This window comes from Pleurodeles waltl, chromosome 4_1 (assembly GCF_031143425.1).
Source record: "Pleurodeles waltl isolate 20211129_DDA chromosome 4_1, aPleWal1.hap1.20221129, whole genome shotgun sequence".
Lineage (NCBI taxonomy): Eukaryota > Metazoa > Chordata > Amphibia > Caudata > Salamandridae > Pleurodeles > Pleurodeles waltl.
Genome location: NC_090442.1, coordinates 820,832,973 through 820,905,061, shown reverse-complemented (window position 1 = coordinate 820,905,061; position 72,089 = coordinate 820,832,973).

Genomic DNA, 72,089 nt, shown 5'->3' with positions numbered 1-72,089 from the left:
GTGTAGCACACCTCCATAGCTAGGAAGATGGAGCTATGGCGCAGAATCGTGGACAGGGTCAACGCAGTGGGACAGCACCCAAGAACACCGGATGACATCAGGAAGAGGTGGAACGACCTACGGGGGAAGGTGCGTTCCGTGATCTCAAGACACCACATTGCGGTTCAGAGGACTGACGGAGGACCCCCACCTCTTCTCCCACAACTAACAACATGGGAGGAGCAGGTCTTGGCTATACTGCATCCTAAGGGCCTCCCAGGAGTAGCTGGAATGGACTCTGGTAAGTCAAATCTTTAACTACCATATACCCCACCCTACCTGCATGCTATCACATAACCCCACTCTCACCCTCACCCCCATCACTCCAACTCCTCACATATGTCCCACTATCATAAACCACACATCCCAACACTAAACCCTTCATGCAACAACAGAGCATGGACACCCATCACCAATGCATGTCCACTACACATACCCACACAGATCCCCAAACCAAATATCACACAAGGTCCTACACAAGAATGTAAGCACTGGGGTACAGGGTCACCCACCCATTGCACACCATGGCACACACAGATGCAATAATCATGCCTTTACGCCCCTGCAGGATCCCTACCCAACGTTACCGGACAGGAGGTTCCAGACATGTCCACTCCCCCCACAGAAGAGGCCCACAGTGATGACAGCAGCTCTGTCCAACTGGATCTAGATGACCAGCCCGGCCCATCTGGGACCTCAGGACAGTCGGTTCCCCTGACTTAGTCAAAGGCCACCACAGAACCTCCCCCCTCAGGAAACACCAGCACATCACCCACCCAGCGGACCCATACCTCTGTCCCCAGGACACATCAAGCAGCAGTGTGTCCACCACTACAGGGAACCCAGGCAAACCCACCACCCCAAGAAAAGCAGGGACCTGGGGGCAGTGGCAGTGGGCACACGGTTCAGCGGACAGAGGCCCAGTAAAACTGGGGAACTGGGAGGTCTGCGGTGCGCCAGGGGGAGGACAGGCCCAGGGAACCCACTCTCCACGAGGCCCTCTCCAACATCATGGGAGCGTACCATCATTCCCAGGAGACGATGGCAACGGTACTGGCCAAATTTCAGGAGACCCAGCGGCTGCAGGAGGAACAGTATTTGGGGTTCAGGGAGGAACTAAAAATCCATCAATACCACCCTGGGCAGCATTGTAGGGGTGCTGAAGGACCTTGTGAACACCAGGAGGGACACTTTGGCACAACAAGGGGCCCCTGACACTAGCCTGGACGATGAACTGCCCACCACCTCCGCCGGCACTAGTGGACAGGAGGCACCGCCACAGGACCACGACACCAGCACCCTGCCCCCTGCAGATGGAGAACCACCCTGCAAGTGGTCCCTGAGATCCAGGACAAAGACAGAGAACAATGCCAAGACCCCCGCCAAGAAATTAGACCACCCTGATTGTCATCCTTCTGTCCCACTTTGTCACCCTGTCCATCCTTAAACTGCCCTAGCTCCACTTCCTATGCCCTTTTGGACAATGCACCTGTGAGACAAATAGACTGGACTCTGCCATGGACATTCCTCCACCATCACCCCTGACCACCTTAATATCAACTCCACCATTTTGCACTTCAGTAAACACCCTTGAATCACCAAACAATCTGGAGTCAGTCTGTGCTTTCACAAATGTGTATTTGCAATAACTGAGGAAAATACCAATGTCCATTCAATTTGTCAACATACCTATGTCACACAGCTCTAGTCCATGAGGTAACATACCAGAGGTCACACAGTGGGACCCACATCTGTGAAATGGAAAGGCAAAGTGACAAGTAAGGGATAATACACTGGGTGAAAGTGAAGACAGATGAAAGGTCTTACAATTTTATCTGATGTAGGAGGCGGTGATGTCTTCTTACATGTGTCTCACTGGAAGTATTGCTGGATCAGGGTGTTTCTGTTGTCTATGTCCTCCTCTTCTGCCTCCTCTTCATCACTGTCCACAGGCTCCACAGCTGCCACAAGACCTCCTTCTGGACCATCCTCCTGCAGAAAAGGCACCTGTCGTTTCAAAGCCAAGTTGTGCAGCATACAGCAGGCCACAATGATGTGGCACATCTTCTTTGGTGAGTAGTAGAGGGAACCACCTGTCATATGGATGCACCGGAACCTGGCCTTCAGGAGGCCGAAGGTCCTCTGTATGACTCTCCTAGTTCACCCATGTGCCTCATTGTAGCATTCCTCTGCCCTTGTCCTGGGATTTCTCACTGGGGTCAGTAGCCATAACAGGTTGGGGTACCCAGAGTCACCTACAAATGTCAAGGGACAACTGTTAGACACACGCTAACCCTTAGGGGCAACCCCAGACAACTATTCACACAGTATAGGGTCCTTGTCCTCACCTATTAGCCACACATGGTGCCTCTTGAGTTGCCCCATCACATAAGGGATGCTGCTATTCCTCAGAATGTAAGCGTCATGCACTGAGCCAGGAAACTTGGCGTTCACATGGGAGATGTACTGGTCTACCAAACACACCATCTGCACATTCATAGAATAGTAGCTCTTACGGTTTCTGTACACCTGTTCACTCCTGCGTGGGGGGACCAATGCCACATGTGTCCCATCAATGGCACCTATGATGTTGGGGATATGTCCCAGGGCATATAAGTCATCTTTCACTGTAGGCAAATCCTCCACCTGAGGGAACACAATGTAGCTGTGCATGTGTTTCAGCAGGGCAGACAATACTCTGGACAACACGTTGGAGGACATTGGCTGTGACATCCCTGATGCTATGGCCACAGTTGTTTGAAAAGACCCACTTGAAAGGAAATGGAGTACTGACAGGACCTGCACTAGAGGGGGGATCCCTGTGGGATGGCGGATAGCTGAAATCAGGTCTGGCTCCATCTGGGCACACCGTTCCTGGATTGTGGCACAATCAAGTCTGTAGGTGACTATTACATATCTCTCTTCCATTGTCGACAGGTCCACCAGTAGTCTGTACACCGGAGGATGCCGCCATCTCCTCACCTACCCCAGCGGACGTGCCCTGTGGATAAGAACAGCGAGCACAGAGAACACTGAGGTAGGAAAAATAAAATTTTATTGCACACATTTGTCAATCCGCTATGTGTCTGTCTCTGTGTGTATGCAAGGCCTAGATATGTGTGATGAATTTAAAATTAATGCCATGTGGCCCCCTGAAATGGCGGCTGCCTGACCTGTAATGTGGGACAAGGGGATTGTACACCGTCGCGGTAGGCGGTCGAAGACCGCGGCACAATCATGCATTGGTTATCATTGGACCCTATGGGTCCCAGGAGTCAATGACGATGTACGCCGGCGGTGATGGTATGCACAGCCGCGGACGTGACCGCCATTTTCTGTCTGTTCAATCACTTGATACCTGATCTTCAACAGGAGAGGACCTACACTGCAAGTGCTGCTGTGACCTCAGTCTGGAAGCGACAATGGCTCATGTGTCTGGGGAAAGGGCCCCTGCCTTCACATCGGAGGAGTTGGACAAACTAGTGGATGGGGTCCTCCCCCTGTACACGCTATTCTACGGTCCTCCAGACAAACAGGTGAGTACACTGTGAGCATGCTGTATGGGCAATGATTGTTTGGAGTGGTGTGAATGAAAGATACGGGGGTGGGGGAGGAATGAGGCCCGCATGATCGGACGGTGAGTGTATGTGCGTCTGGGCAAGGGTGGGAACGTGGGCCAATAACTGCAACGGTCCGGACGGTTACAGTTTTTCCTTTTCCCCTGTAATATTCCTCTAGGTCAGCACCCACCAGAAGAAGGATATTTGGCGTGCCATCGCCAAGGACGTCCAGACCCTGGGGGTCCACCACAAAATGAGCACCCACTGCCGGAAAAGATAGGAGGACATTCGCCGCTGGAGCAAGAAGATGGCAGAGGCCCAGCTGGGGAGGGCCTCCCACTGTGGGAAGGGTGCCCGTCGCACCATGACCCCCCTGATGTTCCGGATCCTGGCGGTGGCATATCTGGAGTTGGATTGGCGCTTGAGGGCATCACAGCAGTCACAAGGAGGTGAGTATCGTCACATCCATTTGACTCTGCGCGCATTGGAGGTGTCTGGGAGGGGAAGCTGGGCAGTGGGTTCCACTAGACTAGGGCGAACTTTGCAGGCAAGGACCCTTTGTGAGGCAGTGTAAGTGGCACCCTAACCCCACCAGTGGTAAGAGCCATCAACACCTAGTCAGGCTCCTGTGACTTCAAGGTGTGCAGCAATTGGGCACTGGCCATGTACCCCATGTCCCTGTGATTAATTAGGGGACTCTAAGTGCATGGCGTAGTGCAGAGGGCTGCTGTGTCTGTAGTGTCCGCCAACGGGAACAGTATTGCATGCACTGAACATGTCTTTCTTCTTTCTTCGCCCCCCTTTTTGTGGTCCCCTGTTCTTGTGTGTATTAGCATCATCAGGCGGAGGAGCTGTGCCACCAGGGCAGGAGGGAGCTACATCCCACATGGCCCTGGAGGCTGAGACAAAGGACTCAGAAGTCACCAGTGGGACGAAGGGCGAGGGGAGCTCCACGGCGGGGACAGGAGCAGAGACCTGCGACACTGACTCCTCCACTGATGGGAGCTCCCTTGTGGTGGCAGGCCCCTCTGTGCCCCCGCATCAACAGGTACAGCCACCACCCCCTACCAGCACCACCCTCCCCGCAACCCCTGAGCGTGTGTCCCGTGGCTGCTCACCCAGGAGAGTGGGCATCTCCTTCGCCCCAGGCACCTCAGGCCCTGCCCAGGTTAGCCCTGCTGCCCTCAGTGAGGAGGCTATTGACATCCTGAGATCCCTCACTGTTGGGCAGTCTACCATTCTGAATGCCATCCAGGGTGTAGAGAGGCAGTTGCAACAGACCAATGCATACCTGGAGGGCATTCATTCTGGCCAGGCAGCCCAACAGAGAGCATTTCAGGCTCTGGCCTCTGCACTGATGGCAGCCATAGTCCCTGTGTCCAGCCTCCCCCCTACAACTTCCTCCACCCAGACCCAATCCCCAGTACCTCAGCCTATCCCAAGCACACCATCAGACCAGCATGCACACACCTCAACACACAAGGGTGGCTCTGGCAAACATAAGCACCACACAGACATGGCTGACATCCCCAGTGGTCATTCGTACGAGGCTGATGGTCAGTTGCAGGGGCCTGGGCAGCTTCCATGTTGCCCCACCGTCGATGGACTGTCACATCCACTACCTCAGTCCTTGGCAGGATGAAGCACTCTGGGCACCATGTCCCCTCCAGAACCAGTATAGAAAGGCATCCACTACCTCTGTCCTTGGCATAATGAAGCACTCTGGGCACAAAGCCCCCACCAGAACCCTCAGTCCTTGGCACGATGAAGCACGCTGGGCACCATGCCCCTCCAGAACCAGTGGAGAAAGGCATCCACTACATCAGTCCTTGGCCGGATGAAGCACTCTGGGCACAAAGCCACCTCCAGAACCAGTGGAGAAAGGCATCCACTACCTTAGTCCTTGGCAGGATGAAGCACTCTGGGCACAAAGCCCCCTCCAGAACTAGTGGAGAAAGGCATCCACTACCTCAGTCCTTGGCAGGATGAAACACTCTGGGCACAAAGCCCCCTCCAGAACCAGTGGAGAAAGGCATCCACTACCTCAGTCCTTGGCAGGATGAAGCACTCTGGGCACAAAGCCCCCTCCAGAACCAGTGGAGACTGTTATCCACTTGAGAGACTGTGGCTTTGCACTCCCCAGGATAAAGCAGGGGGCAAACCACCCACTGAAATGATTTGAGAGACTGTGGCTTTGCACTCCCCAGGATAAAGCAGTGGGCAACCCACCTACTGGAGGGACTTGAGAGACTGTGGCTTTGCACTCCCCAAGATAAAGCAGTGGGCAAACCACCCACTGAAAAGACTTGATAGACTGTGGCTTTGCACTCCCCAGGATGCAGCAGTGGGCAAACCACCCACTGGAGGGACTTGAGAGACTGTGGCTTTGCACTCCCCAGGATAAAGCAGTGGGCAACCCACCCACTGGAGAGACTTGAGAGACAGTGGCTTTGCACTCCCCAGGATAGAGCAGTGGGCAAACCACCCACTGGAGAGACTTGAGAGACTGTGGCTTTGCACTCCCAAGCATACATCAATGGGCATGGAGCCCCCTCGTGGAGCTGGTGTTGTGCACTCATCCGGCTGAGGAGCCCCCCCATTTCCTTCCCCCTGAGGTGCCTGTTTTTTTGTTCATCTGATGCCCCTGCAGTGTTCTTTCCGTTTTGATTGGGTATCTTGTGTGGGCCTCGCCCATGCATTTTGGTCCCTGTGGTCCACGGACTATATTGGTGCAGTACCTGGACTTGAATTCTTGGTGTACATATTTGTTTATGGTGTATATACAATTTTGACTAATGAATTTAACATGATTACAATGGTTCAACTCATTTCCTTTTGTCATTGTGTTCTTCCAGAGGGGTTTGTGGGGTGTAAATGTAATGTTTCAGCATGTATTGGTGTGTGTGTTGTTGTGGGTGAGGGTGGGGGTGTTGCATGTTGCGTGTGTGTGACACTCTCTTTTCCCTCCCCCCTCCCCTGTGTTGTAGGTGCAGTACTCACCGTGGTCGTCGCCGCCGTCGGTTGTGCTCCTGGTAGAGGAGCAGGAAGACAATCAAGAGAGTATTTGGAGTTCAGGCTCCATGGCTTTCTGGTTCTTCGTGGGTTGTGTAGAGGTGTGTGTTTCCCCTTCCAAGTCCTGTTCCCGCCGTGCTTTTGTTCGCATTGAATCCATCCCGGAAAGGGTGGTGGATTAGCCTGTCATAATAGTATGGGTGGTACATTGTTTTCCGTCTGACTGTTGGTGGTGACCGCTTTGCTGTTTGTCTGTACCGCCGTGGCGGTCGGAGTGTTAAAGTGGATGTCTATGTTGGCGGTTTCCACCGTGGTCATAATTCCATTTTTTTTCCGCCGGCCTGTTGGCGTTCTTACCGCCGCTTTACCACTGACCAACAGGGTTGTAATGAGGGCGATAGTAATGTGTTTTATATGTCCTGACAGTGAAATATTTCTAATTTCATTTTTCACTGTTGCAAGGCCTGTCCCTCTCATAGGTTAACATGGGGGGTGCCTTTAAATATGATTAAAGTGTAGATTCCCTTTGTGAGTGGATGGACATGTGGAGTTTGGGTTCTCTGAGCTCACAATTTAAAAATACATCTTTTAGGAAAGTTGATTTCAAGATTGTATATTTGAAAATGCCACTTTTAGAAAGTGAGCATTTTCTTGCTTATACCATTTCTGTGACTCTGCCTGTTTGTGGAGTCCCTGTCTGGGTCAGTTTGACAGTTGGGCTGGTTGCACCTCACACTAGACAGTGACACAAAGGGAGATGGGGTGTAGCCTCCATATCCTGATGAGCCATCTGTGCTAGGAGGGAGGAGTGGTCACTCACAACTGAAAGGGCTGTACCTGCCCTCACACAATGCAGTCTCCAACCCCCTGGTGAGTATCTGGGGCCAGGCCTGGGAAAGGCAGAATTTGACATTCAAAAGAGACTTTACTTTGAAGTAGGCCTACTTCAAAGGAGAAATTGGGTATAACAAGGGCACCCAAAACCACAGACTTAAGAAACACTTCTGGAAACAAAAGGAACCTCTGCTTGGAGTAGAGCTGAAGAGCTGAGGAAGAAGAGCTGCCCTGCCTGTGACTGTGCTTTGTGGAGGTATCCTGCAGTTGCTGCTTCTGCCAGAGTAAGAGGGCAAAGACCGGACTTTGTGTGCCTTCCATTTTGAGAAGAACTCTCCAAGGGCTTAATTTAGAGCTTGCCTCCTGTTGTTTAAAGTATCAGGTACAGCAAAGACTTCTCTCTGCCAGCACCTGGAGTCTCTGGAGAGACTCCTACTCTGCTCTGTGGTGCCCATCCAATTCCTGGGACCCTGAAAGGAGGAGTTGGCAGCCTAAAGAAAAGGAAATTCATGCACAGAACGCCGTGCGGGGAAAAGATCAATGCGACTCTGATCTACGGCTGAAGAAACGACGCGCTGCCAGCTCCACGGCTAAGAATTGACGCTCGCCAGAAGTGTGACCGAAGAATCGAAGCACAGAGCAGGAGAAATGACGTGCAGCATCACTGACGGAAGCTGGGAGATCGCAACCCGCGATGCATGGTTTTTGGATCATTGCGCATCTGGATTTCCTACTCAAGCACCGCTGGGCATATAAAAACAGCGCAAGGCCTGCCCTGACCCCAGAGTGCTGATGGGATCAACGCATAACTGTCCTTCAGAGAGAAGAAACGATGCTCCCCGACCCGACGAAAGGAGAAACAACCCAAGGTCCCGCTTGTGAGTGGAATCACTGCATCGCAAGCCCTTTCTGACGCACACTCACCCGTGAGGGGTTATTTTTTACGCACCCAAGGTACATTTTCACACCAGCAGTGTTAGTGTGTATTTATAACTTCTTAAAGACTCTTTTTGCCTTTTTATAGATAACTTGACTTGTCTATTGTGGATTTTTGTCATTTTGGTCTTGTTTTGTTTAGATAAATATTCCCTATTTTTCTAAACTGGTGTTGTGTCATTTTGTAGTGTTTTCATTAAGTTACTGTGTGTGTTGGTACAAATACTTTACACCTAGCGATCTGAAGTTAAGCCTACTGCTCTGACAAGCTACCAAGGGGATAAGCAGGGGTTAGCTGAGGGTGTTTCTCTTTTACCATGACTAGAATTAGGGTCCTTGCTTGAATAGGGGGTAACCTGACTGTCAACCATAGACCCTATTTCTAACAGGTGTCTATAATCTAAGACTATTATATATGAGTGGTCTGGTTTTGCAACGGGGAATAACAGGTTATTGGTTGCAGAGAAATAGGGCTTATTACTCCTTTGTACTCCCTCACTAGGGCTTTAGCCTCATGTTTAACAGGATATTGAGGTTGAGGCTGGGGTGTAAGCCCAATAAGTGGTAGGGGATGTTTTTATCCCACACTACATGTCTGCGGTATAGCGCTGGTGCCTGCGCCAAATCCCAGTCAACAACATAGGCTCTTTTACTGGATCTGGAACAAGAACTAAGAAAGAAGTCAAAATGACAACTTCCCCCATGTGGACATACTCGGGTGGCCAGTCTCTTTCTGCACGTCATGTTCCTCAGCAATATTCTCAAGTTTGCTGGCATATTTTATTGAAATTGATGCCACCTTTTTTTTTCTAAATTGTGGCTTTTTTTGTTGGGGGGATTTTTCTTCTTTCTTGTCTGAAGACTGCTGTGAGGCTTTTTCTGTTTCAGAAAAAAAGAAGCGTTACTCTGACCGGCCCCCTATCTCACTCAATCTAGCCGCCGTGTCCTGAAATGAACAAGAGGGACATGTATCAGGTTATCTGTCAGGAGCCTTTAAAGTTTCTCTGTTTCTGAGACTATGGGGGTCATTACGACCCCGGCGGATGGTGTTAACTTGGCGGTATGCCAAACCGCAAATGTACCACACCGTCCGCCACGGTGGTAACGACCGCAGGCTGGAAACATTAGTCTCCAGCCTGGCTGCTGTCACTAGGCCGCCTGCGGGATAATGACCCCACATACCACCATGGTTTTTTGTGGCTTTTGTACCGTCACGAAAACCATGCCAGTAGGCACTATCAGTGCCAGGGAATTCCTTCTCTGGCACTGATAGGGTTCTCCCCTGCCCCCTCCCCAGAGTCCTCCCCCAACAGCCACAGCCCCCCCACTGCCCCCTAAAGCTTATAGGGCTCCCTCTCCCACCCCTGAACACCATGGGCCACCCATACAAACTCCCCACTCACACATGCACACACACCACACACATACATACACGCACACAAACATGCACACATGCACACACACATACACAATATATCCCCTGACACACACCACACCCCCGCATTCATACACGCACTCACTCACCCACTCTATGCACACACACTCACACCCCCATTCACACACACAACACACCCCCACCCGCCTCCCCTGTCGGACAATCACCTTACCTGTCTCGTGGTCATCCAGGAGGGAACGGTTTCCATGGGGCCTGCTCCGACAGCAGCACCCCATCACCACAACACAGTGAAGGCAACTACTGTGTTGTAATTCGGGGGGCGGTGTTGTGATGACATGGTGGTGACGGAGGAGCAACCTCCACTGCACCGCTGACTGCCAATATGGCTGCCGGTGGCCCTCCACGCAAATTATGGCAGAGAGCCGCCAGCAGTCATAATATGGCGGTCTTCGGTCTGGCGGGACTTCGGCGGTCTTCTAAGAAGACCGCCAAAGTCATAATGAGGGCCTATATCTCCTTTCAGAGTTTCTGGTCTCTGACTTCTTCAGTCATTATTTTGTTTTTGTTTAGCCCAGCTTTTTTTATAACCCTCTTGTGCTTGTTTAGTACCATCCTTAAGAGTGGTACTCTGAATTTCAGGTTTCTTTGCCTTGACTCCCAAACTATCACGTTCTATACTATCATAGGTTTTGCAAATAATTTTCAGAAGTTGACACTCCTGTTCCAACTGTGGAATCTCCCAGAGTCGCTGGCATATAGCCAACTTGACCACTTCTCCTTTAATGTTATTTATTACGATTTAGTATTATTGAGAAGACTGTGTCGAAGTTGTGCATAAGTTTCATCCCCAAATCAATGGCTGGAGCAGCTCTTTTTGAATTTGTTTTAACACTTCTGGTGAGTTGGCACGTGTCAGGGTTCCAATGCGTGGTAGTATCAATCAATCAATCAATCAAAAAAATGTATAGAGCGTGCTACTCACCCGTGAGGGTCTCAAGGTGCTGGGGGGGATCAAAAATGAAGGGGGATAGGGGCAGGGAGGGTCACTGTTCGAACAGCCATGTCTTGAGTCTCCTTCTGAAGAGCAGGAGGTCTTTGGTTTTGCGAAGGTTGGTGGGGAGGGAGTTCCAGGTTTTGGGGGTGAGGTAGGAGAAGGACCTGCCTCCTGTGGTGGTGCGTTGGATGCGGAGGACTGTGGCTAGGGCGAGGTTGGCTGATCGGAGGTTGCGTGTGGGAGTGTGGAAGTTCACTCTTTCGTTGAGGTAGATTGGGCCGGTGTTGTGGAGGGATTTGTGAGCGTGGATGAGGATCTTGAATGTGATTCTCTTGTCTATGGGGAGCCGGTGAAGAGATTTGAGGTGTGGTGAGATATGTTTGTGACAGGGGAGGCCAAGGACGAGGCGTGCGGCTGTGTTCTGGATTCTCTGGAGTTTGCGTTTAAGTTTGAGTGTGGTGCCGGCGTAGAGGGCGTTACCGTAGTCTAGTCTGCTGCTGATGAATGCATGGGTGACTGTCTTTCTGGTCTCTCGCGGAATCCATTTGAATGAATTTTTTAGAGTGCGGTGTGTGTGGAAGCAGGATTAGGTTAGGGCATTGATTTGCTGTGTCATGGAGAAGGAGGGGTCTAGGATGATGCCGAGGTTGCATGCGTGGTTTGTGGATGTGGGTGCGGGGCCTAGGGCGGTGGGCCACCAGGAGTCATCCCATGTAGTTTTGTTGGGGCCGAAGATGATGATCTCGGTTTTGTTGGAGTTAAGCTTGAGGTGGTTAGTAGTCATCCAGTTGGCGGTGTCGAGGAGAGCAGTGTGTAGGTTGGTTCTGGCGGTGGTGGGGTTGCGGGTGAGGGAGAGGATGAGTTGGGTGTCATCTGCGTAGGAGAGGTTAGTGATTCCGTGTGCTCGGAGGATGTTGGCTAGGGGGATGATGTAGATTTTGAAGAGTGTGGGGCTGAGGGAGGACCCTTGGGGGACTCCGCAGATGATCTTGGAAGTGGTGGAGGGGAAAGGTGGGAGGCGGACTCTCTGGGTTCGATCGGTGAGGGAGGAGGTGAGCCAGTCTAAGGCTTTGTGGCGAATTCCTATGTTGTGGAGGCGTGTGCGGGTGTGTGGTTTCAGATGATGTCAAAGGCTGCGGAGAGGTCCAAGAGGATGAATGCGACGGTCTCGCCTTTGTCGACTTTGGTCCTGATGTCGTCAGTGCATGTGATGAGGGTGATTTCCATGCTGTGGTTCCTGCGGAACCCGGATTGTGAGGGGTCAAGAGTGTTGTTTGCTTCGAGGAAGTGGGATAGGCAGGCGTTGACTAGTTTCTCAGCATCCTTGGCGGGGAAAGGGAGGAGGGAGATGGGGTGATAATTGGAGAGGATCTCCGGGTCAGCTTTGGGTTTTTCTAGGAGAGCGTGATTTCCGCTTGCTTCCAGTGGTCTGGGTAGGTGGCGGAGTCGAAAGAAGAATTTATTATGTTGCGGAGTATGCGGGCGATGGTTGGGCTGGCTCTGTTGTATATGCGATGTGGACAGGGGTCGGAGGGGGATCCGGAGTGGATGGAGTTCATGGTTTTTTCGGTTTCTCTGTGTGTGGTGGGGGTCCAGGTGGGGAGTGTGGTGGGGGGGTCATGAGTGGGGGTTGGGTTGGGTGAGTGAGGGGTGTGTGCGGTGTGTGTGTGTGGTATGAAGCTGTTGTGGATGTCCAGGATTTTGTGGTGGAAGTGGTTGGAGAGGGCGTCACATAGGGGCTGTGAGTGTGAGGAGACTATGTTGCTGGCTTTGGGTTTGGCAAGTTCATTAATGATGGTGAAGAGTTCTTTGCTGTTTTCAGAGTTGTTGTCAAGGCGTTTCTTGTAGTGATCTCTTTTGGCGGTGCGTATGAGTTTGTGATGGGTGCGAATGGTGGTTTTGAGGGTGGAGAAGTTGGTTGTGGAGAGTTCTAGTCGCCATATTTTCTCTGCTTGGCGGCATTTGCGCTTTGAGTCTTGGAGTTCGGGGGTGAACCATGGGGCATTCTTGATGTTGCGGGTGGCGATGTGTTTTCTGAGGGGGGCTAGTGTGTCTGTGCAGGTGGTGATCCATTTGGAGAGGTTGTGTGCTCCTGTGTTGGGGTTGTTGGCGTGGGGGGGGGTTGTGAGCCAGTTGGGAGTTTAGTCGTTCTGTGGGGATCTTGTCCCACATGCGGTAGGGTGTGGTGTGTTGATGGTGGTGTATGGGGGGGTTTGGTGAAGGAGAAGTGGACGCAGTGGTGGTCAGTCCAGAGGAGTTCGGTGGTGTGGGTGCAGTCTATGTGTTGGCTTGATGTGAAAATTGCATCAAGCGTGTGTCCTGCTGAGTGGGTGGGTGCTGGGACCAGTTGTTTGAGTCCGAGGTTGGTGAGGTTGTCTATGAGGGAGGTAGAGTTGTGGTCTTGGAGGTTTTCCAAGTGAAAGTTGAAATCACCGAGGAGGATGTAGTCTGTGGAGGTGAGGGCGTGCGAGCTGATGGTGTCGGCGATGGTGTCGCAGAAGGCGGGGCGTGGTCCCGGTGGTCTGTAGATTAAAGTACCTCTGAGGGTGGAGTTTCCGTGAGGAAGGCGATGTCAGGTGAGTGAGATGTGATGAGGTCCCAGAGTTCTATGGCATCTTTGTGAAGGGAGGGGGTGTTGAGGAGCAGGCAGTTGAGGTCGTTGTGGTGGGAGGTATTGGTGTGGTGCATGAGGGTGTTGTTGCGGGGTGTGTTCTGGTTGTGGGCTGGTGTGCGGCAATTTGGGTTGGTTGGTGGGGGAGGGGGCAGAGCAGGTGAGTATTGCATTTGGGGTGTTGTGTTTGTTGAAAGGGGGTTCGTTATGGTTGGTGTGTGGTGTGAGGGATGTGGAGCAGGAGAAATGACAGGTGTGGCCGGTGAAGGGGCCGTGAGTGTGTGTGGGGCTGGAAGGGGTGCACATGGGGCGGGGGCCTGGGTTGAGTGAGTGGAGGGTGAGGGTGGAGTAGGTTTGTCTGAGAGGGCCAGGGGGACTGGCGCTGGGCGCAGTCTTGGCGCGGGTGGGCGCAGATGGGCTTGCCAGCGGCGCGGCCGCACCTGCCTGAAAAAGGAGGGGAGGGTGGGAGTGGCAGATGGGAGGAGGGAGGCTGGTCGAATGGGAACGCAGGGGGGTGAGGGGAGGGGCCGCAGGGGAGGCAGCTGCGGGGATTTGAAAAAACAGAGAAAGAGACGGTGAGGAGGAGGGGGCGGCAGGAGGGGCCACGGGGGAGGCAGCGCGGGGATTTGAAAAAACAGAGAAAGAGACGGTGAGCAGGAGGGGGAGGCAGGAGGGGCCGCAGGGGAGGCAGCGGCGGGGATTTGTAAAAAACAAAGAAAGAGACGGTGGGGAGGAGGAGGGAGGCGGGAGGGGCAGCAGGGGAGGCAGCGGCGGGGATTTGAAAAAACAGAGAAAGAGACTGTGGGCAAGGGGCCGCATGGGAGGCAGAGGCGGGGATTTGAAAAAACATCAAAATAGACGGTGAGGAGGAGGGGGAGGCGGGAGGGGCCGCAGGTGAGGCAGCGGCGGGGATTTGAAAAAACAAAGAAAGAGACAGTGGGGAGGAGGGGGGAGGGGGGAGGTGGGAGGGGCCGCAGGGGAGTCAGCGGCCCAATGGGTATAAATTGCAGCAAAGACTGTACCCCATGCAGTGCAGTCATCTACTGAGGGGACCATTCCAAATGACAAGCTCATTGTGAGAATTCTATGTTTATTTTGGGCTCCCATACAGGGAAACACTGCTTCCAGCTGGTTAGTTTTTTGTGCTATGCAGAACAGAATTTCTTCATGTTCCATGGTAGAATGTACTGTTTGTGGGGTTTTCCCAGTAACGGGCAATAGGTGACCAGCTGGTGTAGCCTGTGCTAGGGTGGAATTCAAAGTTCCCATAGAAAATTGTACCGGTCGTCTGCAAAGTGCTGCTGGCTCATATAAAGTGAGCTATTTGCATTGCCTGTACTCTAGGATGTGGTGTGTATGAGGCAAGCATGGGAACATGCTGGTCCCTCATTCCCCATAAGACCTAATTTTTTCATTTGTATCACATGTGGTAAGGCACCACTGAACCAATTTTAATGTTGTTGATAGGAAAGAAGTATCTCTAGATACTTGTAAGCTTGGAACCATTGCAGCACGTTCGCTATTCTGGCTGTGTTTAATGTATGTGTTTTGTCATCTTCTTCAGGGAAGGTGGCCCAGGAATAGAATGTTGCTGTTTGGTAAGCTTTGTGAGCTTCCACATTAAATGTGTGTAAGAAAGTCCTCCTTTTTCGCACTGTTCACCCCAAACATTTTGGACAGACACTGATGGTTTCTGACTCTTGGCTGTGCCCTGGGTACTGCTTTTCAGTCCCAGGGCCAGTGCTCTGTGCAAAATGGATATGCAAATTAGGCAAATTATAACTGACAGTATCAACCTAGTCCCTAGTATATTGCAGGGAATGTAGGTTTAGGGACCCCAGCACAGGTATTGCACTCATTGTTGCACTGTGAAGGTGCCCAGAGTCATTTTAAAGGCAAGTCTGCGTTGCTCGTTGCTTTTAAACTAAAGTTATATGCAAATTCGACATTGGAAATAAAAGAACTTCCAAAGTCTTGAACTACTTTATTTTTGCATATACTTAACCCCTAAGGTGTGCCCTATATGCCCCTAGGGTTGGGTGCTGTGTACTTATAGGTAGGGACCTTATCCAAATTGTTTTATAAGCCCTGGTGAGGTCAAATAGCCAAATTCATTTTTCCCTCATAGTAGTGCATGGGCTCCAGAGGCTAAAATGAGGAGACTTTATTTTAATTAAGAGAGTCCAAAAAGGAGCCAGATATTTTGAGTTTGGTATCAAACAGATTGTTATAATAAATCCCACAACTTGCCATTGTTGGACTTAATATAACTAGTTCAGGGAAAGAGTTTTAAAACTCTACATGAAAGTTGCCAAATTCAGCTCTGTACTGCCCTTCTCTGATGTGCCAGCCTCTGGCAGCCTGGTGAAGGCTGCCTTGATGCGGTATGAAGTTGCCTGGACTGAACACAAACGAAGTGCTTGGGGGAGGAGATCTGCCTCAACAGATGGTGAAACAGGGTGGGGGAGAGCCGCCAAAGTGGTCTTCAATGGAGGGAAGAACATTTGGAGCAGCCCGGGACCTTCCCCATTTCTTGCAACCCCAGACAGAGGACAGAAGAGGGGTGTGTTTAGGATTTTTAGGTGGATTAACTCAGCCAGACCTAAACTCCAAAATTCAGTTTCAGCCATGTTGAATTTTTAAAGAATGTTCCTCCCTGGGACTGATTTTTGCCACATTTCCCAGGAAGTGGTCATCCAAGGGGGTAGTGGCCTGCCTGTGATTAGACAGGTGCATTCTCGGAGGAGGAACTCAGAGCTTCTGGAACCTTGGGGTGAGCTGTGGAAACCTAAAGGACCTTCAAAGACCTTCTGGAAGAAGAGTGGAGAACTCTTGGTAAAGAACTCCATAAAGGGACCGACCCGCCGTCAAGAGTCAAGATGGCTTGCATCGACAGCGACCTGAGAGGACTTGCAGCTTCATCCTGCTGAACATCTCTGGAGCCCCAGACTTCCAGGATTTCACCGGGACTCTTGGGAAGGCAATCCAATGACTTTGAATCAAATTCGACGTGTTTTGGAGAGTCGAAAGTGACAAAGTTTGAATGCAAAAAGTTGACTAGGACGTCCCGCACATCATCTCGAACAAATTCTCCAGGGATGCCAGATCAAGATTCAGCTTTGGCCTTGATGAAGAGTTTCATCCTGAAAAATCATCTAAGTCTGAAGGTAGAATTCTTCTCTGAGGTCTCCTGAGACATGTATCTGAAGAGGGCTCCAGAGAGGTGGTATTGGAATGGTGACTTCATCCCCCCCCTAAAGAAAATCCTCATGAAAAGGACTAAGGCCCTCATTACAACCGCGGTGATGACCAAGGTGAGTACTGCACCTACAACACAGGGGAGGGGGGTGGGAAAAGAGAGTGACACACACACGCAAAATGCAACACCCCCACCCTTACCCAGAACAACACACAAACCAATACATGCTGAAACATTACATTTACACCCCCCAAACCTCCCCTGGAAGAACACAATGACAAAAGGAAATGAGTTGAACGATTGTAATCATGTAAAATCCATTAGTCAAAATTTAATATACACTATAAACAAATATGTACACCAAGAATTCAAGTCCAGGTACTGGACCAATATAATCCGTGGACCACAGGGCCCAAAATGCATGGGCGAGGCCCACACAAGATACCCGACCGAAACGGAGAGAACACTGCAGGGGCATCAGATGGAGAAACAAACAGGCACCTCAGGGGGAAGGGAAGGGGGGGCACCTCAGCCGGATGAGTGCACGACGCCAGCTCCACGAGGGGGATCCATGCTCATTGATGTATCCTGGGGAGTGCAAAGCCACAGTCTCTCAAGTCTTTTCAGTGGGTGGGTTGCCCACTGCTTTATCCTGGGGAGTTCAAAGCCACAGTCTCTCAAGTCTCTCCAGTGGGTGGTTTGCCCACTGCTTTATCCTGGGGAGTGCAAAGCCACAGTCTCTCAAGTTTCTCTAGTGGGTGGTTTGCCCACTGTTTTATCCTGGGGAGTGCAAAGCCACAGTCTCTCAAGTGGATAACAGTTTCCACTGGTTCTGGAGGGGGCTTTGTGCTCAGAGTGCTTCATCCTGCCAAGGACAGAGGTAGTGGATGCCTTTCTCCACTGGTTCTGGAGGGGGCTTTGTGCCCAGAGTGCTTCATCCTGCCAAGGACAGAGGTAGTGGATGCCTATTTCCACTGGTTCTGGAGGGGGCTTTGTGCCCAGAGTGCTTCATCCTGCCAAGGACTGAGGTAGTGGATGCTTTTCTCCACTGGATCTGGTGGGGGCTTTGGGCCCAGAGTTCTTCATCCTGCCAAGGACAGAGGTAGTGGATGCCTTTCTTCACTGATTCTGGAGGGGGCTTTGTGCCGAGAGTGCTTCATCCTGCAAAGGACTGAGGTAGTGGATGCTTTTCTCCACTGGTTCTGGAGGGTGCTTTGTGTCCAGAGTGCTTCATCCTGCCAAGGACTGAGGTAGTGGATGCCTTTCTCCACTGGTTCTGGAGGGGGCTTTGTACCCAGAGTGTTTCATCCTGCCAAGGACAGAGTTAGTGGATGCCTTTCTCTACTTGTTCTTTAGGGGGCTTTGTGCCCAGAGAGCTTCATCCTGCCAAGGACAGAGGTAGTGGATGCCTTTCTCCACTGGTTCTGGAGGTGGCATGGTGCCCAGAGTGCTTCATCTTGCCAAGGACTGAGGTAGTGGATGTGACAGTCCATTGACGGTGGGGCATCATGGAAGCTGCCCAGGCCCCTGGAACTGACCACCAGTCTCCTAAGAATGACCCCTGGGGATGGCAGCCATGTCTGCAGTGGTGCCACTGGCTCAGGATGTGGCGTGGCCGCTCGCGGTGCTGGCGGTGGGCTCAGTAGCGGCGGTGCTTATGGCGGTCATTGGACAGCGGTGCTGGTGGCGGGCTCACTGACCTCGATGCTGGCGGCGGTGCCATGAGCGGCGGTGCTGGTGTGGGGGTCACTGACCTCGGTGCTGGTGGCGGTGTCATGAGCGGCGGTGCTGGTGTCGGGCTCACTGACCTCAGTGCTGGTGGTGGTGTCATGAGCGGCGCTACTGGTGGTGGGCTCATTGACCTCGGTGCTGGTGGAGGTGTCATGAGCGGCGGTGCTGGTGGTGGGCTCACTGACCGCAGTGCTGCTGAAGGGCACAGTGTCTACAGTGCTGGTGAAGGGCTCAGTATCTTGGGTGCTGGTGGCGGTGCCCGTGACAGTGGTGCATGTGGTGGAGTACCGTGGACAATGGGGATGTACACCGCCGTGGATGTGACCACCATTTTCTATCTGATACCTCACTTGTTTCCTGACCTTCAACAGGAGAACACCTACACTGCGTGTGCTGCTGTGACCTGTGTCTGGAACTTACCATGACCCGTGTGACCGGGGAATGGGCTCCAGCCTTCACTTCGGAGGAGTTGGAGCGACTGGTGGATAGGGTCCTACTCCAGTACAGACAGCTATATGGGCCTCCAGACCAACAGGTGAGTACACTTTGGGCACAATGCATGTGGGAAAGATGCATGGAGATGTGTGAGCAAGCATCATGTGATCGGCGGTGGGGGTGGGGAAACGTCTGAAGGCAGTGTGCATTGGGCTATGTTTGTGCCAATGGTGATGGAAACTGGTATGGTGGCCATTTGTGTGACAGGCTGGACTGTTTGTTTAATGGTGTTCTCCTGTCTGTATTGCCTCTTCAGGTCTACGCCCATCAAAAAAAGGGACTATGGCATGCCATCGATAGGGAAGTGCAGGCCCTGGGGGTCTAAGGCAGGCAGAGCACCCACTGTCGGAAACGGTGGCACGATCTTAGGCGCTGGGCACGGAAGACAGCGGAGGCCCAGCTGAGAATGCCCGGCAGACCCTGACCACCCTAATGGCCTACATACTGGGAGTTGCCTACCCTGAGCTGGATGGGTGCTTGAGGGAATCACAGCAGCCACAAGGGGGTGAGTTCAGTGGGTATCAATACGTATTTTGGCTGGTGGGGTGGTATCCGGGTGGTGGATGTGTGTTAGTGGGTGCCCCTAAGGCCATGCCAGACATTGCATCATGGGTCATCTCAAGGGTAATGGGTGTATGGCAAATATAGGTAACCTAGCTTGTCAGCAGTCCTTTGTGGCATCTTGGGTCCCAGGAGTACTGCATTTGGCAGTGTGTGCTCCTCATCTTGCCTTAGTGACTAGCCATATCACTGGTAGTGCAATGCATGGTGCTTAAGCCTGTTCCCTGTGTGTGATGGTGATGTGTATGCCAACTGTGGTGTTGGTGCAGTCATTGACCCAGTGTATCTTTTGTCTCTCTCTGTCCCAATTTCTTGTTTTGTCATCCTGTTCTTGTGTGTATTAGCATAATATGGCCGAGGAACAGGGGCACCGACAACAGAGGGAGCTGCATTCCACAGGAGCCTGGAGGCAGAGTCCACCAATGCCGAGGAAACCAGTGGGATGGAGGGCGAGGGGAGCACCATGGCAGGGACTGGAGGTGACAACACAGACTCAGATACCACCTCCAATGGGAGCTTCCTGGTGGTGGCAGACACCTCTGTGACCACCCCAGCTGCAGGTACAACTGCCACCCCCCAGTACTAGCACCTTCCTCCAGCAGCCCCTCAGAGATTTCGCCGTGCCCGCTCACTCAGGAGGGTGGGCATCTCCTTCGCCCCAGGCACCTCAGGCCCTGCACCAGTGACACCTGCTGCCCTGAGTGAGGAGGCTATTGACCTCCTGAGATCCATCTCTGTAGGGCAGTCAACCATTGTGAATCCCATCCAGGGGCTGACATCCCAGATGCAGCAATGCAATGCATTCCTGGAGGGCATTCATGGTGGATTGGCGGGCCAACAAAGATTGATTCAGGCTCTGTCCTCCTTTCTGATGGCAGCCATTGTCCCTCTTTCTACCGTCCCTCCTCCAACTTCCACTTCCAAGTCTCATTCTGCTCAACCCCAACCCATCCCAGGCACACATACAGACCAGCATGCACACAAGACAACACCCAAGAGTGGCACAGGCAAACACAAGTACTACACTTCATCCCACAAGCACTCACACAAACACCATACAGTTACAGACACAACATCCACTGCCTCCACTGTCTCCCCTCCTCCTTCTCCTCCACCTCCCTCCTAGTCATGTCCACACTCTAACCTGCATGCACTACATCAACATCCAATTCCAGCATCACAACAACAAGCAGAACACACACCTCATTAGCAGACACCTCCACAGCAGCCACGCATGTGCCCCTCTGTCCTCTCTCACCCTGTCTGTCCCCCCTCTGAAAGGACACAAACACAAGCACTCACACATCCAACAGCCATCTACCTCACATCAGCATACAGCCCATGCACCTGCACCCAAATCCAGCAGACATACACCTCCTACAACCACTCCCTCAACTTCCACTCCCATTACTCCTCCCTCCTCCCGCCCCAACATCCCTAAAAAGCTTTTTCTTTCCCAACTTGACCTCTTCCCTTCCCCTCCCCCGTCCTGCCTGTATGAGCAGGGTACCAAAGACCCAGACCAGCACCTCAGCCAAACAGTCCACAGGGACAGTGGTAGAACCACCTACTCGTGGTGGGAAGGATACCACACCTCCATCGAAGAAGGAGAAGGAGGCTGCACCCACTGACAAGAAGGGGAAGGAGCCTGCACCACCAGGCAATAAGGGGAAGGAGTATGCACCACCAGGCACAAAGGGGAAGGAGCCTGCACCACTAGGTAAGAAGAGGAAGGAGCCTGCACTTCCATCCAGGAAGGGGAAGAGCCCAACCACCCCTGCCAGGAAGAGTAAGTGGTCCACGCCCCATGTAATGGAGGAGAAGAAGCCCTCTACTCCAGTGGAGGCTGTCAGGGTGACAACTCCACCACCACCAGCTGTAACAGGGCCCCCACCACCAGCTGATGAATTGCAGCCATCAGCAAGTACAGAGGCTGCCCAGGAGGCTCCTCTATCTGCCCCCACACTGTAGCCATCAGCAACTGCAGAGGCTGCCCAGGAGGCGCCTCTATCCGCCAACACACTGAAGCCACCACTGCCTGAGGACGCCATGTAGGCCACCCTCCAGGGGCTGCTGTATGAGTTGCCCCCTCCAGAACCAGTGGGCGAGTCACCTACTCAGGAGACTGTGGCCTTGCACTCCCCAGGACAGAGCAATGGGCATGTTGCCCCGTCCAGAACCAGTGGGCAACTCACCCACTCCAGAGACTCTGGCCTTGCACTCCCCAGGACAGAGCAGTGGGCATGTTGCCCCCTCCATAACCAGTGGGCAAGTCACCCACTCCAAAGACTGTGGCCTTGCACTCCCCAGGACAGAGCAATTGGCCTGAAGCCCCATCAAGAATCAGTGGGCTTGTTACCGCATCCGGATGAGGTGCCCCCTGAGGTGCCTGCCCATTTGCAAACTAATGCACCTGCAGAGTACTATCCGGATGTGGTCAGGATTCGAGTTGGACCTTAGACTGTGCCCTGTGGCCACGTGGGCCCTTTGAACATTGGACTGTGCAGTGTCCCTTTGTGTACATGTGTACATATCTGTTTCAATGACAAATCAAATTCGCTTTCGTCCTTAGATTATTCTGCCATTTTTCGGGGACAAATTGTTTTTCGTGTGCAGCTGGTTGTATGTATGGTGTGTGTGTCAGGTGTGTGTTGTGCGTGTGTGTGTCACTCTTGTTTCCCTCCCACCCTCCCTTGTGTGCTAGGTGGCTGTACTCACCATCATCGTCTTCATCGGCGTTGGTGTTCCAGGTGAAGCATTACATAGAAGATCATCAGGAAAACTTGCAGATCGGGTTCCATGGCGGCGTTGTTCTTTCTTGTGTCTCCGATGGTGAGTCCGTTGTCTTCTGTGATGCATTTCAGCCAGGCTTTTGATGGCGTTGGTACCGCCTCGGAAAAGGTGGCGGATTACAGGCTCAAAATATGGGGGGCAGTGGTTTGTCTTTCGCCTGGCTGTTGGCGGCTGCCGCCATGGTGAGTGTTGTGTCTACCCTTGCGGTGGGTGTGGTACATTGGCTGTTTATAGGACTTATCCCCGCCATGGTCATAATTTGGCGGTACTTACCACCAGCCTGTTAGCGGCATTACCGCCACTTTATCACTTACCGCCAGGGTCATAATGAGGGCCTTTGTCTCCTAAGTTAAGCCTTGTTGCTTGTTGCCAAGCTACCAAGGGTTGAGCTGGAGTTAATTTATTGAGACCTAACTGAACCTAGTGGGGGTTATTGGCCTATTGCTAAGAGTAGGTACTTACCTGGCCTTACCAGTAATCCACTTTCCAACAATGTTATATGCATGCCCTCATCTGTTAAGCCATGAGCTACTAGGTGTCGAGTTAATGCGAGTCCGACATTTTTATGGAATGTTTATGGCATGAGCCATGTTGAATAATGGGTACAAATAAGGGACACCAACTGGGGAGAAATCCCTTAAAGGGTTCAAGCTAAAACAATCTACAGCCTTGTTAGGTGCTTCCTAGTTAGTTAAATGCTTCCTATTCAGCCGAGGAGGCTTATCCCTCAGACCATGGATATCTCTGTATAATGGTACTTAGGGTCCCTACTTTACCTACTGTGTGTGAGATAGGGATACATGGGATATCTATAAATTAGTGCCAAACACCATCGTTGGTGATGTCATGCTCATAAGCAAGACTGTTGGTTTAGGGGTGATAGCCCTTTTGTTTGTAGGTGACTAAGTCACTTCTACAACAAGTCACAAGTGTAGGCCCAACCTTCCCAGCTCACAAGCAGTAATTTACCAAAACTGAGAAAGCAAAGGTGATTTCTGGCAGCCTTGTACATGGACTCTAGTTTCAGGGAAGTTGCGTGGATCAAATGTTACCCATTTCTCTTGTTATGAACAAATCCCTTACACACATAGGCAATCAAGGAGACGCAGGATAGTTTTCAATATAATCATTGAAAAGACTACAATCTACAATAAAATGCATGTGCTTCAATGATTAGGATAATGAACAGTAGAAGAATCAGAATTGTGAAGATGAGTGTTGTGAATATAAAAAGCCCCGCCATTTTACAATAAACATCAAATATAAAATTAATAACCAAGAAAGCCTAATTCTCTACTATAGTGAGAGCTAGGTATGCTAAACCTAATCTGCGAGTACCATGTCCATGAGAAGCGCCCCAACCCTTGTTTCCTTTGAATGAGTTCTCTAGGTCAGACTCCGTGGTGACACAAAGGCTCAGATCTGCAGCAAGGTGACATGCAGCATAGATGGCATCAGGAAGGAACCCCTCTAATGACCTTGTCTGTGTGAGGTGTATTTATACAGATCATATAGCTTCCCTGATGCAAGTATGTTCCTAAACAACCGATAATCTGGCAGACTTGTTGTTGGCAGTTTTATAAACAAAAGTGTACATGATGTTCCCATGACATGTAAGTCAAAAAGGGATATGATGACAATACCTACATATATCACTGATAGTGATGCCGATAATAACACCTTCTCAGAATGGCACTGATAATGAAAGTCAAAACATTTCTTATAAAATGTAAGTACATGGTGAAAGCTAAAAGAAATAGTAAAATAAACTAAATAAAACAGAGCATGCGAAACAGGTAAAAGGTCACTAGGTCACGAGGCACAGGCAAAGGCTAAACTGACTCCTGTGTCCCAAGGGGAAACCAAAATGGATTCACCACAAGAGAAAACAAACTGTGCTTGTATTTGTTGTTGCCGAACTCACTACAAAAGCTAAATTCACAAAGTAGTTCCAAGTGAGCAAGAAAACAGAGATAAGCAGCAGGAATTTGGTGCATATTTATTTGTAGAGAAATGCTCTGATTGTGCAACAACGGAAATTATATGGAAATATTGTTATGAAAAATTAGAGGATAATAAAATTAATGCCAGCTAGAACAATACATAACAGATTAAAATTGGTATTGATGTCAGAAGGACTTCAATAAATAAGTGTTGACAAATCAATCCAAACAATGCACCCTTTTCAAGCAATAGTTCAAATGGAACTGAAGACTAGGAATCTACCACCAACAGAGCTAAAAAATACTTTAAAAAAGAGTTGATTTTTTACATTTATATTTTAGACAAAACGTTGAGACTGTGGGTGTAGAGATGCTAGTAAAGTAAAAAAAGCCACATTATATTTGAAAGAAAATAATGTTTTGATATTGTTAGAGATGTGGGTTGTATCAATGATAAAACTTTACAATTGAGTGGACAGATTAAAAAAGTGGATAAAGAGAAATCAGAAGAAATATATGACCATTTCAGTACTCATCCACTTCATTCCAAAAAAGCTATTGGTGATGCTATTGGTCTCTTTCAAATTAAACCATGTCATGCACAGGACATAGTGTGCCCCTGAACATCAAATTGTTTTGGGGGGCAGTGCCAGTGGACTGCTGGCAGTCTACACCACTAAAGTATTGGGGGTCGGACCACCACCGCTACCATTGCAGTCCGCGGACCTCCAAACTTGTAATGATGGCATTAGTTACTCATGGCACCATGAGTGTGAAAATTGTTCTTTTTCATCGAAAACATAACTAGATTCAGAAAGATTTATCTACTAAACTCTACAAGACTGTAAAACTGTTAATTTTGACAGGTTTTTTTACAGAAGCATCACAGAATAATATGTGTGCAAATTGTAAATATGATTTTTTATTAACTTTTAGTATAGGAAGAAGTGGCAAATATATAATCCTAATGCTACAGTGATGGAAGTAAATTCGAATTTTAAAGTTGGACAAATCTCTATTTCTGGAAAAAATATACCTATATACCTATTATTTTTCATGAAGGACTAACTATTACACCTAGACACTACACCATCTACTTCAAAAGGCAACTAGATGGAATGGGTGTAATGACAGCACTCTTACATTCAAGCAATGAATACCCTATAAACTAACACATTTTTACCTTCTGCTTCTTGAACCAAAATTCTGAGGAGGACTACTACTAAAAACATGTAAATAAAATTGTGGCAATTCTAATACAATTATTTAAGACATCATACGGCCTACCACGGGTGATGTCTATATAAGGGATTCCAAATACTGATATAAACTTAATAAGAGAGGAAAACAGCACAGATGCCACTAAATTGGAAACAAACATCACAAACTAAAAACAAGGACAAACAGCTGTTTTACGGAGTAACAAATATTGCTAAAGTTGATATCTTCTATGAAAAAGTTATATTATTTCAGTATATTTAATTTGCTTTTGAAAAGTTAAATCTGAAGGACAGAATATCATAAGAAGAATGTGGCAATCAAACTGATATTGCAATAAGAGCTACAAAGTTATTGCAATTATGAGAATTGAAACACTGAAATAATCTACTTCTATGGGATTAATAGTTTGTATGACATCATACTGCCTACCAGGTGTGATGTATTTATAAGGATTTCCATATACCATTACCCTTCATAAATATTACTTGTATTATAAAGATTTTAATACAAAAAGTAGTTACCTTTATCATATGTTTAATTATGATAGATCAATAAGTATAGACACAAAAATTAGTTAATTATTTGTAGTGAGTGTGATGCATAGTATTGCTAATTTACAGTGACATTCCATACAGTTATGGGTTTTTTCTGCAACCTATTTGAATGTTTTCTTCTCCACTGTACAGTGATGAGTCTCTGTAAGCACATTGTTTATGGTGTAAAAGTATGGAATCATAGAACAGTATAAAAAGGAAAATAAAATGCTTAAATTATATGTATGATTGCTTCACAGTGGTACAAATGTGTCCTACTTTATTACTAACATCACCTTTTTCATTGCAGAATATAAAACTTTATGGAGCAAATTTATAATATGAAATGTTAACTCCTATTTATGGTTTCTCTATTTTCACACATTTTAATGGACCCATTTATTACAGTAATATAGGTATCTAATTATGTCCTTCATTCATAATACATCTATAAATACACCCAAGCAGACATTGGTGCTTACAGTGACACAGCAATACACACTAATGACAAAACTGATATATCCACATGCACACTTATGCATGCACTAACACACCCAGGCAGATACTAATACATACATTGACACTCCCAAAAAGACACTCATGTATGTGCTGATACACCCGGGCACACGCTGATGTATACACTAACACACCCAGGTAAACACTGATATATACGCTAAGACACCCAGACACATACTGATGCATATGGTAAGGTACCCAGAAACATAATCATGCATACATAGATACACCCAGACACCAAGAAATATATATACTAACACACTTAGATGCACACTGATGCATATATTGACACACCCAACTACACACTGATAAATACGCTGATACACCAGTTATACACTCATACACTCAGGCACACACTGATGCATATGCTGACACATCCAGGCACACATGGATGCATACATTGACATACCCAAACAGACACTCATTGATATACTCACACAACTGGACACACACTAGTACACCCACTATCCCCAATAGGCAGACACTGATACTGACACTAAGAGAGCCAAACACACAAGCATGTCTACACTGATACATCCAAGCATGCACTCATGCATACACTAACACATCCAACCACACACTTACACATACACTGATATACTCAAACACACTGATGCATACCCTGACACACCTAGCAACACAGTAATGCATACAGTAACACACACTGACACATACACTGACACAATCAGGTACACACACATGCATACACTAACACACCCAGGCACACACTCATACATACACTAATACACCAAGGCATATACTAATCTGTACACCAACACAACTAAGCATGCAGTGATCCATACACTCATACATTCAGGCACACATGGATGCACACACTGATACACCTGGGCACAAGCTCATGCATACACTCACATACATATGCACACACTAATACATACACTATCACACCGAGCAACATGCCCATGCAGAAAATGATAGAACCAGGCAGACACTGACACATACACTGATATACCCAGGCATACACTGACACATACACTGACACACTCAGACTGTTGGAAAGTGGATTATTGGTAAGGGCAGGTAAGTACGTACACTTAACAATAGGCCATTAAACCCCACAAGGTCCAGTCATGTCTCAATAAATTAATCCCAGCTCAACCCTTGGTAGCTTGGCAACAAGCGACAAAGCTTAACTTAGGAGACAGGTGTTTAAAGCTTTCAATATCACCAAAACTGTAAATAAGTAAAACATAAAACAAAATAAAATTTCAACACCAATTTATAAAAAGAAATTATGGCCCTTATTATAACCCTGGTGGTAAATCCCGCTTACCGCCGTGCTGAAGGCCACCAATATACCGTGGTGGAAATCCACTACATGTATTACGACAAATATCTCGGAATCCGCCACAATACAGACGCCCAAACAAGTCTGCCACACAAAAGGTCAGTGATAAACTGGCGATACCAAAACCTACACCGTCACACCAACAAGAATATGCCCACACTATCACGACCCACGAATCAATGCGGCGGTCTTTCAACCGCGGTAATCCATTGGCGGTACACACAGCCGCACTCAAAATACACACACATTTACAAAACACAACCATATTGGACAATTTGAAATGCACACACCTGATACACATACACACACCACACACTCACACCACAATAAAACACACACCCACATTACCCACAAACCCTTACAACAATTTTTTTTTTTAAGCTGAAAGAGAAAGAATAGCAAACAGCACCAGCATCCACAGGCACACAACACCATCACTAATACAACATCCACGCACCTCAAACAACACACCCAAACAAAACACATCACAAAGCACAACAAACATCACCTCACACATCATTCACACCACATTATGGCACCTCAAAGACACCCTAGGTTTTCTGAGGAGGAGCTCAGGGTCATGGTGGAGGAAATCATCCGGATAGATCCACAGCTATTCTGATCACAGGTGCAGCACACCTCCATTGCTAGGAAGATGGAGCTACAGCGGAGAATCATCAACAGGGTCAACGCAGTGGGACAGCATCCAAGAACATGGGATAACATCAGGAAGAGGTGGAACGACCTACGGGGGAAGGTGCGTTCAGTGGTATCCAGACACCAGATTGCTGTACAGAGTACTGGCGGTGGACCCTCTCATCCTCCCCCACAACTAACAACATGGGAGGAGCAAGTCTTGGCAATACTGCATCCTGAGGGCCTCGCAGGAGTAGCAGGAGGACTGGACTCTGGTAAGTCATATCTTATTTCCATATCCCCCCACCCCACCTGCATGCCATCACATAGCCCCACCCTTACCCTCACCCCATCACTCCAACACCTCACATATGCCCCACTATCACAACCCAGCCATCCCAGTACCAAGGCCCTGCATGCAACACTTATGCATGGACCCCCATCACCAAAGAATGTCCAGTACAGATACCCACCCAGACCCCAAAACAAAGATCACACAAGGGCAAACACAATAATGCAAGCACAGGAATGGAGGGTAACTCACCCAATGTACAAGATGGCACACACCAATACTAAAACTATGCATTTACACACCAACAGGACCCATACCCAACATCACCGGACAGGAGGTGCCAGACATATCCAGTCCCCCCACAGAAGAGGCCCACAGTGATAACAGCAGCTCTACACGCCTGGATCAAGATGACCAGCCCGGCCCATCAGGGACCCCTGGACAGTCTGTTCCCCGGCCACTGTCACAAGCCACCACAGACCCTCGCCCCTCAGGAAACACCACCACAGCACCCACCCAGCGGGCCCATGCCACTGTGCCCAGGACACGTCAATCAGCAGTGTGTCCACGACTACAGGGACCACAGGCGAACCCACCAACCCAAGACAATCAGGGACCTGGGGTCAGTGGCAGTGGGCACACGGTTCAGGGGACAGAGGCACAGGATAACAGGAAGCTGGGAAGCTTAGAGGACTGCTGTGCGACAGGGGAAGGATAGGCCCAGGGAACCGACACTCCACGAGGCACTCTCCAACATCATGGGAGCTTACCACCATTCCCAGGAGACCATGGGCACGGTACTGGACAAGTTTCAGGAGACCCAGCGGCTGCAGGAGGAACACTACCTGGGGATCAGGGGGGACTTGAAGTCCATTAACACCACCCTGGTCACCATTGCAGGTGTGCCGGCAGACCTTGTCAACACCAGGAGGGACACAGTGGCACACCAACGGGCCCCTGACACTATCCTGGACGATGAACAGCCTGCAGAAGGAGAACCACCCCAAAAACGGTCCCTGAGATCCAGGAACAAGACCGAGAACATTGCCAAGACCCCCGCCAGGAAATAAGACCCTCCTGAATGTCACCCTTCTGTCCCACTTGGTCACCCTGTCCACCTTAAACTGCCATAGCTCCACTTCCTATGCCCTTTGGACAATGCACCTGTGAGACCAAGAGACTGGAATCTGCCATGGACATTACTCCACCATCACCCCAGCCCATTTCACCCCCCTCCACTTATTTGCATAGAAATAAACACCCTTAAATCACCAACAAATCTTGAGTCAGTCTGTGCTTTCACAAATGTGTAATTACAAAATCTCTAGAATATAGCAATGTCAATGTACTTGTTCACATACCAATGATACACAGCTGTAGGTCACAAGTAAACATTGCAGAGTGCACAATTTGGGACCCAGATCTGTGAACTGGAAAGCCAAAGTGACAAGTCAGGGTCCATTCACAGAGGTAAAAAGGCAGACTTATGCTAGGTCCTACAATAGTATGAGATGTGGGAAGCAGTTCCATCTTCTTGCCTGTGTCTCATTGGAAGTATTGCATGATGATGTTGTTTCGGTTGTCTACATCTTCTTCTTCTGCCTTCTCTTCTTCGCTGTCCGCAGGCTCCTCAGCTGCCACAAGACCAGCATCAGGCTCATCCTCCTGAAGAAAAAGCACATGCCGTCGCAAAGTCAGGTTGTGCAACATACAGCAGGCCACGATTATCTGGCACACCTTCTTCGGTGAGTAGTATAGGGAGCCACCTGTCAGATGGAGGCACCGGAATCTGGCCTTCAGGAGGCCAAAGGTGCGCTCTATTATCCTCCTAGTTTGCCCATGTGCCTCATTGTAGCGTTCCTCTGCCCTTGTCCTGGGATTCCTCACTGGGGTCAGTAGCCATGACGGGTTGGGGTAACCAGAGTCACCGGCAAATATCGAGGGACAACTCCAAACCGTAGGGAATCTCCCATACCCAGACAGCAAATGAAACTGTGTGGGGACTTTAGGCTTACCTATTAGCCACACACGGTGTCTCTGGAGTTGTCCCATCACATAAGGGATGCTGCTATTCCTCAAAATGTAAGCGTCATGCACTGAGCCAGGATACTTGGCATACACATGGGAGATGTACTGGTCTGCCAAACACAGCATCTGCACATTCATTGAATGGCAGCTTTTCCCGGTTTCTTTACACCTGTTCATTCCTGCGGGGGGCAACAAATGCCACATGTGTACCATCAATGGCACCAATGATATTGGGGATATGTCCCAGGGCATAAATGTCACCTTTCACTGTGGGCAGATCCTCCACCTGAGGGAAAATGATGTAGCTGCACATGTGTTTCAGCAGGGCAGATAACACTCTGGACAACACGTTGGAGAACATTGGCTGTGACATCCCTGATGCCATTGCCACTGTTGTTTGAAAGGACCCACTTGCCTGGAAATGGAGCACTGACAGGACCTGCACTAGAGGGGGGATTCCTGTGGGATGGCGGCTAGCTGACATCATGTCTGGCTCCAACTGGGCACACAGTTTCTGGATTGTTGCTTGATCAAGTCTGTAAGTGATAATGATGTGTCTTTCTTCCATTGTTGACAGGCCCACCAGGGGTCTGTACACCGGAGGATGCCGCCATCTCATCACCTGCCCCAGCGGACGTGCCCTATGGAGGCGAAGGTTGAGCAGAGGGTCATACACCACATAGGTTTCACAAGGCACAATCGTGAAATTATCTCTATGTGCCTTTGTCCGTATTCCTGGCCTAAATAGGTGTGACGCAGTTAGTTGGCCTGCCATGTGGCCCACTGAAATAGTGGCTGCCTGACCTGTAGGGACGCGCAAAACCAGGGGGAACCCTATAACCCTAACTTGCCTAGGGTAAATACACAATCAAAAAAGGGGAAAAATTACAGGTAGGGACAAATTTAATCCTAAATTGTGAGAACAGTCCTTAATTCTGTTACTTCTGAGTTTATTTCTTTCTCATATTTATTTCAAAGATTTTTTAATATAGCAAAAAGGATCTATGGTAATAAAATACAAGACTTAATACACATCGCATAAATAAGTATACACAAAATGTTACTCACGATACACACAAAATAAACCACATATAAGATTTAACAGTAAAAACCATCCTAAAATGGTGCCCTACGCATTTAGATAGTGGTCACTATTGTGTAACTCCACATGTGATCCACCGCTATTTGCTAAGGCACTGGGCTTTTCGTACACTCTACTATCAACGTGTTGTGTATTTCTTTCACACAAGCGTGATATCGTGCATCTCAGGTCTTTACAATATAGTCCATTTTTTGACAAGCCCAATACACTTGCAATACAGAGAAGTCAACGCGTTTCGGCCCACTGAATTAGGGCCTCATCAGGACTTGAGAAGGGCAATAGTAATTCTTAATTGTAGGAAGAAACCGGGGGAAACAAATCCTGTATATCATCCTCAAGTAATTTAAGTGGTGAACCAAGTTGCTTGTGTTTGTTAATCCAAAGTCAAACAATGCGGCTCGTATCGGCACCCGTCTTATTGAATCCGGCACGTCCTAATGTTACTGACTCTGCAGCGAGATTACTTCAGAGCGCGTCTTCCGTATGCGAGTTGTTGCTAAGAGACGTCGCCAAATTTCTTCCATTGTTGACAGGCCCACCAGGGGTCTGTACACCGGAGGATGCAGCCATCTCATCACCTGCCCCAGCGGACGTGCCCTATGGAGGCGAAGGTTGAGCAGAGGGTCATACACCACATAGGTTTCACAAGGCACAATCGTGAAATTATCTCTATGTGCCTTTGTCCGTATTCCTGGCCTAAATAGGTGTGACGCAGTTAGTTGGCCTGCCATGTGGCCGACTGAAATAGTGGCTGCCTGACCTGTAGGGACGGACAAGGGGAAATGAGGTAACTGTGCTGGCGTTGTGCAGTGTCGCGGTAGGCGGTCGAAGACCGCTGCGCAATTCAGCATTGGTTATCATTGGGCCCTATGGGTTCCAGGAGCCAATGACGATGTACGCCGGTGGTGACGGTGCGCACCGCCGCGGACGTGACCGCCATTTTCTATCTGTTCCCTCACTTGATACCTGACCTTCAACAGGAGAGGACCTACACTGCAAGTGCTGCTGTGACCTGCGTCTGGAAGCGACAATGGCTACAGTGTCTGGGGAAAAGGCCCCTGCCTTCACTGCAGAGGAGTTGGAGAAACTGGTAGATGGGGTCCTCCCCCAGTACACGCTACTCTACGGTCCTCCAGACAAACATGTGAGTGAACCGTGTGCATGGTGGATGGGACATGATTGTATGGAGTGTCATGGATGGAAGAGACAGGGGGTAACAGGCCAGCATGTGAGGATGGTGAATGTATGTTTTTCTGGGACAGGGTGGGAGGCTTGTGGCCAATGTGTGAGAAGAACTGTACAGGAGAGTAACATCCTTTTTTACTCCACTATTCCTCTAGGTCAGCGCCCACCAGAAGAAGGGTATTTGGCTTGCCATCACCAATGGAGTGCAGACCCTGGGGTCTACCATAGACGGAGCACCCACTGCCGGAAAAGATGGGAGGACCTGTGCCACTGGAGCAGGAAGACGGCGGATGCCTCCCAACATGGAAGGGGTGCCCGTCGCACCATCACCCCCCTGATGTACCGGATCCTGGCGGTGGCATATCCTGAGTTAGATGGGCGCTTGAGGGCATCACAGCAGCCACAAGGGGGTGAGTACACTCTCATTCAGCTGACTCTGCCCGCTTGACATGGTGTCTGGGAGGGGGAGGTGGGCTGTGGCTTCCCCTAGGCCAGGGCAGACGTGCAAAGGTAGATCCATTGATTTGCAGGCTCAGTCCCACTCCAAACCCAAAGGTGGTATTTGCCCTCTACACCTTGTCAGGCTCTAATGGGTTCCAGCTGTGCATGAAATGTGCCTAGACATAGCCACCCTTGGGCATGTGCTTTCCCCCTGCACTATTAGTGCATGGCTTAGTGCATAGGGCTGCTCCCCGTGTGTTGTTTCCGCCAACAGTAGTGGTGTTGTAGGCATTGACCATGTGTCTCCTCTGTCTTTCCCCCCTTTTTGTTTTGTCACCATGTCCTTATGTGCATTAGCATCATCTGGCGGAGGAGCATTGGCACCGGAGCAGGAGGGAGCTGTAACCCACATGGCCCTGGAGGGTGAAGTAACGGAGTCAGAAGGCACCAGTGGGACGAGGGCGCGTGGAGCTCCACGGCGGGGACAGGAGCAGACACCAGCGACAGCAACTCCTCCTCTAATGGCAGCTCCCTTGCGGTGGCGGGTACCTCTGTGCCCACCACAACAACAGGTACAGCCCCCACCCCCCCACCAGCCCTGCCCTCCCAGCAGCCCTTCATTGAGTTTCCCATGCCTGCTCACCCAGGAAGGTGGGCATCACCTTTGCCCCAGGCACCTCAGGCCCTGCCCTAGTCAGCCCTGCTGCCCTCAGTGAGGAGGCTATTGACCTCCTGAGATCCCTCACTGTTGGGCAATCAACCATTTTGAATCCATCCAGGGTGTTGAGAGGCATTTGCAGCAAACAAATGCACACCTCGAGGGCATTCATTCTGGTGTGGCAGCCCAACAGAGAGCATTTCAGGCTCTGGCCTCAGCACTGATGGCAGCCATTGTCCCTTTGTCCAGCCTCCCCCCTCCAACTTCCTCTACCCAGACCCAATCCCCTCTACCTCAGCCTAACCCAAGCACACCATCAGACCAGCATGCACACTCATCTACACACAAAAGTGGACATGGCAAACAGAAGCACCACATCCCACAGGCACTCACACAACCACCATCCCCATGCAGACGCACCAACATCAACTGCCTCCACGTCCTCCTCGTCCCTCCCTGTCTCGTCTCCACTCAAACCTGCATGCACTACATCTTCATCCACTACCTCCATCACCAGCACGCCCATCTCCACACACCGCTCAGTGCAATCACCACCCCCATTATCATTCACACATCCCCTGTGTCCTATCCCAGTGTGTCTGTGAGCCCTCTTTCCAAAGTACAGAATTGTAGGTGCACACCCACCCAACAGACATCCACCTCACAACAGTCTCCGGCCCATGCGCCTTCATCCAAATTCAGCAGACATACACCTCCTACAACCACCACCTCTTCCTCCACTCACAAACCCCCTCCTTCTTCCCGTCCCAGTGTGTCTAAGAAACTCTTCCTGGCTAACATTGACCTCTTCCCTACACCTCCCCCGTCCTTCCCCTAGGGCCAGGCTGTCCAGGTCCCAGCCAGCACCTCAGCCACCAAATCCTCCAGCACTGTGGTCTCAGCAAGTCCGGTCACATCGCAGGCGGCACCCATCAGGGCTGCCTGTGTGCCACCTAGCAAGGCCAAGGATCTGCCCATTCAGCCACCTGCCAAGATGAAGAAGGTGCCCACATCCCAGAGGGAGAAGCCACACCAACCACCCAGCAAGGGCTCCTCCAAGCCAAAAGGGGACAGTGCCAACGGGCCAGCAGCGACATCAAAGGTGAGGAAGGGACACAAGGCGAAGGGCAAGTCAGGACAGGGCACGGAGCCTTCTGCTGAGGGACCAGAGTTTCCACTTATGGCAACTAGAATGGCAACCTGCACGGCGGTGGATACCCCCACCTGCACCACCACCTGCACTGCCACCTGCACCGCCACCTGCACCTCCACCTGCACGTCTGCTGCCTCAGCAACAGTCCCCAGCATCATCCCCAGTGGGCAGCCGTCCGAGGCTGCAGGAAACGTCCTGCTGTGTCCCTCCACCGGTGCTGACACATTCACCACTGCCAGCATCTCCGCCAAAGACGCTGCCGCAACCACTGTGACGTGCTCAGACAGTGCCACCATAGCTGACATGGCTATCATCACCAGTGGTCAGCTGTCCGAGGCTGCAGGAGATGTCATAGGCCCTGCACAGCGTACATGAGGCACGACAACCAGCACTGTTTGTACCTTTATGTGGCAGGTGAAGTCGCAGCAGGGTGGGGTGTGTCTCTGCCTCCATGCAGTATCATGCTACCTGTTCCCAGGCAAACTTGTGGCACACACACCCAGGTGAGGGAATGGATCCTGCCACACTGCATGTGAAGCACTCTGGGCACAAAGCCCGCTCCAGAACCAGTGGAAAATCACATCCACTACCCCAGTCCTTGGCAGTATGAAGCACTCTGGGCACAATGCCCCATCCAGAACCAGTGGAGAAAAGCATCCACTCTCCCAGTCCTTGGCAGGATGAAGCACTCTGGGCACAAAGCCTCCTCCAGAACCAGTGTAGAATCGCATCCACTACCCCAGCCCTTGGTAGGATGAAGCACTCTGGGCACAATGCCCCCTCCAGAACCAATGGAGAAAAGCATACACTCCCCCAGTCCTTGGCAGGATGAAGCACTCTGGGCACAAAGCCCCCTCCAGAACCAGTGGAGAATCACATCCACTACCTCAGTCCTTGGCAGGGTGAAGCACTCTGGGCACAGAGCCCCCTACAGAACCAGTGGAGACTGTTATCCACTTGAGAGACTGTGGATTTGCACTCCCCAGGATAAAGCATTGGGTAAACCACCCACTGTAGAGACTTGAGAGTGTGGCTTTGCACTGCCCAGGATAAAGCAGTGGGAAAACCACCCACTGGAGAGACTTGAGTGACTGTGGCTTTGCACTCCCCCGGATAAAGCAGTGGGCATGGAGCCCCCTCATGGAGTAGAGGCGTCGTCCGTTCATCTGGCTGAGGTACCCCCCCCTTCCCCTGAGGTAACTGTTTCTTTTCGATCTGATGCCCCAGCAGTGTTCTCTCCGTTTCGAGTCAGGTATCATGTGTTGGCTTCGCCCATGCATTTTGGGACCACTGGTCCACTGACAAAGATTTCATTACTATCCGGACTTGTGTAGTTGGTGTACATATTTGTATATACTGATATTTTCATTTTGGCCTATCTGATTTTTCAATGATTACACTTGTTACAATCATTTCATTTCGTCCTTGTGTTCTTCCTGGGGGTGACGGGGTGTAAATGTAATGTTGCTGCATGTATTTGTGTGTATGGTGTTGAGGGTGGGGGTGGGGGTGTTGTATGTTGCGTGTGTGTGTCACTCTCTTTTCCCTCCTCCCCTCCCCTGTGTGCTAGGTGCAGTACTCACCGTGGTTGTCGCCGGTGTCTTTGCTGCTCCTGATACAAGAGGAGGTAACCCAACATGGGCAGGACCTGTAACTCGGGCTCCATGTCGTCCTGGTTCCTCGTTGGGTGTTGAAAGGTGAGTGGTTTCCGTTCCACGGACTGTTTCCGCCGTGCTTTTGATGGCGTTGGTACCGCCCCGTAAAGGGTGGCGGATAGGCCTCTTGTGATACAGTGGGCGAAACCTTGTCTTCCGCCTGGCTGTTGGCGGTTACTGCTGAGGTGTTTGTTTCTACCGCCGTGGCGGTCGGAGTATTAATGTGGCTGTCTATGTTGGCGGATTCCGCTATGGTCGTGATCTCATTTTTTTTACCGGTATTACCGCCGCTTTAACACCGACCGCCAGGGTTGTAATGAGGACCTATATTTGTATCTTTAAAATTACATAAAAACTTCAAAAATCCAATGCAGTGAACTGGAGACATGAAGTTTTAAAGATTAAAAGTAATTCTAGCACTTAGAAGCAAACAGCGCTCAAAGGGGTAAAAAAAGGTCACACTGGACAGGGACAAGGTCCAGAGTTCAGGTCACCCACGATGTAACACTGTTACACTTACTTTCAGAAGTGTTCCTTGACACAGGAAAGTTGTCTACAGCATCAGCCAAGTGTTCAGAGGCTCTGGTTTGCCTCCTGGGGCCTGGTACTATAATTCCCACAATGCACCTCAGTTTATGGAGCTGTTTACAACAGTTGCTCCAAATGTCTCCAAACTTCTCGATCTTCTTCCAGAGGTTCTTTTTGGGTCCATGAAGTGTCCACAACTTGATCCAAGGTTCCAGAAGCTCTGAGTTGCTCCTTGGGATTTGGGACTACAATATCCAGAATGCACCTGGTCAGAATCTTCATATGGCAACTGGACACTGGTCATCTGGGCTCTTCTTGAAGGACTTCATGCAGGTCACTCTGGACAACTATTCGGTTCTTGTAGCTTATAGGGAGTCTTTGCAGCCTACACCTTTCTAATTTCTGTAGCATGGGAGGTAGCTATCACCCCCTCAAAAAAAACACTGGTCCTTCACTGTCTTCCCACAATTGCCTTCATTTCTACTTTATGGTTTTCCATGCACAGGAGCCCCTTTGGAAGACCAAATTGAGCAATAACATAAGAAACTCAGTAATTGGGGTTGTGGTCAGGCCACAAACATAGATGGCAGCCGAGCTCTGTGGGACAGCGGGCCCTGATCTTGAGTGGAGGCGCCTAGGGAACTGAACACCCTCTTTTTACTGACATCCAGATGGGTTGAACAATAGTGTGAAAGGAGCGCCAGGTGCAGGGCGCGGACTGAGGGGAGACGGTGAGCCGTGCTTGAATGCGAAGACGCGGCCTACTACTCGGCGTTGAGCCCCGGACTGCCGAAGAAGTGGTGAGAAGCAGCACAGCTGGGTCGGAGCTGAGGGGAGGAGGAGGCAGGGGACGGCATCAGAGGTGAACAGGTCTTGGTGCCCTTTCCCCCCTCACCCATCCCTTCCCCTTAATCAGGCCCTGATTGAGAGAAGGAGCACCACAGAGACTGGGGGACCTTCCCCCTATCGCCCTCCCCCTGATCGTAGCGCAGAAGAGTCACATGGTGTGCAGTGCAACAGAGGGGCATATTTATACTCCGTTTGCGCCAAAATTGCGTCGTTTTTTTTGACGCAATTTCGACGCAAAACTAACTCCATATTTATACTTTGGCGTTAGACGCGTCTAGCGCCAAAGTCCATGGAGTTAGCGTCATTTTTTAGCGTGGACACCTACTTTGCGTTAATTATATGCAAGGTAGGTGTTCCCGTCTAAAAAATCGACTCCGAGGCATGTACGTGGGATTTATACTCCCGGGCAAAATTCACGCCCGGGAGTGGGCGGGTCAAAAAAAATTACGTACGCCCGCTTTTGCGCCGTTTTTTAGCGCCTGCAAAAGGCAGGCATTAAGGGACCTGTGGGCTCTGAAGGAGCCCACAGGTGCCCCCCCATCCCCCAGGGACACCCCCTGTCACCCATGCCCACCCCAGGAGGACACCCAAGGCTGGAGGGACCCATCCCAGGGACATTAAGGTAAGTTCAGGTAAGTGGTTTAAAAAAAAAAAATTGGTGGCATAGGGGGGCCTGATTTGTGCCCCCCTACATGCCACTATGCCCAATGACCATGCCCAGGGGACAGAAGTCCCCTGGGCATGGCCATTGGGCAAGGGGGCATGACTCCTGTCTTTGCTAAGACAGGAGTCATTTCTATGGGGGTTGGGAGTGAAAAAAATTGGCGCAAATCGGGTTGAGGCGAAAAAATTGCCTCAACCTGACTTGCCCCATTTCTTGACGCCCAAGCTCCATATCCCCCTACGCCGGCGCTGCCTGGTGTACATCGTTTTTTTTAACGCACACCAGACGGCGCCGGCGGCTAACGCCGGCTAACGTCATTCAATAAATACGGCGCCCGCATGGTGCTACAGAATGGCGTTAGCCGGCGCTAATTTTTTTGACGCAAAACTGCGTTGGCGCAGTTTTGCGTCAAAAAGTATAAATATGGGCCAGAGTGTCCAGAGTAATGGACAGAGTGTGCGACCCGCAGCACTTAAGGAGCAGAGGGTCAAAGCGGCCTACCATTAAACATTAAACGCATAACAGCGGGAACAAGGTGGCACTCTTGGTCTGCGCCAATTTACAACTCAAGGCAATTCTGAAAATGAGCCACTTTTGGTGCCTCCCTCCCCCCCTCCCAATATACCGACATAGTCCTAGTGTAACAACAGGGGTGGAGTCCTCCAGCTGCCTTTTGGACACTGTGCATCCCCCCCATGCAATGAAGTGACAGTACACGGACAACACCACAGACTGCTGGGGTGATTGGAAGAGGATCCTCCTCAGCCCCTACTGCTCCTAAGCACTGAGGGTCCTGCAATGACACCCCACCCCATACTTGAAGAAGGGACGGTGACACATCTGTGATTGAGCTCCGGATATTCCCTCCATCACTACATGGTGCCGCCACCGGTCTTGCACCCTGTCTCACCTCCACCACACTGGATGCCCTCCCGGCTGCTGCCCCTCAAAGGGGTCTCCTGGTTTTTCCCCTGCACAGAAAGACAGTCACAGGGAAGATTCAAAAGGGGACACCCCTGTCACCACGGGCACTGATCGGCTGGGACGCGGAGTGCTGTACGAGGAATGACTCCACTTGGGGAGGTAAACTGCAATTTGTGAATTGCTGTGGCGGTGACTACACAACCCTTCCCCCCCATCCACACCGTCCCCAGAGTCATCTAGTGCTTGGGGTACCCGCCCTAACCAGGAAACTAGCAGCATTGCCAGGATACTGGAGACTCCATGTGATCAACTCCTTTATATCAATGGAAACACTCAACCTGCCAAGAAGGAACCTGATCTCCCGCTGAGCATTACCATCACTCCGGATAGTCCTGGACCATAGCCCGCGTAGGACTCATAGCTGAGGTGGGCACGAGGATGATCCCCTCCTCCTTCCTATCCTCATCCTCATATCGCCTCCACGACGATCCTGTACCACAAGATAGCACTGGTGGAGAGACTCCTCGGACCTCAAACCCGAGGGCTCCATCTGCGCCACAAGCTCTACGATGCCCGTTGGCAAGATGACAGGCAAACACCCAGGCAAACTGGCGAGACAGCGACTTTTTTCTGAAGCCCTCCAACACTCGTGACCTCTGCCCTCCGCCACTGGAACGCACCCATCCACTCAACCCCATACCATGGTCGACCCGGTACAGGAAGCAACCATGGAACGAATTCTACAAGAGATATTGGCGGTAGGTTGCAGATTAGAGGGAATGGACAATGTTATAACATCGTTAACATCAGACACAAAATCCATGCACTTAGACATTGCGGGCTTCCAGTCACGAGTGACAGGACTGGAGCAACGCTTGTCAACTGAGGAAGATCATCTCACTGCTACCCAAGACAGGGATCAGGAACTTCTATACCTCTGCAGTAAGCTGATTGACTTGGAGGACAGGAGTCACAGAGACAATGCCCGCTTTTTTGGATTCCCGGAAAGCATTGAGGGAACGGACACCCAATCCTTCCTAAGGATGGTTCTTTCCAAGCTAACGGACCTGACCTTCGACCCTCCCCTTTGAATTTCAGAGAGCACACAGACTGGACCCTAAATGACGGGATGAAGCCTCTAGGCCCCCCCTGATCATTGCCTGCCTCCTACGACATACGCAGACCAGTCAACTTCTCCTGGCGGCCCAAGCGCATGGGCCATTTCACGCGGAAGGAGATGAGGTCCGGATAACAGCTGATTTCTCAAAGGAGACCAGTGACCATTGAAAAGCGTTCTTGGCCCTCAGACCTGGGCCGTGCCAGTTGGAGGTGAGTTACGGATTGTTTGAACCAGCGAGGATGTGGATCACCAAAACCTGGTTTATCAAAAGACTACTACGACCCAGGGGACCAGCTCCTTTTTCTGGAGGATCTACAGCCCCAGTCCATGAATACGGCCACTCTGGTCCGACCCAAGGAACAGTCTGCCAATGTTCAGAGTGTGCCACCCCCAGAGGAACAGGCCGTCCCCAAGCAGACTATCATCTCAGAGGACGAGATTTAGAGAGACTCACAAAGACCCACGACGACAGGGGGCAAGTACTACACACCCAACTCTTGGACAGGGACAAGTCTCACTCCCCCCTAAAACCTACCTCGGCTCCCACTTGAAACTGTGATAGTAACACAAAAAACATACTGCAGGCAGCCTGTGAGTCTGGAGCACCTATCGGAGATCAGAGACAACCCCCACCTACCCAACGGATGGATGAGAATCTGACCACATGTTGACGTTGATGTTTTGCAGTTGTAATTTTTCCAATTGTATTTTAAAAACCTGATAACTAGGTCCCGGCTGAGCCTTTAGAGCCTTCGGATCAATCTGTTAGTCATGTCTAATATGACACTGTTTGATGCCTAAAGAAGTTTATACTGTTCTACTCTCGCTATTTCTAGCCTAGTCTTTTTTGCCCTCTCCTCTTCCTCTTCCTCTCCCCTCCCTCCCCTCCTCTACCTTTGCCCTCTTCCCCCGTGGTAGTCCAGCACACTGAGTTCGCTGCCCTATTGAATATGTAACCCACCCCCCCTGTATTTGACGCAACCAGGGGGTCAATGCGATTTGTACACGATCCCTAAGCACATGAGCAATGTCTGGAGCTAGGGCTTCAGCAATGGTGATGAATGACTAGTAGTGGGTTTCAGAGTGCAATACTATAACAGGATGCATCCACATTAGAATACCACCAACACATGCAGCCTCTGGCCCTGAGTGGACCATGATCCCTTCCCTCCCCGCACCTCCCTCCCACTTCACCCGCCGTGATATGCTTGTGGCTAGGTATCACCACTATAGCAAAGGTTTCCTGAAGATATTCATGACATCCAAGACTGGGGGGATACCAGTGCTGCTTTTCTTGCCCTCCCCTCCTCTCTCCCCCCTCACTCACATCCTGGCAAAATCTGTCATACGAGGGTGCGTCCTGGCCTATGACTGCTCCCCCGGATGGTGCGCAATCTCATCTTTCATCAATGTGCTCGGCCCCATATGTCATGGTATATCATGGTATGTCATGTTATGTCATATTATATTACACTCTATTAAGTTCCCATATGTCAGATTATATTATTATTACACTGTGCTGTCTTGTGTTATATTATATCATATCCTTATCATCCTTAACTACAGCCAACCCCTCAGCAGGATAGAAATATCCGGCTCCCCCTCCCGATTGGGGCCCGCCTAGCTGAGCGGGTTAGCTCCACAGGTTTAGACCCACAGTCTAAAGTTATGGACTAATGGGGCTTTGCTCCTCTGCCTCTTCCTCTGATCCTTTGATCATTCGATCCTCTGACCTTCTGATCCCTGTATCCTCAGATCCTCTGATCCCCTGAACCAAAGACACTCAGCCCTTTTTCTTTTTCTTTCTCTCTCTTCTCTTCTTCTCTCTCTTCTCCTTTCTTTCCTCCTCCTACTCCAACCTCCTCTACCCCACCTCTCCCCCCCACTTCATTTCTTACCTCCCTCCTTCCCTCTCGGTGTTTGCTAAGTTAAGGCTGGGAGACTCCTCGATTTGTGTGGTCTCTGTATATGCACCAACAGATCCCTAGCGATTGTTCCTTTTACAAATCACCCGCCTCCTGGCAGAAATAGAGGCATCCTGTTATGTGATTGGGGGAGACTGGAACCAGACACAGTGTTAGATACGACCGGACCCCTTGATGTTAGCAACAACAACGACAGAGCCCTTCAGACAGATGTGATGACAGATAATGTTTTGGTGGACCACTGGAGGCTAACACACCCGAGCGGCAGGGAATACCGTTTTCTTTCACCTGTACATGGTACCCAATCTCAACTGGATTATTTCCTCATATCACACAGTATATTAGCCCAGACCAACAAAATTTGAATATTTGAATGTGGCCTTTCAGACCACTCCCTGATCCTCATATCTGTCCACACGGGCCTAGTGTCCCCGTGCCGTAAACCCTAGCGTTTTGACGTACACTGCTATTGCTCCCCCCAAGGTAAGGTACAACTACAGGCCCATAGGTCCACCTACATGCATGACAAGGCTGGCACAAAAGGGTTCCATGGGCAGCGGGTAAGGTGACTCTACAAGGACAAATAATGAGAGACACAGCGTTGGCCAATTGAGAGAGAAAGATCCTTCAAAAGACCCTTAAGGCTGATATAAGCCATTTTAGGTGACAATACACAACTCACCCATCTTTCTCTACACAATGACACCTGGAATGTGCCCAAATGCCCCTAAATGAGCTTTTCACTTCCCAGGCCGAATTTGCCCTTGAGCACCTACAAGGGCGTCATTACGAGCAAAGGGAGAAGGCCGGACGACTTCTGGCAGCACAGCTCCGCCAGATAACGGCAGCCCAAGCCATCCCTGCTATCACTATCTCTAATGGAGAGATACTCACCCACCCACAGGAAATTGTTAATGAATTTCCGACCTCCTACCAACATCTCTATACTCTGGAGTCGGTGTCTAGTTCCATTAATCTACCTTGTCTCTCGGCTGATGGTCGCGCCCTTCTTGATGGAGATTTAAGCAGGATGGAAATAGCACAAGCCATCTCCGACCTCCCCTACCATGAGTCAGCAGGGGAAGATGGTTTCTCTGTGGAATTGTATAAGTGGGCTGGTGAGAAGGCAATGGATACCATCCACGAGGCGTTGGGTGAGGCCTGTCGAGAGGGTTCTTTGGGCGCAATATCCAACAGAACAACAAAATCGGTTATACCGAAACTGGGACGGAACCCTTTATTCTGCAGCAACTGCTGCCCCATATCCCTCCTGAATGGCGATATCAAGATACTGGCCAGCCTTCTAGCGGCCTGCTTGGCAAAGTTCTCCCATCCTTGGTTCCTCATACTCACGTTCGGTTTGTACCGGGACGTACCTCCAGGAACCACCTGCGCACTCTTTGTCACACTCTATGGGACTCCAAAAACAATCCTGATGGAGCACTAGCCTTATATCAAGACACTGAAAAAACATTTGATTGCATAGAGTGGCCTTATTTGTTGGTGACTATGGAAAAATTGGGTTTAGGAGAACAATTTATCTCCAAGGTTCGTCTGCTCTATGACCACCGCATGGCGTAGGTCAACCCCGCCTACAGAGGATCTATGACATAGAAGACTGGACGGACATTCTGGATGCCCTAGAAAGAGGCACCCGAGAAGCCCGATTGAAATTCTGTCTCATTAAGGTAAATCAGGACTGGTACTGGACTCCGGCAAAACTGTACAGAGCTGGACGTCTGCCACAGGCGAACTGTTGGCACTGCCCGGAGACCCGATGCAGCTTGCTCCATATCATATGTGACTGCCCATTAGTCCAACCTTTGTGGGGGCAGTGGGACTGACCCTAGCTGACTCTGTACCACTCTGACCACCGCTTTCCCCCTCCCTCATAATAATGCATGATATGGAATCTCTCCCAGTCCTGTCACGACCGCAGTAACGGCTATTACACACAGCATTAACATCAGCGAAGATATGTATTCTCTGTCACTGGAGATCGACTGTTTCTCCAAACCCCGGAAGAATGGATTGTGGCGATAATTCGGATTGCCACATATGAACCCGTCATCTACAACTTACAGGATCAGGCTACGCTATTTAAACAGGTATGGGGTCGGTTCCTCACAGAGACACCACCATAGCGTGCCCACCATTGGCCACCCCGCTACCTGTCCCCACCCTCCTGTCCCTTTCAAACACTTGCCACCATTTCCCACCCTCCCCCCAACCCTCTCCTCCTCCCCACCATATAGCACAGAACATACTCTACTCAAACAGCACAAACATAATGATCGAAACCCAGGGTCGCTGGCACTGTACTTTCCCTCCTTACCTTTCCTGCCTTCCCCTCTCCCTCCCTGTCACATGTTATTTGACATCTACATACTAACATCCCCTTTTCCATGTGCACTCTCCCCCTTTCCTGATGTTTCTTGTACCTACCTCTCACCTTCTCTGTGGACCCACCCTTTTGTCTCACCCCTCTCCCTTTCTTTTTCCCCCAAACGACTCACCCCTATTACGTTGGACTATTCTGCTCTCCACCCACACTCTTATCTCTCTTTCAATAGAAGCACTGCACGCCTATTGCTCCCACTCTTCCGCAGCTGATCACCTATCCTATACACCAGGGAGCAAGATATGAGAATAGGTCACGATGGCAGTTGTCGCCCTTCACCCCTCCCCTACCCTCGCAAAATTTTAACCTGACCCTCAGCATCTAACAGTAGAATCGACAGATGAATGCTGGCCCATACACCGACGTTAGATTCACAGGTACATCATCGGATATTCTGTATGTTGGGGAGACGGACAATACTGACCCATACGGCATGTTAGCATCGGGATACCACTCACCAAAAGCGAAGTGTAATCCCGCACCATACAGGATTCTCCAATTGTAGTTCCCTTCCTCCTCTCCATCTTTCTATAATCCTTCTTTCCTTTTCCTTTTCTTTTCCCTCTCTCTCCCTTTTCTCCTTCTTTCCCAACCTCTACTAATGCCCTCTTACAATGGTTAGAAAAGCAGTAGATCGCATTTGTTATTCAACACCACCACTGTGGTATATTTCACAACGTCATAATTATGTATAGTTACTTCTCTCCTTTTTCCCTTCTGTATCATCATGATCCTCTAATAAAACTTTTTTTTTTTTTAAAAGAAGAAGAAGGACTGCTTAGTGGAAACCGCAGCAGAGAAGGAAAGGAGACAACCTATGAGTTGGCCTGAGCCCTACCGGCCTGTCTCCTGCTTCAAAGAAACTGCAGAAGAAAAGTAACGCGTCTTGCAGGTCCAGCAACCTCTGAAAAACCTCCAGAGGACTGCCTGCATCCCAGGGGATCAAGAACACCCATGGACAGCGGCCCTGTCCAAAGAATAACAGAAGAAGAAACCTCTTCTAAAGGACTCCCACCTCACTCCCGAAGCGTGAGTCCTAACTACTCTGCATCTGACGTCCATGGCCCGAGTCCAGGTGGCACAACTGACCAGAGAGGACGCGTTGTGTTTTGATTAAACAGCAATTTGCTTTTCTTTGATTCCTGAGTGTGCGAGTATTATCTTTTTTCAGTGGTTTATGAATTACCGGCTTGCTCGTGCCGGCTCTCGCACCACCCCTCTTGGGCCGATTGAGCTCTTTTCGAGCATTTGGATTTATTTATATATATATATATATATATATATATATATATATATATATATATATATATATATATATAATAAAAAAAAAAATTTAAATGTTGGTGAACCCGCAAAATTGGATTGGCAGATTTATTGCAAACACGTTATCCGAACAAATACAATAAAGTAGGTCCCGTCTATGTTTGTGGTTCCACTGAGGATCTGGGGATCCAAAAAATGTTTAAAAAAGAAATACACTTAATACAATTATATTTATGTGATCACTGCTTTCCTTTTTTTTTTTTGCTTTTATTGTGTGCATTGACTGGTTTTCACTTTGCTTTTCCTCCCAACATTTGTCTACCATCTCTTTTCATTTCAATGGTATTCACTACTTTATACTTGCTTGTTTGGTAGTCGTTTTCCTCTCCAGGCTTTCCATTGTTTTCATTGCTTTTCCTTGCTTTTTCTCCTAATTTCTATGTGCCCCCTCCTTGTATTTCTCTCACTTCATTAATTGAAGCTTACTCATTTACCCTTTTTTGTGTCCCATACTTCTTTTCCCTCATTTTCACTGCTTTTGCCTAGCTTTTTACCACATTTTTTTTGTCTTCTCCTTCCTTTTCTCTAGTTTTCACTGCTTTCTCCTTCATTTTCCATTTTATTCAAGGGCCTTCTCCATATTTTTACCTTGTGCTGTGGTGCTGGAAGCACACAGTAAATAAGCCATATAGCCTGACCACTGGTCAGGTCCTGTCGCCAAGCACCACTAGATTTAAAAAGCCAGTTAGATTCACTTAAAAAGATAGGATAATAAAATTTACAAAACTTAGAAATTGACTTAAAAAATAGGTTTCAGGGATTTCATAGTTAGGAAATAGAATTAAAACTAAATGTTACAGGGACATTACAGTTAGGTGAACATTTAAAATATACAAAACCATAGAAACTCAGCAGTTATAGCTATCTCACCTAATTACAACTTACGTTACCCAAATGCACTGGTTATGACCTCACATATTACTTCACTCTTGACATGGTCAGTGACTCACTGATGACATCTCAAATGACATCACTGTTGATATCAACAAGAGAAACACTCATATACCCACTCATACCCACATGTAGTCTCTCATACAGCTACTCACACACCTACACAACTACTGCCATACCCATTCACACATCTGTACATCCACTTACAGACATTCAATATACCATAGAGTCTCTTATACACCCATTCACTCACCTATACAGGTGTGCACACAGCCACTGACTCACCCATAAAAAGACTCACACAATCACTAACCCATATATAAAACAACTCACACAACCACTTACATATTTGTACAGCTACTCACATACCCACTTTATCAACCATACAACCACTCATAAACATATTCACTAACCCATACAACTTCTGAAAACAGCCATAAACTTACTGCTGCAAATACTAAAACAAACACACCCACACAACCACTTGCATAGGCATTGGAATGTCCATACAATAACTTACCCACTCACTCACTCATACAAACACTCACACATATATCACTGTCCATTACAGCCACTCACACACCAACTATTGAACCAAACATGAACTCAACAACACAAACCTGTCACTCATACAACAACTAATACACCCACTCACATACCACTCAGCCATCCATACACCCACTAATGCACTCACTCACTCAATAATAGAACTCACACAACCACTCACTTTCTCATACAACCACTCACACAACCACTTATTCACACATTCAGCCACTCACACACCCATGCACCCATCTATGCAGTCTTTAACACACCCACCCACATACAGATTCAAACTCTGACACAGTCACTCAGATGCCATATGATTAAATTAGGATTATTAACGCAGAAAAAATAGTGATTAAACTTATGCAGTAGCTTACTTTCTATAATTCTCAGAAACATATATTAAACATTTGCACTCAGTGGATGATGTCATCAGTGATGCCATTTGAGATGTTATCAGTAATGTCACTGACCATGTCATGAGTGATGCAAGTTATAGTTAGGTGAGGTAACTACAACTGCTACATTTTTATGGCTTTGTGTGTTTTAAATGTAACTCTAAGTATAGCCTACCTGTGAATTTTGGATATTTCAGTTCAGTGAAAACATATATATATATTTCTGAAGAAATCCCGCGTTCCCCATCCAGGATGCAAGAAAAAGACATACATAGACCGTCACACCGGTGATTCACACTGGGCCTGAGTGGTGGATGTAACCATCTTTTCTGAGGATCTGTTCATTGTGTTTGGACTCAGTTAAAATGTCCACTTAAAAAAACGAAGCCCAAATTTACAGGAATCTGACGCATCAGTACTGATGAGCCAAATTTCTTGTGCCCCCCCACAACCATCTAACGTCCTAACGACACCATGGGTGCGCAGTATTTAAAGTACGGCGCATCATGGCTCATGTCAGGCCAATAGCACGAACAATTTCGATGCTATAGTGGTGTTTTGCTCCACTTGCTTTGCTCCACTGCCCTAAAAACATGTGGACATTAGTGGAGCAAAGTTAATGGAGGCCCATTGATTTCAATGGGTGTGTCCTTTCAATGCCTGCTTTGAGCATGGAGCATTAGATGTATGAATTAAGGAGTTAAACTAGATTTTTGAGTAAACAAATGGACGTATATAATCATGGTAGTACTGAGTACGAAATATTATTTGCATTAATGTTAAAATAAGGAGAGTCATCTGAGAACTTTGGGAAACAGGCAACTATTGGTTTAATCTTGCTCATGTGAGTTGATCTTAGATGCATAATGTACACATTTTAATATTTGATATCTTGCTAACATGAGCTTATCCTTATCATCACTCGCTGCTAACTGATATCAGATGAATACCTAAGTAGCCTCAGAATTCCTTATATATTACTCAGTACAAACTATCATTTATAATGTTAATTTCATTTATAATTCATACTTCATTCTATTTTCTAGTTTAATTTCATTTGTATTCTCAATTAGATAGTGGACAGTGACAGATACAACCGAACATACACAATGGTGCATAATTCAAGGTGCATAATTCAAATGAACACATTTCAAGATGGCACTGCCATCTGAATTTCTTTTTTCTATCTGCTTTTGCTTTACCTTAATGTGTAGAAGTCCCTTTTCTATTGGTTGTTTGGGTATTATAAAGAAAATCAATATGGCCGACCTTGTGTGTAGTGAACAAGACTGAAGTCGATACGTGTCTCACAATAAAAAAAATTGGATGCGCATTACACATTTGAGTGCACGTCTTTCAGTTTCATTTGTGGCTGCGGAAATGTGTATATATATATATACATATATATATATATATATATATTTTTTTTTTTTACTGAAAAAACACGAATGTTACAGCAAAGTTATACTTAGGAAATAGAATTTAAAAAACCTTAGAAATTCACTGAAACAACAAAGGCTACAGGGACGTTATAGTTAGGTCCCTAATGAGCCCTCGCCATGCACTGCTAATTACCTCAAATATTACATCACTCATGACATTTTCTATGTCATCATTGCTAATTTAACTGTAACATTTGCAGTAAAATTATTGATGAGAAAACTGTGCATGGTGAGGGCAAGAGTTCTAGTTAATTTGGGGGGTGAGCTATAGTTTCTTAAGATAACCATTACAATAACTGCTGAACTTCTACAGTTTTATGCAAGTAAATTTAGAACATAACTACAACGTCCCTGTAATCTTTGTTTTTTAAAGTGAATTTCTATGTTTTTTTAATTCTGTTTCCTAACTACCTAACTCTAATGTCCCTTTAATCTTTGTTTTTTTAGTGGAAATATATATATACCCATGCGTCACGTCGTAAAGAAAAATGACAGTAACGCAGCAAAAATGACTGTGAGCCGGTTTACAACATCGCAAACCTAATACACGCCTTTTTTTGACGCAATACCGTCAAAAAGCGGCGCAAGCACAGCAAAATGTGCTAAGGAGACCCAAAATGGACAGACCCCAAGAAGATGACACAAGACCCAGGAGAGGGAGAAGAAGAAAAGAAAGTGTTGCTTCAGTGCAGAGGCGCAGGAAATTCTGGTGAAAGAGGTGACAGAACATGAGCACCAACTTTTTGTGACCTCAAAGTTGCCAATTAGTAGGAGAGAGGCAATATGGCAACAAATTGTTGACAAGATAAACAGTGTGGCAGAAGTACGGAGAACAGTCATCGAGTGCAAGAAACGCTGGCATGACTGCAAGCGCAGGACAAAGGAAAAGATGGCCTGGAACACGGAGGCAGCACTGCAGACTGGAGGTGGGAGTCCAGCACTGCAGGAGGCCTTGGACCACATGGAGGAGATGGTGGTAACCGTCATCCCTGAGGAGGTAATCACAAGGATTCAAGGACAGGACAGCACAGACTACCAGGAGACAACATAGATGCAGGTAAGTCGCATGGGGAATTAAAATGCACAAATGTTAACTGCAAGCAGGGGGGACATACCTACTACACAATGCATGTAAGTCATGATATTCAGGGAGTAGCATGGGTAAAGGGGCACGGCACAGGGCATGGGCTGTTCAGAGGAAACCTGGGGCACAGTACTACACTACACCAACAACCTTTGCATGGGGGTATGCTGCCATGCCAAGGATGTTGGAAAGGTAAAGCCAGTCCAGGAGGGTAGGGTACAATGTAAAACTGGCCTGCTGTCACATTTCTGCTGTCACACGACAGCTGGTATTCTCCCTACATGAACTAGAGCTCAATTAACAGTCTCAGGCCATATCTGCAAGTGGAATTTAACATTGACAACAGTTGCCACTACCACCTCTGCTGTGTGTGCATGTCAAGTAGCTAATGGCAGTATTGTCCCAATGGATCAAACACACCCAATTAGAGGGTTCAGGATGAAAAATTTATCAATCCAATGTAATAAATATAGGGGGCATAATTATACTCCGTTTGCGCCGGAATTGCGTCGTTTTTTTTGACGCAATTTTGACGCAAAACTAACTCCATATTTATACTTTGGCGTTAGACGCGTCTAGCGCCAAAGTTCATGGAGTTAGCGTCATTTTTTTGCGTGAACACCTTCCTTGCATTAATGATATGCAAGGTAGGTGTTCCCGTCTTAAAAAATGACAGCGATGCATATGCGTCGTATTTATACTTCCGGGCAAAAATGACGCCCGGGAGTGGGCGGGACTAAAAAACCTGCATTTGCGCCAGATTTTAGCGCCTGGGTCAGGGCAGGCGTTAAGGGACCTGTGGGCTCAGAATGAGCCCAGAGGTGCCCTCCCAAGCCCCCAGGGACACCCCCTGCCACCCTTGCCCACCCCAGGAGGACACCCAAGGATGGAGGGACCCACCCCAGGGACATTAAGGTAAGTCCAGGTAAGTATTTTTATTTTTTTTTGTGGCATAGGGGGCCTGATTTGTGCCCCCCTACATGCCACTATGCCCAATGACCATGCCCAGGGGACAGAAGTCCCCTGGGCATGGCCATTGGGCAAGGGGGCATGACTCCTGTCTTTGCTAAGACAGGAGTCATTTCAATGGGGGATGGGCGTCGTAAGAAAATGGCGCAAATCGGGTTGTGGCAATTTTTTTGCCTCAGCCTGACTTGCACCATTTCTGGACGCCCATACGCCATTTTCCCCCTACGCCGGCGCTGCCTGGTGTACGTCGTTTTTTTTAACGCACACCAGACAGCGCCGGCGGCTAACGCCGGCTAACATCATTCAATAAATACGGCGCCCGCATGGCGCTTCAGAATGGCGTTAGCCGGCGCTAATTTTTTTGACTCAAAACTGCATTGGCGCAGTTTTGCGTCAAAAAGTATAAATATGGGCCACATGTTCTAATCCTATCAAATGTTAATGTCCACAGTTGCAACAAACATCAGCCATTGTCATAAACATTATGAGGTACACAACACTAATGTCATACCCATGCTGCATATGTCAGGGTCCACCCTGTGCCTGGGTCACAATAGCTCCAATGACACCATGCAACATCCCAAATGTCATACTTCTCAGACAACAGCATTGAGGGGGAGGACATATGTCACCGGCTAATAAAATTCACCCTCACAGTCAGAAGAGGAAATGGAACACTGCTAGGACCATCAGTGCAATCCAATGTAGCACACATTCCCCAACAGTATCATTACACACTACCAATGCTGACATCTGTAGTGTGCCATGCCAATGCTATACATAGTATATGCTAGGTCTCAGCAATACACAGCTGGATGTGAAATATCAGAGACTGGCTCAGTTCCAGATTGTTAAGTGTGGTGCAAGTGCCAACAGAACAACCACAGCCAGTGCAAGGCCTCACCATGAGAATGGAGGTAGACGGAGGGTTGAGTAGGACAAGAATGTGGCAATATACAATTTGGCCAGAACCAACACCTAGAGGATGTTATGCTGACAAGTCCCCAAACTGACCACACTACATGTGACATGCAGGTGGGGCATAGGACTGGGAGAATGCTAATATTATAGATAGGAACAAAGGACAGGAACCAATATCACAATGTGCAACAAATAGGATGGCAGGCACGTCACATTACAAATCCAACAAGACAGACACACTAATTGTACAATATCTCATTGCAGAGGACGAAGGCTCTCCTGCGGATATGCTCGTCCTGGACTTCCCTGATGACATGGATGACAAGCTGACAGACATCAGCCAGCAGACCCTCCAAGATGTCGTTGGAACCCTCCAGGCCCCACCTTCAGTTGCAAGGAGGAGCACAGATACAGCAGCCATCACAGAGGACCCACCTACCACCCCAATTGTACGACCTGCTAGCACCAACCCAGCTGAGGACTCTGATGACACTGGCACCAGCTTTGAGAGAACTGTAGTTGGAGTACAGCGGGAGCTGGCCAAGGAGATGTGGGTGGGGACGGAAAATATGGCAGCCAGCCTCGAGGGGGTGCGTTTGTGCATGATGTCAACTGCAGAACAGGCAGAAGCCATGCAAGGGCAAACATCTATCCTGCAAGAACTTGAAAAAAGTGTGAAGGAAATCAGCACAGCTGTAAGAGAGTTGACCCAACACCTCCAACAACAAACTTTTCAACATGTGCATGAATGCAATATTGACCCCCTCAGGGCCGACCTGGCTGCCTACCACAGTGATATGGCTGCTATTCTTAAGAACCAGCAGCTCCTCCATGCTGCAGTACTGCCCTTAATAAGCCCACAGTTGGCAGCTACTGGGATGTCTGACTCCAAGTCTTCAAACACTGAGGTGTGTGTTGCCCCTTCACAACCACCACCACCAAGGGCAGAGGAGACAACACACACATCAGAAGATGAAGACGTGGAACGGATCACCTTCACCCGTAAGAGTACCCAGTAGCACTAGTCCCTGCCACATGGACACTTATAACCAAGGTCCTGTGCTTTGTAACATGCCAGTCTTGCAACAGCTGCTCTCAAGCACTGTTCTCCAGCCCACTATTTGTCTTGACACTCTGCCCTGTGATTGTCTCTCACTAACTCATTGGCAAATCATGTCCAATGACATGTCTTTTTGCACTTGTGTAGGATCACAATGGAAGGTGTCACACCAATGGAATCACAATCATGGACAATGTAAATATAGCACTACAGCACTTTATAATAAATAGCACTTACACAACCACTTTGGGGGTCATTCTGACCCCCGCCGGCGGCGGATGTCGCCGTCCTGGCGGGAACCGCCAGAAGACCGTACCGCGGTCAAAAGACCGCGGCGGTCATTCTGAGTTTCCCGCTGGGCTGGCGGGCGACCGCCAGAAGGCCGCCCGCCCGCCCAGCGGGAAACCCCCTTCCACGAGGATGCCGGCTCCGAATGGAGCCGGCGGAGTGGAAGGGGTGCGACGGGTGCAGTTGCACCCGTCGCGATTTTCAGTGTCTGCCACGCAGACACTGAAAATCTATGTGGGGCCCTGTTAGGGGGCCCCTGCAGTGCCCATGCCAGTGGCATGGGCACTGCAGGGGCCCCCAGGGGCCCCACGACACCCGTTCCCGCCAGCCAGGTTCTGGGAGTGAAAACCGCCAGAACCAGGCTGGCGGGAAGGGGGTCGGAATCCCCATGGCGGCGCTGCTTGCAGCGCCGCCGTGGAGGATTCCCTGGGGCAGCGGGAAGCCGGCGGTTTCCCTTTTCTGACCGCGGCTTTACCGCTGCGGTCAGAATGCCCCCGGAAGCACCGCCAGCCTGTTGGCGGTGCTTCCGCGGTCGTTGGCCCCGGCGGTCCATGACCGCCAGGGTCAGAATGACCCCCTTTGTCTCTGTGTAATGTGACACATCAACCGTGAGGGAGATCAGTGATGTTAGCCTCATGTCAGTGATTATAGAATGTCAGTACAACTGCCCTGAAAGAATGTGGGCTGATAACTATGCACTGGAGTCTGGATTGTACCATCATCTGCCCTTCCTGAGGGTTAATTCTGAGGTAAATAGAAGCTGTACAGTATAATGATGTGTTGGACAGAATAAGCCTTCCTCAAGGGATGTCTGAGCCAAAAATTGTCTTCAAATGTTTCTTCAATACAATCTTTACGTATGTGACATTTGACCCCAATTTTTCCTCACACACAACATACAGCAGGAATGGATGTGTATGAATGTACGTACAAATAAGTAACCTGGCTGAACAATGTAACAAAAAATAAGTGTGAGTTATGTATACTATACTACATGAGATCATACCACCACTCACCTTATAAGGCTTCACTTGAACATCAAGCTGCATTCAGACTTAACACAGTGTCCTCAATACCAAATTTGGTCCCAAAGTATGTGAGATTGAAAACATACATCAAAAGTTAACAACATATTGGGATCCATAGTAACCTTGAGTTGTGGGTGCAACGGGTGGCAGAATCTTAGCGAAGTAGCTATGGTGTAGGTGCCAATGTAACAGCTCAATTGGGAATTGGTTGCAGGATGGGACATAAATGCAAATACTAAAGGGACACTGTTCAGCCCTGGCAAGGCCCTGATTCCCAAGCATTTGACACATACTGTAAAGGAGTACCATAAATATATATTTAACAGTAAAAAGGGAAGATAAAACCTGGGGAAACACCTTAACTAACCTAACCTATCCTAACTACACATTACCCACAACAGGCCCTAACTAACCAAAGCTAAACGTACTTATCAAATTTAACTAAACACTCCAAACATCAACCCCCCACCTCCCTTATAAGACGGGACACATGGAGGACAATAAATACTAACCTAAACACATACTATCTTATACTAAACAAATATATATTGTTTTGTATTTTTATATATTTGTTTTTAAACACCAAAACCCTAACATCATCCACACATATATTTTAAAAAAAACATTTTAAATTATCATACCCCTAACCCACTACTACTAACTAAACTAACAGCCTATTCTAGCCTAACACTAAGCCCCCTAAACCCACTAATTAAAAGAACCAGGAAAGAGGAGGGAGGGGAGGGATTCAAGGCAGAGGGTACAATTTTCACAAGTTCGCCCTCCGCAGGGTCTTGTTGATGGCGCGCACCCTCTTATTAATTTGTGACACCTCCTGCTGCAGCCTGTTCATTCTCCTCAACATACGTTGCATGTCACGTTGCAGGGTCAATGACTGCAGCAGGGGTGGTCTGGGTGCCAGTTGTAGATGTTTGTCCGGTTGTCAGTGCCATGCTTGTAGGGTGAGGTGCAGGTAGTGCTGTAATAGGTCCGGGAGCAGTGGAGGTCGATGGTCCTGCAGTGGTGCCTGATATGATTGGTGCCACCTGGGTGGTAGTGGTGGTGCTGATGGTGGTGGTTGTTGTGGACACCGAAGGGCCCCCTTGGGAAAATGCCCTCCACACTCCTGAGGCTCTTTCATGGTGACAATACTGTGCCATGTGGTGGAACCCAGACTCCAGATCCAGAATGTGGCAGTAAGCATCGCCTGGCGCTGAGACTCCGAATCTGGATGGCATTCATATTGGCTGCTGTTCAAAAAGATAAAGTAAAACATTAGGTATGGCATTGTGTGATATAGCTACTGAAGAAATTCAGACAATACATCTAATGAAGCTAGAACAGGCCATATCACCATACAGATCACAGATTTGCCCTGAGGAAGTACATGCCAACGCAGCCTACACATGTCCTATCTAACAGCACAGTAATGCTCTAAAAGATGTGTAACAACTGAAATAACCTATGCATCATTGTTCAGCCATTTGTCACTTAAAAAATGCTGCAAGTCCTCCACATGTGGCAAGCCAACTATTGACTATCTTCTGGATGACTATCAAGGGCCACGAGATCTGTGATTTGTAAATGGAATTGCCAGGATGGAATGCAGTTGCTAATCATGAGTGGGTATCCTAGTTTTGAACAAGTGATTTACAGATTTACATGTCTGTGTACTAAACCTGGATCATCCCACCTAGGTACACATTTCATAACGCTAAGCCTGTGCCTCGGGGGGATGGAGATCGCAACAAATACTTTCAAACATCTAAGACACCCAGGAAGCTTTGGACAGCTGTACATGGATTTGGGCAGTCCACCACAGGTAAGGAGGATGTCCAAGTTGGATACACCCAAACCTTAGCCAATCCCATCCACATTTATGTTTGTAAATGCTGACAATTGTCAACATCATTTAATACCACTAATACCTGTCTTACAACAAGCAGATAGATGCAAGCACACATCTGGCCATGCGCTACATGTACACCTATGACATTGTACTCAAGTGCCGCATACACGTAGCACAACATGTGGAGCTACATGCTACTAGGAAGTCAAACATACAGTAGAACATGTTCATTAGTGAACAGTGAGGCTCAAGTCTGTGGGTAAGACTTTGGCAAACCTATTCTGTGAGATTCAGGGTCTGACTTGCTGACTAAATCATAAAAATGTCCCTCTGACAAATTTTCTTCATAACAAATTTAACAACAGATGCCACCCTATTCACATGGCCATGCCTACAGGGCTGCACTACATTCCCAAAATATGACTATACGCAATGATTGTCCAACTCAAAGATGGGAAAAAGTGATATTCCACTCAAGTAACATATCCAATCATTTACCAGCACATCATACTGTGCAATGTGTTCAACACACAGGAGTCAGTCACACAACAGCTGCAAACACAACACAGAACTGAAATATCAACACTTCCTGGATATGTCTGGGCCAGCTAATAGAGCCACCTCTCCAATTATGTAGGGGGCAAGTCCACCTGTAAAGCATGGAAGGGAGAAATGTGCTCAATGTCTGTGCACTGTGCAACACTTCCAAATAAAATTACTGTGTGTAACATTAAATCTGAAAGTCCAGCGTCCCAGTCATGATGATACTGCAACAGACATACCACTCCAAACATGTACAGACCCGGTCACTCCAGTGAGTGATACATACATATCTGCACACATGCAGTGGCCCTAACTATCATTTGTTGACAAAAATGCTCCTTCAATTGTTTGCAGACTCATTTATGGAGTGTACGCCTCTCATCATTTGTAGTAATGAGAGACATGCAAAGCCACTTTCCTGGAGCACTGCAATTCCAGTCACTCAGGTATTGTGGCTTGTGCATCAAGGGACAATCATTTACTGTGTGACGCACCTGTGGGTTGATTTAAGATCATGATTTATCGTGCTTTCTATGGTCCCTTACATATAGGGCCTGTGTTGTGTCTAGGTTACATATGCTACATTAAGTGTATCCTGAGCCACATATGCCCCCTATGACACCATAATGGCAGTGATCCTGTGCATTAGTTGGTGACAGTTTGAGGCTAGCCATGGATTGACCAGTTTTAATATTTGGATACAGCAAGAAGATATATGTTGACAGTGTATATTGTAGTCATCCATGGCAGACTGCATGGGCGCAGGTGTAGTCATTGCACCTGAAATGTGTCACTCATTGCCCTGTGTACCCATTATGGGTTTTGCAAATCACCGTGAGCCACATTCATCATCTTAAATTTGGCAAGTTGGTTGATCAGCGGCTATACAGCAAACTGACACTGTCATATTATTAACGCATGGTTTAGCAAATGTACCACTGTGTCAATCATGATGATGTAGGTTTCAATTTGTGTGTACCTTCGGAATGGCAGCAGTCACAGGAATGCTGGTCTTCTGAGCTTAGCATACACCCATGTCTGTGATAGCCTCCATACTGGGAAGTTAGTTATTAAACATATGCTGCACTAGATCAGCAGGGGTGTGCCAAACTAAACTAGCAAAGTATTAGGGAACTTTATTTGTATGATGGAATTGGTCAGGGGTCCCTTGCACGACATCATGCACGTAATACATTGTGATCATGCATTCCCCAATGTCAGGTATCCCATGATGATCCCATTATTTATGAGAAGTTCATGGCTATAGAGTAACACAGATGGCAAATGCATTAGCTCTGTTCAAGCTATTGTGCCCAAGACCGATGTAAAACACACAGGTACAATGAACAGAGGGCCATGGGTAGTTTTTACTCCTCATTCTGTATCATTTGCTTCATTTTATGTGCCACAGCTATGGGAAGTAGCACCAAACATTCAGATATGAACCTGTGTTTATTACTTTTGGCATCCATTCCTAATTTAATTGCGGCACAAACAAGTCAAACTATCAGCCTAAGATGTTACCTGAGTTAGAAATAACTTGGTACACATGTGTCAGAATCCAGTTCAGACATGTCTCAGAAATAATTGGGGGACACAGTAATTCTTGAAAATTCCTGGATTAAAAACATGTCTTTCCTGGTACACTCACTCTGCCTAAAACGTATGTTAGAGTCAAATTTGCATCATCTATTGACATGAAGGCAGCACTAATTTACAGGCTCCAGTTTTGTTTTGTAACTCAGTGCAGCTGTTGCATCAACAAATGACGGTAATGTGTAGCAATTATTGTATAACTCACTGCCACTGTATGTTTAGCTTGCATTCCACATGTCCAAAAACATTGCCTGCAGCATATGAACAAATCTGCTACTGTCACTACAGAGCATTTAAATGTGCACATTACTCTCAATTGTACTCACCAACAGGGCCTCCAGTCACTATCCCCAGGTGGTCCGGCAGGTCTTGCTTCCTGGAAAGAAGGTCAGCCCAACGGTGCTTTAGCTGGTGGTATGTTGTATATGTGTTGCAGATGGTACAGGACCTTTGCCCACCGGAGCCTCCTTGCCTCTGTGTGATACCCCTGTATCACCCAGCCACCTGCTTCTATCATCAATGAGAGGAAGTGGAATACCAGCCAAATGAATCCCCCAGCTCCTCCTCTCCCATTCTACTGAGACGTGGCCTACCCAACATGCTTAAAAAAATGAAGGAATTAAGGGGTACAAAGGATAATGAAGGGAAAGGAGGAGAGGGAAATGAAAAGTAAATAACACTACAAAAGCCCAACTATCCCCAAACTAACACTACCCACAACAGACTCCCAACAGTACAAAGGCAAAATTTGACACCAGAAATGACAAAAATACACTTACACAGGATACCACAGACACTTAGAAAACACCAAAAGACAATATAAAGAGCACACAGGAGACAAATTCACAATATTCACAGAGACAAGTCCAAACACAGCCACACAGTCAAGAAAAATCACAGATTGCAAAGTGAAAGTGAAAGTACACCCACTGTACCAATTCTGTAAATAGGATATCCTATTACATCACTTCCTGCCTCAAATGCGGTATGTTTTTATTATGATGCGTCAAAATATTATAACGTCACTTTTTTAACGCACATGCTTAGAAATTATTCAGCATCCATATTTTCAAATATTTTTCATAGTTAAACAATTTCATGGTGTACAGTGTGTGAATTACAGCTCAGGGCCAATGGATGTATCATGGCAGTGAGCGTCATTTTTCTACGCATATGATGCATTTTTTGATGCATGTGCGTCTTTTTTCACTCTTATGCATCAAAATTTATGTCTTTTACTGGGTTTAGATAATTTCTCACATTTTATAGTACATGACAGCTGTAACTATACAGAGATAGGCTGTTTGTACCTACATTGTGCATTCCAGTGTATGGGCACATGTGGCAGATTACACTACTGCGGACCATGATCCTCTAGCTGTTGTACCAAATTTGCACTCTTCACTGACGCAAGAAGATCCCCAAATTTTTGGAATACAAATTAGTATTACCCAGTTTGAGCAGGTTGTGCTTCAATAGAGGATAGCAAGGCTACGCTACTCAATACAGTAACTCATTTCCTGTGTGTCAATCTGTGTGAATTGACTCTTACTATTTTAGTTGTCCCACTGTGTGAACATCACAAGACGTGTTTTCATAAATGTGCTTGTATGCATGTGTTGTCAATGTGGACAACCATCAGATGCTATTCAGTGTGGAAATGAGTAAGGAAATGTGTTAGTCATACGCGTAGCAACAAATGCTGTGTGAACTTCCCAGATTTTTGAGACGTAAGCATCTCCCATGACAAACCATGCACAGGATAGATAGAAGATGGTTGATCATGGCAATGTTCCAAGACTAAGCCATCACATGTCCTAGAATGTTGGATACCACTTCCTGGTCACCCGTTTGTATACTATCCATGAGTCAAGCATTTGAAAATGCTATGTGGGTATGGTGTTTGTGACACCGAATCCCAAACTCAATCCACAAATGTAATGTCACTCCACAGTTTGAGTCGTATAAATGACCGATGTTTCTCCTGTGGCAGTGGAGGACCAGCAGACCAAGCAGCACGTGTTCACATTTTTCCAGTGGTTAATTGCACAAAGGTGTCTAGTTCAAGTGTGTGGGCCCATGTGTAGTCTGTGTCAATATTGGGGTCCATGTTGTCACATTTATGTGCAGGTCTAGTCATGAGTCTGTGGAGCCATTCCCTGCATTAACAAAGTATCCTTCACAGCTGAATTGAACGAAAGCCAAAGAGGAATTGAAAAACACATGGGGATAGTCCAGCTGTGGCACTGCAGAATTTTTATAAGACTGACAACAGGGCAACCTTGGTGTGCTGACAAAGTTAATGGATCAGGAATTTTAAACCAGCAGGTTTCCTCACAACATTTGTACACAGGGTGGCCTCTAAAATTCCCACTGCAGCCGGGAACATCAGTGCCTCTGTGCTGATTAATCTCACAGCTATTCACCACACAAGCCCCATCAATATTTTGGGGCCGATGTGAATCAGTGTGTGGACCATCAGGGTACAAACATGTGTTGACATTTCATGCACATTATCTAATGGTGTTTGTTGTGCTGGAGGCACCATACCCAATCCATGCATACAGCCATGGTACACTGTCACTTTTTGTCACTCATGCATAGATGAAACCAAGACAAGGGATGGGCTGTGATTAGGCTATTTGAAGACAAGTTCCACCCCATGAGTCTGTACCTCTGGATGATGTCTTGTTGCCGGAGTCCCAGAAGGGTTGTCCTGGTGCTGAATATCCTCTCCTACCTTCGGCGTTGACTTTGGGGCCCCTGCTGGTGTTATGGAAGCTGCTGTTGTTGGTCCTGTGCAAAGCACCTCCATGTCTTCCTTTTGGAGCTCTGATGTTGCTTCTGTGTGTTTTCCTTAAGTACTGGTGTGTTTGCCCCATTTTAACACCTGTCCTGACCCAGGTGTTATTTTTTTATGCAAATCGGGCTGTGCACCATTTTTCGACTCTCGGCCGTGCAGGATTTTTGTGCTGTAGCATAAATATGGCGTATGGGTGTGTAAGTCATTTTTTGGATGGGAACGCCTACCTTGCATGTCATTAACAAAAGGCAGTTCCCGGCATCCAGAAAATGACGCACACTGCAGAATTTTGGCATTCGCGGGCTCACGCGTCATTGTATGAATATGGTGCAAGGTTTGCGCCGAATTTGCGTCAAAATATTTGACGCATATTCAGCGCAGTCAGAGTATAAATATCCCCCAAAGTCTTTTGCCATTTGTACAGCAAAATCTTTAAGCATAGGATTGACACAGTGTCATCCTCACAGAGCTGAAAAATGACAAAACCCATTTACCACTCCAGGCACAGTATTACAGTTTTGGACTGGTCAAATACCATCCAAGCCAACCTGGAATGTATAAAGCAACCCCTGACACATATTTCGCTCTCATTAGAGCTCTTCAGAGGGGTTTAACTTTGTCCAGACACAAGGGAGCACCCAGTATAAACCAAAACAAGATCCTTTCAATGTTAGAGTGACACATAAATTATGCAAAATACAAGTGAGAACTCTGGGTAGTTCCCAAATTTAGGTGGAGAGCAGCTCCAATAAGGAGCACCCTACAACACCAGTGACACTCTAGATTTGCTCACTTACATTGTTTGTGCTGAATGTGCGTCAAAACATTTGACGCATAATCAGTGCAAACCGTGCACCATATTTAAACTTTGTCGCCGGAGCCCGCAAACGCCAAAATTCCGCAGTGTGTGTCATTTTCTGGATGTGGTAAACTGCCTTGCGTTAATGACATGCAAGGTAGGCGTTCCCGTCCAAAAAATGACTTCAACACCCATGCGCCTTATTTATGCTACTGTGCCAAATTCCCGCACGGACGGGAGTCGGAGTCGGAAAATGACGCACAGCCCGATTTGTGTTCAAAAATAACGCCTGGGTCAGGACAGGCATTAAAATGGGGCAAACACACCTGCACTTAATGGTACAACTGGCAAGCCATTCAGCAGCTGCTGCGCAACATTGAGCCACAGTTGGCACCCAGCTTGCAGACACCCGCACTATTCCACCAGAAGCCAAGCTGCTAGCTGTACTCCACATGTTGGCAAGTGGCTCCTTTCAAACCACTGGTGCCCTGGTTGCTGGGATCTCACAGCCCTCATTCTCTGCCTTCTTACCCACGGTATTGGATGCCACCATCTCCCTCACACCCCACCACATCAGATTCCCCAACACACAGCAGAAGCATCAGGAGACCAAACAGGGCTTCTACCAAATTAATGGCTTCCCACACGTGCTTGTGTGCCATTGACTGCGCACATGTACACATTGTGCCACCTGCTTCAACCGAACATCTATACTGCAACAGGAAGCACACACACTCCATCAAAGTGCAGGCCATTGTCGATCACCGGGGTTTGATCACCAACATTGTGACAAAGTATTGTGGGAGTGTACATGATTCATTCATCTTCCGTCACAGCACCATCAATCAACACTTCCAGGATGGACGATATGGAAATGGCCTACTTGTTGGAAAGTACAGAAACCCAGTTATATACATACAGCACAGCAACCCTGTAGGACACACAACACATGCACTACTACATTGACATGTGGCCAGGAAGACACTGAGGTTGTGACACTGCTAGGCATGTTTGAATTCCTGACCCAATGGGATACACACCTATGAACAAATGCAAGTTCCATATAACAACAGATGCCACTCCACAGACACAAGGGAACAATTCAAAACAACACAATGACAATGACATGGACTTAACTGGCAGTACAACTTGGAAGAATAATCTTTCAATATCACATCAATAACACTCAATTAAACACCCTTCCAAGCAATAACTATTGTGTAAGGGGTGTGCAATGTGTTTTGCTGCAGGTCAGACCCCATGAGACACATAGCATGATGATGATGACTACAATGAAGGTGACATGGAATCATTGAGGCAGTACCAATATCTCACATCACTCCTGCTATGACATTGCCCACTACCAATAAGCAAGTGGACTGTGCTAAAAACACATATTGATGTGACAATATTGAAAGTGCACATTGCTACACATATGGTTTGAGACAATTACAACCAACAGATGTACAGGCATATGGACCTTCTGACACTCAAATTGTCAACCTCACAACCAAGTTAGCCAGCTGAACTGGACCAGGTTCACTAGTATAGGTACAGGTTTGAACATTTGTCAACTCGGCAACAGCAGAAAAGGAGGTCTGCAGAGAACTTGTCACACATGGGATATTTGAGCATTGTCAATTGTCAACAATTCAGTGCTGACAACTTATGGAGATGTGTTGTACATTGTCACCTAGCCAAATCAAAGGGCCTCACTGATGTTTAACAAATTCTATTCCATATGTTAAATTGGAAGGGATCTCAAGGCCATATAGATGCAACTGTGTTACACCACTGTGGAACTGATTCTGTGTATGGAAGTATCATGTCACCCCCAGTTAAGACACATGGACACCTCTTTCACATGACATAATGCAAGGGAGTACACAATGTACTGCAACTCTACAAAAATAGCGCTGACATCCGGTCCATTAGACAAACACCAGTTCAGATAATGAAACAACCCAATGCAGATGGTACATCCTAGAAGGTTAGGAGTCCACACAATAACACAAACACAGATGAGTCACAGACAACACAAGAGAACAACTGCCATGCAAAGTGATAATCATGGTGCTAGCAACATCAACATTTTTTCACAAATTTTCTCTTTCAGCTGATCAGGGGTATGGGATCCAGCCATGGATCATGACCCCATTTGCAAACTCAAGCACTGCAGCAGAGCATGCCTATAATGAGGCACATAGGAGGACACGCACCATAGTCGAGAGGACATTTGGCATCCCAAAGTCAAGATTCAGGTGCCTCGATATCACCAGAGGCAGCCTCCTATACTCACCAGAAATGGTGTGCAAAATAATTTTGACCTGTGCCATCCTGCACAACATATGTGTAAGAAGGAACATTCCCCCATATGAACCCGACCCACAAATGCCTGAAGAGGAGGAAGAGGATGATGCTGTCTATCAGCATGAGGGGGACCATTCAAACACAGCTGCAGGATTGCGTCGGAGACAACATACTGTCCAAAAATTATTTTAACTCTACTCATCCATCACCACTGTCTTACCATATGTCAATAAACACCTATACTAATCACTGTATCATGGTCTGGATAATCATTTTTGCATAACATTATCTCTAACTATCAGAATCAGAGTTTAGCCTCATGGAACATTTCAGAAATACAGATTAGGACACAGAAAAATCCACATCAATTTTGATAAATATGAATGTACAGCCAAATTCACACACACTGTAAATGACATATGTCCTGTACATTTCACATTTGAAGGGCAATAGCAGAGGACCACAGCTATTTCACACATACATGTTGGCAACGTGATTCATTGCAGCATATGGCACACAACTAAGACAACGTCAGTCAATAATGGAAAAAAAAATCCTCATACATGAGGCAGTGGATGTGGTTTTGCATTTGTGACAAGAAGGTATGACCAGACCCTTGACAGCAGTAAGAGTTACATTACCTATCTTTCCAAGGACTATGGGGGTCATTCTGACCTCGGCAGTAAAAGGCTCTTACCGCCAGTCAGAAGTCCGCCATTCTACCGCCGCGGCCGCGGTAAACCGCCACGGTCATTCTGACCCACAACTGCCAAACCGCCAAAAACCCGACATCCACGGAAGGCCGCCTCATCAGCGGTCAGCGATAAACTGGAGATGACCAAACCTCCACCGTCACGCCAACACAAACACGCCCATGCCATTACGACCCACGAATCCATGCGGCGGTCTTTCAACCGCGGTATTCCATTGGCGGTACACACCGCCGCGGTCAAAATACACACACCTTTACAAAACACAGCCACATTGGACAATTCAAAATACACACACCTGATACACATACACACACCACACCCACACATCCAATCAACTATAAAACACACACCCACATCGCCCACAAACCCCCACTACTAGAAATTCGGAGAGAAGGCGAGAGAGAGAGAGAGAGCACAGCTATCGAAAACCCCAACACACAGAGGAACACAACATCATCACCCACACTACATCCACGCACAAAACACCACACACCACCACACACACCACACTCATCACCACAAACACCACCCCACACCACCCCATGGCACCCCAAAGACACCCCAGGTTCTCGGACCAAGAACTCAGGGTCATGGTGGAGGAAATAATTAGGGTAGAGCCCCAGCTATTCGGCACACAGGTGCAGCACACCACAATAGCCAGGAAGGCGGAGCTATGGCAAAGGATCGTCGACAGGGTCAACGCTGTGGGACAGCATCCCAGAAACCGGGAAGACATCCGAAAGCGCTGGAACGACCTACGGGGGAAGGTGCGGTCGATGGTGTCAAGACACAACATCGCTGTGCAGAAGACTGGCGGCAGACCCCCACCCACTCCACCCGAATTCACAGCATGGGAGCAAGAGGTCTTGAACATCCTGCATCCTGAGGGCCTCGCTGGAGTAGGCGGAGGAATGGACTCTGGTAAGTCTAATCCCAACTACTTCACCCCCCCCAACCACCAGCATGCCAACCCACACCCCCACCCTCACCCCCAACCCCCCAGCACACATCCTCCCTGCCAATGTCTCACCAGCACAACCCACCCAACACAACACCAATCCCTGAATGCCAACACAAACCATGGACACCCATCACCCAAGCATGACCACTGCACATACCCATCCCCCCCCACAAACCACCCTCACAACTCCTCCCACAAGGGAATGCCAGCACTGGGGGACAAGGGCACCCACAAATCGCACGCCATGGCACACACAGAAGCAATAACCATACTCTTTTACCCCTGCAGGGCCCGAACGCCAACACTCCGGCCAGGAGGGTCCAGATTTGTCCATCCCGCCCCCAGAACAGGCCCCTAGTGATGACAGCAGCTCTGTCGACCTAGAACCTGATGACCAGCCCGGACCATCGGGGACCTCTGGACAGTCGGTTCCCCACACACAGACACAGGCCACAGCAGACCCAACCCCCTCTGGGAATACCAGCACAGCTCCCACCCAGCGGGCCCATGCCTCTGTCTCCAGGACGCGGCAATCAGCGGTGTGTCCGCCACTACAGGGCACCCAGGCTGACCCACCACCCCAACAACAACAGGGACCTGGGGGCAGTGGTAGTGGGCACACCGTCCAGGGGACAGAGGCCCGGGGAAACAGGGGAACTGGGAGGGCTGCTGTGCGAGAGGGGGTTGACCGGCCCAGGGAACCCACTCTCCAAGAGGCCCTCACCACCATCATGGGAGCATACCACCACTCCCAGGAGACAATGGCGACGGTACTGTCCAGGTTCCAGGAGATCCAGGCACAGCAGGAGGAACGGTACATGGGGTTCAGAGACGAACTCAGGAACATCGGTACCGCAATGGGGACCATCGTCCTGGCCCTCAACCAGATAGTCACCACATTGCGGGACCATGTGGCACCCCAAAGGGCCCCTGTCAACAGCCCGGACGACGAACAGCCTACCACCTCCGCCGGCGCCAGTGGACAGGAGGCCCCCACACAACGACAGGCCACCAGAACCCCACCTCCTGCTGAAGATCAACCACCCCGCAAGCGGAACCTGAGATCACACAAGAAGACAGAGTAGGATGCCAAGACCCCCGCCAGCAAACGATACCCCCTGATGTCATCCCACTGTCCCACATTGTCACCCTGTCCAACCTTGAACTGCCCCTGCTCCATCCTTCCACAGGCATATGGGCAATGCACCTGTGCTACTGAGAACTGGACTCTGCCATGGACATTACTCCACCCCCACCCATCACCGTTTTACTATCATGGACCTATACGCAGCACTTAAAATAAATCACCAATTGCACTTCAAATGTCAGGAGTCTGCTTGTATTCTTTACAAATGTATTACACATAACGGTGCAATAATGTTCATTTACATTGTGATGACAACATACCAGTGTCAATAAGCATTAGTCCATGGGCAAACAAAGCAGAAGTCACGCTGTGGGTCATACAGCTCTGAAAAGGGAAGGGAAAGTCAAAAATCAGTTAAAAGGAACTGGGGGGAAACACAGAAAGTAGAGATGCAGGAGGCCAGAAGTAAATGTAAAATGGCGTGGGTGATTCTTACCTGTGTGCTACTGAAAATACTGTTGTATAACTGTGTCCCTGTTGTCCGTGTTGTCCCCATCGTCTTCCTCCTCTTCACTCTCCACAGGCTCCACAGCTGCTACAACACCACCATCTGGACCATCCTCCTGCAGGAAAGGCACCTGGCGTCGCAATGCAAGATTGTGAAGCATACAGCAGGCCACGATGATATGACACACCTTCTTTGGTGAGTACATTAGGGATCCACCTGTCATATGCAGGCACCTGAACCTGGACTTCAGGACCCCGAAGGTCCGTTCTATAATCCTCCTAGTTCGCCCATGTGCCTCATTGTACCGTTCCTCTGCCCTGCTCTGGGGATTCCTCACTGGGGTCAATAGCCAAGGCAGGTTGGGGTAACCAGAGTCACCTATTAGCCACACACGGTGTCTCTGTAGCTGTTCCATCACATAAGGGATGCTGCTATTTCGCATGACATACGCGTCATGCACTGACCCCGGGAACTTGGCATTTAGATGGGAGATGTACTGGTCAGCCAAACAGACCACGTGGACATTCATCGAATGGTAATTTTTCCTATTTCTGTACACCTGCTCATTGTCTTTTGGGGGTACTAAAGCCACATGGGTCCCATCAATGGCACCAATGATGTTGGGGATATGTCCAAGGGCATAGAAATCACCCTTCACAGTGGCCAAATCACCCTCCTCAGGGAAAACAATGTATCTCCGCATGTATTTCATCAGGGCAGACAACACTCTGGACAAAACCTTAGAAAACATATGCTGAGACATCCCTGATGACATGGCCACTGTTGTCTGAAAAGACCCACTTGCCAAAAAATCGAGTACTGACAGAACCTGCACCAGAGGGGGAATCCCTGTGGGTTGGCGGATGGGGGACATCAGGTCTGGCTCCAGCTGGGCACACAGTTCATGTATAGTGGCTCTGTCAAGTCGGTATCGAAGTATAATATGTCGTTCTTCCATTGTCGACAGGTCCACCAGCGGTCGGTACACGGGAGGATTCATCCTTCTCCTCGCAAGTCCCAGCGGACGGTGCCTAGGAAGGACAACATGGAGCACAGAGTCAAGCAACCCACAGGTTCGTTCACACAGCTTGCACAGTACACGAATCGCTATGCATTGAAAGGCTTGTATGAGTGGCAATGCAAGGCCTAGGCCTGTGTGATGCAGTAGCAATTAAGCCATGTGGGCCCTTGTAATGGCGGCTGCCTGACCTGAGAAGTGTGACAGAGGGATGTGAGGTCAACGCGCTGGCGTGGCACACCGTGGCGGTAGGCGGTCGAAGACCGCTGTGCGAAGGCGCATTGGTTAACATTGCACCCTATGGGTCTCAGGAGCCAATGACGATGTGCGCCTGTGGTCGCGGTACGCACCGCCGCGGTACGCACCGCCGCGGGCGTGACCGCCATTTTCTATCTGCTTAACCACTCGAGACCTGACCATCCACAGGAGAGGACCTATAATGCAAGTGCTGCTGTGACCTCGGTCTGGAAGAGACAATGGCTGCTGCGACTGGGGAAAGGGCCCCTGCCTTCACTTCAGAAGAGTTGGAGAAACTTGTGGATGGGGTCCTGCCCCAGTATGCGCTACTCTACGGTCCTCCAGACCAACAGGTAAGTACACTGGGTGCACGTTGAATGGGCTATGCCTGGGTTGTGTATGGTGGATGTAAGATGGTGGGGTGGGGAGCGAATGAGGAGTGCAAGGCACGACAGATGAGAGCATGTGCCACATGGCAGGGTTGGGGAGGGGGGGCAATCACATCTAACATGCAGAAAAATGTTGAAATTTCCTTTCCCACCCTGTACATGTCAAATAGGTCAGCGCCCATCAGAAAGTCGACATTTGGCGTGCCATCGCCAAGGAAGTCCGGGACCTGGGGGTCCACAACAGACGGGGCACCCACTGCTGAAAGAGGTGGGAGGACATCCGCCGCGGGACCAGGAAGACCGCCGAGTCACTGCTGGGGATGGCCTCCCAACGTAGGATGGGTGCCAGTCGTACCTTGACCCCCCTGATGTCCCGGATCCTGGCGGTGGCCTACCCCGATTTGGATGGGCGCGTGAGGACATCACAGCAGACACAAGGGGGTGAGTACCAGCACATTCTGCTATCTTTTCAAGCAGTGGAGGCGTCTGGGTGGGGGTGGAGGGCTGTGGGTGACATTAGGCCAGGGCGCTTTCTGTAGTGTAGTCCCCTCCTTTAGGCATGGCCCTGTGCCCCCGCCCCCCACCTCTGTAGGGTGCCAAGTACAGCAATCCATGGTCCAGCATCACCCATGTGCGCATTTGTTGTCCATAGACCTGTTGGCCTAGTCACAAGTACTGAGTAGTGTACCCCGATTGCGCGGCGTAGTGCACGAGGCTCCTGTGTCTGTCCTCTCCGCCAACGGTGTTAACAATGCATGCACTCAACCTATTTTTATTTCTCCCCCCACCCTTTTTCTTTATCTTCTTGTGCATGTGTGCATTAGCATCATCAGGCGGAGGAGAATTGGCATCGGAGCACGAGGGAGCTGCAACTCACAAGGCCCCGGTGGGCCATGGTACAGACACCGAGGTCACCAGTGATACGGAGGGCGAGGGGAGCACCACAACGGGGACCCGTGGTGACACCAGCAACACCGACACGTCCTCGGAAGGGATCTCCCTAGCGGTGGCGGCAACATCCGGGCCCCCCGCCTCTACAGGTACAGCCACCACCCAGCGCACCAGCTCCGCCCTCCCAGCAGCCCCTCAGCCTTCGCTCCGTGCCCGCTCGCCCAAGAAGGCGGGCATCTCCTTCGCCCCAGGCACCTCAGGCCCTGCCCCTGTTTCCCCTGCTGCCCTCAGTGAGGAGGTCATTGACCTCCTACAGACCATCATTGTTGGGCAGTCTATCCTTTTGAATGCCATCCAGGGGGTAGAGAGGGAGGTGCATCGGAGCAATGCATACCTGGAGGGCATTCATTCGGGTCAGGCTGCCCATCAACGATCGTTCAATGCTCTGGCCTCAGCACTGACGGCAGCCATTGTCCCTGTTTCCAGCCTCCCTCTTCTAACTGCCTCCACCCTGTCTCTGTCTCCTGTTCCTCAGCCTATCCCATCCACACCATCAGACCAGCCTGCACACACCTCAACACCCAAGGGCAGCTCATCCAGACATAAGCACCACAGATCACACAAGCATTCTCCCAAGCAACACTCAGATCCAGACATGCCAACAGTCACTACCACCTCTGTGTCCCCCTCCTCCTCGTCTCCCTCCTCCCTCCCTGTGACGTCTCCACTCACACCTGCATGCACACCACCATCAGCCAATACTTCCATCACCAGCACACCCTCCAGTACAGTCCGCACAGGTGCAGTCACCACCCCCACTGCCATTTACACGTCCCCTGTGTCCTCTCCCACTGTGTCTGTCACCCCCTCTTCCAAGACACACAAACGCAGACAGCCACCCACCCAACAGCCAACCACCTCACGACAGCCTACGTCACAAGCACCTGCACCCAAAGACAGCACACCTGACTCTCCTACAACCACATCCTCTTCCTCCACTCCCATACCCACTACACCTACACTTTACATTGGTCCTAAAAAACTTTACCTCTCCAAACTTAACCTCTTTGCCCCACCTGACCCACCCCCTCCATCTGCTAAGAGTCCCAAGAGCATCTCAGCCACCACCAGCCCTGCTTCAAGTGTCACCATTGTGCACGGGTTTTGGAGTCCACCCTTTCCCAGCACTGA